The sequence below is a fragment of the Meles meles genome, chromosome 15 (genome assembly GCF_922984935.1).
Source record: "Meles meles chromosome 15, mMelMel3.1 paternal haplotype, whole genome shotgun sequence".
NCBI lineage: Eukaryota > Metazoa > Chordata > Mammalia > Carnivora > Mustelidae > Meles > Meles meles.
In genome coordinates, this window is record NC_060080.1 from 79,417,998 (window position 1) to 79,488,129 (window position 70,132).

A 70,132-nucleotide genomic window follows, 5' to 3' on the forward strand; every position below is an offset into this window, starting at 1 on the left:
CTAACAGCAAGTTGCAGACGGAAAAGTCCGTGCAGGCCAAGACCCTTGGGCTTCCCAACCTTAAACTCGATCTTTAGTGCAGATTCATAGGTGGCTGAGTGTTGGCCGTTCAGGAGAGAACTTAGAACAAAGGCGGACCATAAGCACGTTGGAAGCTCTAAGTATAATGCCGACGAAGGCCCTTAGGGATCCAAAACGTATGAAGGCTCTTCCTGCGAGGAGGCCTCTTCTGCCGTGTGTTCCGAGTTCGGGAAAGAACTCAGAACAAGGGCAGACGAGAAACCCGTTCGATCCTCGGAGTTAAGTGCACGTCCAGTCCCTTAGGCTTCCCAAAGCTAGAAACGCCCTAAAGGCGAACAGGCCTCTGCGGCCGTGTGTGCCCAGTTCAGGAAAGGACTCAGAACAAGGGCAGCCTGGAAGCCCGCTGGACACTCGGATTGAAGTGCACGTCCAGTCCCTGACGCTTCCAAAACGCATAATCGCACGTAAGGTGGATTCTACTCAGTGGCAGGGTGTTCCCAGTTCAGGAAAGAACTTAGACCACGAGCGGACTAGAAGCTTGTTGGATCCTCTGAGTTCGGGGCCCACAAGGAGGCTTATGCTTCCAAAACGCCAAAGCGATCTGAGAGGGAAGATTCACAATGGCAGTTTGCTCCCGGTCGTGCCAAGATGTTAGAACCCGCGTGCACGATGGGCAAGCTGCATGCTCCACGCTAAGTGCAGGGCAAGACCCTTATGCTTCCAAAACGGAAGCTCGATCTTTAGTGAAGATTCATATGTGGCGGTGTGTTCCCACTTGTGGAAAGAAGTTAGAACCTGGGCGCACGATAGGCCCGTTGAATCCTCGAAGGTAAGTGCACGCAAGTCCCTTCGGCTCCCAAAACGTGTAATCGCTCTTGCGGTTAAGTCCCATAAGGGGCCGTGAGTTCCCAGGTGAGGAAAGATCTTAGAACAAGGGCAGACTAGAAGCATGTGGGACACTCGGGGTTAAATTCCCGTCGAGGCCTTTATGCTTCCAAAACCTACACACGCACTGGAGGTGAACACTCCACAAGGGCCGTGTTTTCCCAGTTGAGAAAAGGTGTTAGAACAAGGGCGGTCTCTAGGCAGGTAGGAGACCCTGAGTTCAGTGCTCGCCAGGGCGCTTCGGCTTCCAAAACGTAAAATCCCGCTGCATACTGAAACCCACTCTGGCCGTGTTTTCCGCGTTGAGGAAAGAAGCTAGAACCGGGACGGACAGACGCCAACTTGGATTCTCTGAGGGAAGTGAACACCAAGACCCTTACACTTGCATCCTCGCCCTGTCGGGGGAAGTCCCATTTGGGGCAGTGTGTTCCCAGTTCAGGAAAGAATTTAGAGCAAAGGCGGACGAGAAGCCAGTTGGAAGCGCTATGCAAAATGCAGCCTCCGTTAGGCTTCCAAAACGTACAGAGGCTCTTCACGCGGGGAGGCCTATTCGGCCGTGCGTTCCCAGTGCAGGAAAGGACTTACAACAAGGGCAGACTAGGAGCCAGTTGGCTACTCTGAGTTAAGTGCACGCCCGGGACCCTATGCTTCCAAAACGTATAAACGCTCTTAGGGCGAACAGGCCGATACGTCCGTGTGTTCCCAGTTCAGGAATGGACTTCGAACAAGGGCAGACTAGAAGCCAGTTGGATACGCTGAGTTCAGGGCACGTCCAGTCCCTTAGGCTTCCAAAACGGATCAACGCTCTGAAGGCGAAGAGGCCTACGGGGTCCTGGGTTCCCAGTTCAGGAAAGGACTTAGAACAAGGGCAGACTGGAAGCCCTTTGGATACTCGGATTGAGGTGCACGCCCAGTCCCTTAGGCTTCCAAAACGTATATTCGCGCTTAAGGTTAAGTCTCCTTAGTGGCAGTGTGTTCCCAGTTAAGGAAAGACCTTCGAACAAGGGCGGACGAGAAGCTTGTGGCATACTCTGAGGGAGGGGCCCACAAAGACGCTTATGCTTCCAAAACGTAAACGCGGTCTTAAAGGGAAGGTGCGCCAAGGGCAGTTGGTGCCCAGGGGCGGAAAGAAGTTGGAACTACAGGCGCACTAACAGCAAGTTGCAGACGGAAAAGTCCGTGCAGGCCAAGACCCTTGGGCTTCCCAACCTTAAACTCGATCTTTAGTGCAGATTCATAGGTGGCTGAGTGTTGGCCGTTCAGGAGAGAACTTAGAACAAAGGCGGACCATAAGCACGTTGGAAGATCTAAGTATAATGCCGACGAAGGCCCTTAGGGTTCCAAAACGTATGAAGGCTCTTCCTGCGAGGAGGCCTCTTCTGCCGTGTGTTCCGAGTTCGGGAAAGAACTCAGAACAAGGGCAGACGAGAAACCCGTTCGATCCTCGGAGTTAAGTGCACGTCCAGTCCCTTAGGCTTCCCAAAGCTAGAAACGCTCTGAAGGCGAACAGGCCTCTGCGGCCGTGTGTGCCCAGTTCAGGAAAGGACTCAGAACAAGGGCAGCCTGGAAGCCCGCTGGACACTCGGATTGAAGTGCACGTCCAGTCCCTGACGCTTCCAAAACGCATAATCGCACGTAAGGTGGATTCTACTCAGTGGCAGGGTGTTCCCAGTTCAGGAAAGAACTTAGACCACGAGCGGACTAGAAGCTTGTTGGATCCTCTGAGTTCGGGGCCCACAAGGAGGCTTATGCTTCCAAAACGCCAAAGCGATCTGAGAGGGAAGATTCACAATGGCAGTTTGCTCCCGGTCGTGCCAAGATGTTAGAACCCGCGTGCACGATGGGCAAGCTGCATGCTCCACGCTAAGTGCAGGGCAAGACCCTTATGCTTCCAAAACGGAAGCTCGATCTTTAGTGAAGATTCATATGTGGCGGTGTGTTCCCACTTGTGGAAAGAAGTTAGAACCTGGGCGCACGATAGGCCCGTTGAATCCTCGAAGGTAAGTGCACGCAAGTCCCTTCGGCTCCCAAAACGTGTAATCGCTCTTGCGGTTAAGTCCCATAAGGGGCCGTGAGTTCCCAGGTGAGGAAAGATCTTAGAACAAGGGCAGACTAGAAACATGTGGGACACTCGGGGTTAAATTCCCGTCGAGGCCTTTATGCTTCCAAAACCTACACACGCACTGGAGGTGAACACTCCACAAGGGCCGTGTTTTCCCAGTTGAGAAAAGGTGTTAGAACAAGGGCGGTCTCTAGGCAGGTAGGAGACCCTGAGTTCAGTGCTCGCCAGGGCGCTTCGGCTTCCAAAACGTAAAATCCCGCTGCATACTGAAACCCACTCTGGCCGTGTTTTCCGCGTTGAGGAAAGAAGCTAGAACCGGGACGGACAGACGCCAACTTGGATTCTCTGAGGGAAGTGAACACCAAGACCCTTACACTTGCATCCTCGCCCTGTCGGGGGAAGTCCCATTTGTGGCAGTGTGTTCCCAGTTCAGGAAAGAATTTAGAGCAAAGGCGGACGAGAAGCCAGTTGGAAGCGCTAAGCAAAATGCAGCCTCCGTTAGGCTTCCAAAACGTACAGAGGCTCTTCACGCGGGGAGGCCTATTCGGCCGTGCGTTCCCAGTGCAGGAAAGGACTTACAACAAGGGCAGACTAGGAGCCAGTTGGCTACTCTGAGTTAAGTGCACGCCCGGGACCCTATGCTTCCAAAACGTATAAACGCTCTTAGGGCGAACAGGCCGATACGTCCGTGTGTTCCCAGTTCAGGAATGGACTTCGGACAAGGGCAGACTAGAAGCCAGTTGGATACGCTGAGTTCAGGGCACGTCCAGTCCCTTAGGCTTCCAAAACGGATCAACGCTCTGAAGGCGAAGAGGCCTACGGGGTCCTGGGTTCCCAGTTCAGGAAAGGACTTAGAACAAGGGCAGACTGGAAGCCCTTTGGATACTCGGATTGAGGTGCACGCCCAGTCCCTTAGGCTTCCAAAACGTATATTCGCGCTTAAGGTTAAGTCTCCTTAGTGGCAGTGTGTTCCCAGTTAAGGAAAGACCTTCGAACAAGGGCGGACGAGAAGCTTGTGGCATACTCTGAGGGAGGGGCCCACAAAGACGCTTATGCTTCCAAAACGTAAACGCGGTCTTAAAGGGAAGGTGCGCCAAGGGCAGTTGGTGCCCAGGGGCGGAAAGAAGTTGGAACTACAGGCGCACTAACAGCAAGTTGCAGACGGAAAAGTCCGTGCAGGCCAAGACCCTTGGGCTTCCCAACCTTAAACTCGATCTTTAGTGCAGATTCATAGGTGGCTGAGTGTTGGCCGTTCAGGAGAGAACTTCGAACAAAGGCGGACCATAAGCACGTTGGAAGCTCTAAGTATAATGCCGACGAAGGCCCTTAGGGTTCCAAAACGTATGAAGGCTCTTCCTGCGAGGAGGCCTCTTCTGCCGTGTGTTCCGAGTTCGGGACAGAACTCAGAACAAGGGCAGACGAGAAACCCGTTCGATCCTCGGAGTTAAGTGCACGTCCAGTCCCTTAGGCTTCCCAAAGCTAGAAACGCCCTGAAGGCGAACAGGCCTCTGCGGCCGTGTGTGCCCAGTTCAGGAAAGGACTCAGAACAAGGGCAGCCTGGAAGCCCGCTGGACACTCGGATTGAAGTGCACGTCCAGTCCCTGACGCTTCCAAAACGCATAATCGCACGTAAGGTGGATTCTACTCAGTGGCAGGGTGTTCCCAGTTCAGGAAAGAACTTAGACCACGAGCGGACTAGAAGCTTGTTGGATCCTCTGAGTTCGGGGCCCACAAGGAGGCTTATGCTTCCAAAACGCCAAAGCGATCTGAGAGGGAAGATTCACAATGGCAGTTTGCTCCCGGTCGTGCCAAGATGTTAGAACCCGCGTGCACGATGGGCAAGCTGCATGCTCCACGCTAAGTGCAGGGCAAGACCCTTATGCTTCCAAAACGGAAGCTCGATCTTTAGTGAAGATTCATATGTGGCGGTGTGTTCCCACTTGTGGAAAGAAGTTAGAACCTGGGCGCACGATAGGCCCGTTGAATCCTCGAAGGTAAGTGCACGCAAGTCCCTTCGGCTCCCAAAACGTGTAATCGCTCTTGCGGTTAAGTCCCATAAGGGGCCGTGAGTTCCCAGGTGAGGAAAGATCTTAGAACAAGGGCAGACTAGAAGCATGTGGGACACTCGGGGTTAAATTCCCGTCGAGGCCTTTATGCTTCCAAAACCTACACACGCACTGGAGGTGAACACTCCACAAGGGCCGTGTTTTCCCAGTTGAGAAAAGGTGTTAGAACAAGGGCGGTCTCTAGGCAGGTAGGAGACCCTGAGTTCAGTGCTCGCCAGGGCGCTTCGGCTTCCAAAACGTAAAATCCCGCTGCATACTGAAACCCACTCTGGCCGTGTTTTCCGCGTTGAGGAAAGAAGCTAGAACCGGGACGGACAGACGCCAACTTGGATTCTCTGAGGGAAGTGAACACCAAGACCCTTACACTTGCATCCTCGCCCTGTCGGGGGAAGTCCCATTTGGGGCAGTGTGTTCCCAGTTCAGGAAAGAATTTAGAGCAAAGGCGGACGAGAAGCCAGTTGGAAGCGCTAAGCAAAATGCAGCCTCCGTTAGGCTTCCAAAACGTACAGAGGCTCTTCACGCGGGGAGGCCTATTCGGCCGTGCGTTCCCAGTGCAGGAAAGGACTTACAACAAGGGCAGACTAGGAGCCAGTTGGCTACTCTGAGTTAAGTGCACGCCCGGGACCCTATGCTTCCAAAACGTATAAACGCTCTTAGGGCGAACAGGCCGATACGTCCGTGTGTTCCCAGTTCAGGAATGGACTTCGGACAAGGGCAGACTAGAAGCCAGTTGGATACGCTGAGTTCAGGGCACGTCCAGTCCCTTAGGCTTCCAAAACGGATCAACGCTCTGAAGGCGAAGAGGCCTACGGGGTCCTGGGTTCCCAGTTCAGGAAAGGACTTAGAACAAGGGCAGACTGGAAGCCCTTTGGATACTCGGATTGAGGTGCACGCCCAGTCCCTTAGGCTTCCAAAACGTATATTCGCGCTTAAGGTTAAGTCTCCTTAGTGGCAGTGTGTTCCCAGTTAAGGAAAGACCTTCGAACAAGGGCGGACGAGAAGCTTGTGGCATACTCTGAGGGAGGGGCCAAAAAAGACGCTTATGCTTCCAAAACGTAAACGCGGTCTTAAAGTGAAGGTGCGCCAAGGGCAGTTGGTGCCCAGGGGCGGAAAGAAGTTGGAACTACAGGCGCACTAACAGCAAGTTGCAGACGGAAAAGTCCGTGCAGGCCAAGACCCTTGGGCTTCCCAACCTTAAACTCGATCTTTAGTGCAGATTCATAGGTGGCTGAGTGTTGGCCGTTCAGGAGAGAACTTAGAACAAATGCGGACCATAAGCACGTTGGAAGCTCTAAGTATAATGCCGACGAAGGCCCTTAGTGTTCCAAAACGTATGAAGGCTCTTCCTGCGAGGAGGCCTCTTCTGCCGTGTGTTCCGAGTTCGGGAAAGAACTCAGAACAAGGGCAGACGAGAAACCCGTTCGATCCTCGGAGTTAAGTGCACGTCCAGTCCCTTAGGCTTCCCAAAGCTAGAAACGCCCTGAAGGCGAACAGGCCTCTGCGGCCGTGTGTGCCCAGTTCAGGAAAGGACTCAGAAGAAGGGCAGCCTGGAAGCCCGCTGGACACTCGGATTGAAGTGCACGTCCAGTCCCTGACGCTTCCAAAACGCATAATCGCACGTAAGGTGGATTCTACTCAGTGGCAGGGTGTTCCCAGTTCAGGAAAGAACTTAGACCATGAGCGGACTAGAAGCTTGTTGGATCCTCTGAGTTCGGGGCCCACAAGGAGGCTTATGCTTCCAAAACGCCAAAGCGATCTGAGAGGGAAGATTCACAATGGCAGTTTGCTCCCGGTCGTGCCAAGATGTTAGAACCCGCGTGCACGATGGGCAAGCTGCATGCTCCAGGCTAAGTGCAGGGCAAGACCCTTATGCTTCCAAAACGGAAGCTCGATCTTTAGTGAAGATTCATATGTGGCGGTGTGTTCCCACTTGTGGAAAGAAGTTAGAACCTGGGCGCACGATAGGCCCGTTGAATCCTCGAAGGTAAGTGCACGCAAGTCCCTTCGGCTCCCAAAACGTGTAATCGCTCTTGCGGTTAAGTCCCATAAGGGGCCGTGAGTTCCCAGGTGAGGAAAGATCTTAGAACAAGGGCAGACTAGAAGCATGTGGGACACTCGGGGTTAAATTCCCGTCGAGGCCTTTATGCTTCCAAAACCTACACACGCACTGGAGGTGAACACTCCACAAGGGCCGTGTTTTCCCAGTTGAGAAAAGGTGTTAGAACAAGGGCGGTCTCTAGGCAGGTAGGAGACCCTGAGTTCAGTGCTCGCCAGGGCGCTTCGGCTTCCAAAACGTAAAATCCCGCTGCATACTGAAACCCACTCTGGCCGTGTTTTCCGCGTTGAGGAAAGAAGCTAGAACCGGGACGGACAGACGCCAACTTGGATTCTCTGAGGGAAGTGAACACCAAGACCCTTACACTTGCATCCTCGCCCTGTCGGGGGAAGTCCCATTTGGGGCAGTGTGTTCCCAGTTCAGGAAAGAATTTAGAGCAAAGGCGGACGAGAAGCCAGTTGGAAGCGCTAAGCAAAATGCAGCCTCCGTTAGGCTTCCAAAACGTACAGAGGCTCTTCACGCGGGGAGGCCTATTCGGCCGTGCGTTCCCAGTGCAGGAAAGGACTTACAACAAGGGCAGACTAGGAGCCAGTTGGCTACTCTGAGTTAAGTGCACGCCCGGGACCCTATGCTTCCAAAACGTATAAACGCTCTTAGGGCGAACAGGCCGATACGTCCGTGTGTTCCCAGTTCAGGAATGGACTTCGGACAAGGGCAGACTAGAAGCCAGTTGGATACGCTGAGTTCAGGGCACGTCCAGTCCCTTAGGCTTCCAAAACGGATCAACGCTCTGAAGGCGAAGAGGCCTACGGGGTCCTGGGTTCCCAGTTCAGGAAAGGACTTAGAACAAGGGCAGACTGGAAGCCCTTTGGATACTCGGATTGAGGTGCACGCCCAGTCCCTTAGGCTTCCAAAACGTATATTCGCGCTTAAGGTTAAGTCTCCTTAGTGGCAGTGTGTTCCCAGTTAAGGAAAGACCTTCGAACAAGGGCGGACGAGAAGCTTGTGGCATACTCTGAGGGAGGGGCCAAAAAAGACGCTTATGCTTCCAAAACGTAAACGCGGTCTTAAAGGGAAGGTGCGCCAAGGGCAGTTGGTGCCCAGGGGCGGAAAGAAGTTGGAACTACAGGCGCACTAACAGCAAGTTGCAGACGGAAAAGTCCGTGCAGGCCAAGACCCTTGGGCTTCCCAACCTTAAACTCGATCTTTAGTGCAGATTCATAGGTGGCTGAGTGTTGGCCGTTCAGGAGAGAACTTCGAACAAAGGCGGACCATAAGCACGTTGGAAGCTCTAAGTATAATGCCGACGAAGGCCCTTAGGGTTCCAAAACGTATGAAGGCTCTTCCTGCGAGGAGGCCTCTTCTGCCGTGTGTTCCGAGTTCGGGACAGAACTCAGAACAAGGGCAGACGAGAAACCCGTTCGATCCTCGGAGTTAAGTGCACGTCCAGTCCCTTAGGCTTCCCAAAGCTAGAAACGCCCTGAAGGCGAACAGGCCTCTGCGGCCGTGTGTGCCCAGTTCAGGAAAGGACTCAGAACAAGGGCAGCCTGGAAGCCCGCTGGACACTCGGATTGAAGTGCACGTCCAGTCCCTGACGCTTCCAAAACGCATAATCGCACGTAAGGTGGATTCTACTCAGTGGCAGGGTGTTCCCAGTTCAGGAAAGAACTTAGACCACGAGCGGACTAGAAGCTTGTTGGATCCTCTGAGTTCGGGGCCCACAAGGAGGCTTATGCTTCCAAAACGCCAAAGCGATCTGAGAGGGAAGATTCACAATGGCAGTTTGCTCCCGGTCGTGCCAAGATGTTAGAACCCGCGTGCACGATGGGCAAGCTGCATGCTCCAGGCTAAGTGCAGGGCAAGACCCTCATGCTTCCAAAACGGAAGCTCGATCTTTAGTGAAGATTCATATGTGGCGGTGTGTTCCCACTTGTGGAAAGAAGTTAGAACCTGGGCGCACGATAGGCCCGTTGAATCCTCGAAGGTAAGTGCACGCAAGTCCCTTCGGCTCCCAAAACGTGTAATCGCTCTTGCGGTTAAGTCCCATAAGGGGCCGTGAGTTCCCAGGTGAGGAAAGATCTTAGAACAAGGGCAGACTAGAAGCATGTGGGACACTCGGGGTTAAATTCCCGTCGAGGCCTTTATGCTTCCAAAACCTACACACGCACTGGAGGTGACCACTCCACAAGGGCCGTGTTTTCCCAGTTGAGAAAAGGTGTTAGAACAAGGGCGGTCTCTAGGCAGGTAGGAGACCCTGAGTTCAGTGCTCGCCAGGGCGCTTCGGCTTCCAAAACGTAAAATCCCGCTGCATACTGAAACCCACTCTGGCCGTGTTTTCCGCGTTGAGGAAAGAAGCTAGAACCGGGACGGACAGACGCCAACTTGGATTCTCTGAGGGAAGTGAACACCAAGACCCTTACACTTGCATCCTCGCCCTGTCGGGGGAAGTCCCATTTGGGGCAGTGTGTTCCCAGTTCAGGAAAGAATTTAGAGCAAAGGCGGACGAGAAGCCAGTTGGAAGCGCTAAGCAAAATGCAGCCTCCGTTAGGCTTCCAAAACGTACAGAGGCTCTTCTCGCGGGGAGGCCTATTCGGCCGTGCGTTCCCAGTGCAGGAAAGGACTTACAACAAGGGCAGACTAGGAGCCAGTTGGCTACTCTGAGTTAAGTGCACGCCCGGGACCCTATGCTTCCAAAACGTATAAACGCTCTTAGGGCGAACAGGCCGATACGTCCGTGTGTTCCCAGTTCAGGAATGGACTTCGAACAAGGGCAGACTAGAAGCCAGTTGGATACGCTGAGTTCAGGGCACGTCCAGTCCCTTAGGCTTCCAAAACGGATCAACGCTCTGAAGGCGAAGAGGCCTACGGGGTCCTGGGTTCCCAGTTCAGGAAAGGACTTAGAACAAGGGCAGACTGGAAGCCCTTTGGATACTCGGATTGAGGTGCACGCCCAGTCCCTTAGGCTTCCAAAACGTATATTCGCGCTTAAGGTTAAGTCTCCTTAGTGGCAGTGTGTTCCCAGTTAAGGAAAGACCTTCGAACAAGGGCGGACGAGAAGCTTGTGGCATACTCTGAGGGAGGGGCCCACAAAGACGCTTATGCTTCCAAAACGTAAACGCGGTCTTAAAGGGAAGGTGCGCCAAGGGCAGTTGGTGCCCAGGGGCGGAAAGAAGTTGGAACTACAGGCGCACTAACAGCAAGTTGCAGACGGAAAATTCCGTGCAGGCCAAGACCCTTGGGCTTCCCAACCTTAAACTCGATCTTTAGTGCAGATTCATAGGTGGCTGAGTGTTGGCCGTTCAGGAGAGAACTTAGAACAAAGGCGGACCATAAGCACGTTGGAAGCTCTAAGTATAATGCCGACGAAGGCCCTTAGGGTTCCAAAACGTATGAAGGCTCTTCCTGCGAGGAGGCCTCTTCTGCCGTGTGTTCCGAGTTCGGGAAAGAACTCAGAACAAGGGCAGACGAGAAACCCGTTCGATCCTCGGAGTTAAGTGCACGTCCAGTCCCTTAGGCTTCCCAAAGCTAGAAACGCTCTGAAGGCGAACAGGCCTCTGCGGCCGTGTGTGCCCAGTTCAGGAAAGGACTCAGAACAAGGGCAGCCTGGAAGCCCGCTGGACACTCGGATTGAAGTGCACGTCCAGTCCCTGACGCTTCCAAAACGCATAATCGCACGTAAAGTGGATTCTACTCAGTGGCAGGGTGTTCCCAGTTCAGGAAAGAACTTAGACCACGAGCGGACTAGAAGCTTGTTGGATCCTCTGAGTTCGGGGCCCACAAGGAGGCTTATGCTTCCAAAACGCCAAAGCGATCTGAGAGGGAAGATTCACAATGGCAGTTTGCTCCCGGTCGTGCCAAGATGTTAGAACCCGCGTGCACGATGGGCAAGCTGCATGCTCCACGCTAAGTGCAGGGCAAGACCCTTATGCTTCCAAAACGGAAGCTCGATCTTTAGTGAAGATTCATATGTGGCGGTGTGTTCCCACTTGTGGAAAGAAGTTAGAACCTGGGCGCACGATAGGCCCGTTGAATCCTCGAAGGTAAGTGCACGCAAGTCCCTTCGGCTCCCAAAACGTGTAATCGCTCTTGCGGTTAAGTCCCATAAGGGGCCGTGAGTTCCCAGGTGAGGAAAGATCTTAGAACAAGGGCAGACTAGAAGCATGTGGGACACTCGGGGTTAAATTCCCGTCGAGGCCTTTATGCTTCCAAAACCTACACACGCACTGGAGGTGAACACTCCACAAGGGCCGTGTTTTCCCAGTTGAGAAAAGGTGTTAGAACAAGGGCGGTCTCTAGGCAGGTAGGAGACCCTGAGTTCAGTGCTCGCCAGGGCGCTTCGGCTTCCAAAACGTAAAATCCCGCTGCATACTGAAACCCACTCTGGCCGTGTTTTCCGCGTTGAGGAAAGAAGCTAGAACCGGGACGGACAGACGCCAACTTGGATTCTCTGAGGGAAGTGAACACCAAGACCCTTACACTTGCATCCTCGCCCTGTCGGGGGAAGTCCCATTTGGGGCAGTGTGTTCCCAGTTCAGGAAAGAATTTAGAGCAAAGGCGGACGAGAAGCCAGTTGGAAGCGCTAAGCAAAATGCAGCCTCCGTTAGGCTTCCAAAACGTACAGAGGCTCTTCTCGCGGGGAGGCCTATTCGGCCGTGCGTTCCCAGTGCAGGAAAGGACTTACAACAAGGGCAGACTAGGAGCCAGTTGGCTACTCTGAGTTAAGTGCACGTCCGGGACCCTATGCTTCCAAAACGTATAAACGCTCTTAGGGCGAACAGGCCGATATGTCCGTGTGTTCCCAGTTCAGGAATGGACTTCGAACAAGGGCAGACTAGAAGCCAGTTGGATACGCTGAGTTCAGGGCACGTCCAGTCCCTTAGGCTTCCAAAACGGATCAACGCTCTGAAGGCGACGAGGCCTACGGGGTCCTGGGTTCCCAGTTCAGGAAAGGACTTAGAACAAGGGCAGACTGGAAGCCCTTTGGATACTCGGATTGAGGTGCACGCCCAGTCCCTTAGGCTTCCAAAACGTATATTCGCGCTTAAGGTTAAGTCTCCTTAGTGGCAGTGTGTTCCCAGTTAAGGAAAGACCTTCGAACAAGGGCGGACGAGAAGCTTGTGGCATACTCTGAGGGAGGGGCCCACAAAGACGCTTATGCTTCCAAAACGTAAACGCGGTCTTAAAGGGAAGGTGCGCCAAGGGCAGTTGGTGCCCAGGGGCGGAAAGAAGTTGGAACTACAGGCGCACTAACAGCAAGTTGCAGACGGAAAAGTCCGTGCAGGCCAAGACCCTTGGGCTTCCCAACCTTAAACTCGATCTTTAGTGCAGATTCATAGGTGGCTGAGTGTTGGCCGTTCAGGAGAGAACTTAGAACAAAGGCGGACCATAAGCACGTTGGAAGCTCTAAGTATAATGCCGACGAAGGCCCTTAGGGATCCAAAACGTATGAAGGCTCTTCCTGCGAGGAGGCCTCTTCTGCCGTGTGTTCCGAGTTCGGGAAAGAACTCAGAACAAGGGCAGACGAGAAACCCGTTCGATCCTCGGAGTTAAGTGCACGTCCAGTCCCTTAGGCTTCCCAAAGCTAGAAACGCCCTAAAGGCGAACAGGCCTCTGCGGCCGTGTGTGCCCAGTTCAGGAAAGGACTCAGAAGAAGGGCAGCCTGGAAGCCCGCTGGACACTCGGATTGAAGTGCACGTCCAGTCCCTGACGCTTCCAAAACGCATAATCGCATGTAAGGTGGATTCTACTCAGTGGCAGGGTGTTCCCAGTTCAGGAAAGAACTTAGACCACGAGCGGACTAGAAGCTTGTTGGATCCTCTGAGTTCGGGGCCCACAAGGAGGCTTATGCTTCCAAAACGCCAAAGCGATCTGAGAGGGAAGATTCACAATGGCAGTTTGCTCCCGGTCGTGCCAAGATGTTAGAACCCGCGTGCACGATGGGCAAGCTGCATGCTCCACGCTAAGTGCAGGGCAAGACCCTTATGCTTCCAAAACGGAAGCTCGATCTTTAGTGAAGATTCATATGTGGCGGTGTGTTCCCACTTGTGGAAAGAAGTTAGAACCTGGGCGCACGATAGGCCCGTTGAATCCTCGAAGGTAAGTGCACGCAAGTCCCTTCGGCTCCCAAAACGTGTAATCGCTCTTGCGGTTAAGTCCCATAAGGGGCCGTGAGTTCCCAGGTGAGGAAAGATCTTAGAACAAGGGCAGACTAGAAACATGTGGGACACTCGGGGTTAAATTCCCGTCGAGGCCTTTATGCTTCCAAAACCTACACACGCACTGGAGGTGAACACTCCACAAGGGCCGTGTTTTCCCAGTTGAGAAAAGGTGTTAGAACAAGGGCGGTCTCTAGGCAGGTAGGAGACCCTGAGTTCAGTGCTCGCCAGGGCGCTTCGGCTTCCAAAACGTAAAATCCCGCTGCATACTGAAACCCACTCTGGCCGTGTTTTCCGCGTTGAGGAAAGAAGCTAGAACCGGGACGGACAGACGCCAACTTGGATTCTCTGAGGGAAGTGAACACCAAGACCCTTACACTTGCATCCTCGCCCTGTCGGGGGAAGTCCCATTTGGGGCAGTGTGTTCCCAGTTCAGGAAAGAATTTAGAGCAAAGGCGGACGAGAAGCCAGTTGGAAGCGCTAAGCAAAATGCAGCCTCCGTTAGGCTTCCAAAACGTACAGAGGCTCTTCTCGCGGGGAGGCCTATTCGGCCGTGCGTTCCCAGTGCAGGAAAGGACTTACAACAAGGGCAGACTAGGAGCCAGTTGGCTACTCTGAGTTAAGTGCACGTCCGGGACCCTATGCTTCCAAAACGTATAAACGCTCTTAGGGCGAACAGGCCGATACGTCCGTGTGTTCCCAGTTCAGGAATGGACTTCGAACAAGGGCAGACTAGAAGCCAGTTGGATACGCTGAGTTCAGGGCACGTCCAGTCCCTTAGGCTTCCAAAACGGATCAACGCTCTGAAGGCGAAGAGGCCTACGGGGTCCTGGGTTCCCAGTTCAGGAAAGGACTTAGAACAAGGGCAGACTGGAAGCCCTTTGGATACTCGGATTGAGGTGCACGCCCAGTCCCTTAGGCTTCCAAAACGTATATTCGCGCTTAAGGTTAAGTCTCCTTAGTGGCAGTGTGTTCCCAGTTAAGGAAAGACCTTCGAACAAGGGCGGACGAGAAGCTTGTGGCATACTCTGAGGGAGGGGCCCACAAAGACGCTTATGCTTCCAAAACGTAAACGCGGTCTTAAAGGGAAGGTGCGCCAAGGGCAGTTGGTGCCCAGGGGCGGAAAGAAGTTGGAACTACAGGCGCACTAACAGCAAGTTGCAGACGGAAAAGTCCGTGCAGGCCAAGACCCTTGGGCTTCCCAACCTTAAACTCGATCTTTAGTGCAGATTCATAGGTGGCTGAGTGTTGGCCGTTCAGGAGAGAACTTAGAACAAAGGCGGACCATAAGCACGTTGGAAGCTCTAAGTATAATGCCAACGAAGGCCCTTAGGGATCCAAAACGTATAAAGGCTCTTCCTGCGAGGAGGCCTCTTCTGCCGTGTGTTCCGAGTTCGGGAAAGAACTCAGAACAAGGGCAGACGAGAAACCCGTTCGATCCTCGGAGTTAAGTGCACGTCCAGTCCCTTAGGCTTCCCAAAGCTAGAAACGCCCTAAAGGCGAACAGGCCTCAGCGGCCGTGTGTGCCCAGTTCAGGAAAGGACAGAGAACAAGGGCAGCCTGGAAGCCCGCTGGACACTCGGATTGAAGTGCACGTCCAGTCCCTGACGCTTCCAAAACGCATAATCGCACGTAAGGTGGATTCTACTCAGTGGCAGGGTGTTCCCAGTTCAGGAAAGAACTTAGACCACGAGCGGACTAGAAGCTTGTTGGATCCTCTGAGTTCGGGGCCCACAAGGAGGCTTATGCTTCCAAAACGCCAAAGCGATCTGAGAGGGAAGATTCACAATGGCAGTTTGCTCCCGGTCGTGCCAAGATGTTAGAACCCGCGTGCACGATGGGCAAGCTGCATGCTCCACGCTAAGTGCAGGGCAAGACCCTTATGCTTCCAAAACGGAAGCTCGATCTTTAGTGAAGATTCATATGTGGCGGTGTGTTCCCACTTGTGGAAAGAAGTTAGAACCTGGGCGCACGATAGGCCCGTTGAATCCTCGAAGGTAAGTGCACGCAAGTCCCTTCGGCTCCCAAAACGTGTAATCGCTCTTGCGGTTAAGTCCCATAAGGGGCCGTGAGTTCCCAGGTGAGGAAAGATCTTAGAACAAGGGCAGACTAGAAACATGTGGGACACTCGGGGTTAAATTCCCGTCGAGGCCTTTATGCTTCCAAAACCTACACACGCACTGGAGGTGAACACTCCACAAGGGCCGTGTTTTCCCAGTTGAGAAAAGGTGTTAGAACAAGGGCGGTCTCTAGGCAGGTAGGAGACCCTGAGTTCAGTGCTCGCCAGGGCGCTTCGGCTTCCAAAACGTAAAATCCCGCTGCATACTGAAACCCACTCTGGCCGTGTTTTCCCCGTTGAGGAAAGAAGCTAGAACCGGGACGGACAGACGCCAACTTGGATTCTCTGAGGGAAGTGAACACCAAGACCCTTACACTTGCATCCTCGCCCTGTCGGGGGAAGTCCCATTTGGGGCAGTGTGTTCCCAGTTCAGGAAAGAATTTAGAGCAAAGGCGGACGAGAAGCCAGTTGGAAGCGCTAAGCAAAATGCAGCCTCCGTTAGGCTTCCAAAACGTACAGAGGCTCTTCTCGCGGGGAGGCCTATTCGGCCGTGCGTTCCCAGTGCAGGAAAGGACTTACAACAAGGGCAGACTAGGAGCCAGTTGGCTACTCTGAGTTAAGTGCACGTCCGGGACCCTATGCTTCCAAAACGTATAAACGCTCTTAGGGCGAACAGGCCGATACGTCCGTGTGTTCCCAGTTCAGGAATGGACTTCGAACAAGGGCAGACTAGAAGCCAGTTGGATACGCTGAGTTCAGGGCACGTCCAGTCCCTTAGGCTTCCAAAACGGATCAACGCTCTGAAGGCGAAGAGGCCTACGGGGTCCTGGGTTCCCAGTTCAGGAAAGGACTTAGAACAAGGGCAGACTGGAAGCCCTTTGGATACTCGGATTGAGGTGCACGCCCAGTCCCTTAGGCTTCCAAAACGTATATTCGCGCTTAAGGTTAAGTCTCCTTAGTGGCAGTGTGTTCCCAGTTAAGGAAAGACCTTCGAACAAGGGCGGACGAGAAGCTTGTGGCATACTCTGAGGGAGGGGCCCACAAAGACGCTTATGCTTCCAAAACGTAAACGCGGTCTTAAAGTGAAGGTGCGCCAAGGGCAGTTGGTGCCCAGGGGCGGAAAGAAGTTGGAACTACAGGCGCACTAACAGCAAGTTGCAGATGGAAAAGTCCGTGCAGGCCAAGACCCTTGGGCTTCCCAACCTTAAACTCGATCTTTAGTGCAGATTCATAGGTGGCTGAGTGTTGGCCGTTCAGGAGAGAACTTAGAACAAAGGCGGACCATAAGCACGTTGGAAGCTCTAAGTATAATGCCTACGAAGGCCCTTAGGGTTCCAAAACGTATGAAGGCTCTTCCTGCGAGGAGGCCTCTTCTGCCGTGTGTTCCGAGTTCGGGAAAGAACTCAGAACAAGGGCAGACGAGAAACCCGTTCGATCCTCGGAGTTAAGTGCACGTCCAGTCCCTTAGGCTTCCCAAAGCTAGAAACGCCCTAAAGGCGAACAGGCCTCTGCGGCCGTGTGTGCCCAGTTCAGGAAAGGACTCAGAACAAGGGCAGCCTGGAAGCCCGCTTGACACTCGGATTGAAGTGCACGTCCAGTCCCTGACGCTTCCAAAACGCATAATCGCACGTAAGGTGGATTCTACTCAGTGGCAGGGTGTTCCCAGTTCAGGAAAGAACTTAGACCACGAGCGGACTAGAAGCTTGTTGGATCCTCTGAGTTCGGGGCCCACAAGGAGGCTTATGCTTCCAAAACGCCAAAGCGATCTGAGAGGGAAGATTCACAATGGCAGTTTGCTCCCGGTCGTGCCAAGATGTTAGAACCCGCGTGCACGATGGGCAAGCTGCATGCTCCACGCTAAGTGCAGGGCAAGACCCTTATGCTTCCAAAACGGAAGCTCGATCTTTAGTGAAGATTCATATGTGGCGGTGTGTTCCCACTTGTGGAAAGAAGTTAGAACCTGGGCGCACGATAGGCCCGTTGAATCCTCGAAGGTAAGTGCACGCAAGTCCCTTCGGCTCCCAAAACGTGTAATCGCTCTTGCGGTTAAGTCCCATAAGGGGCCGTGAGTTCCCAGGTGAGGAAAGATCTTAGAACAAGGGCAGACTAGAAACATGTGGGACACTCGGGGTTAAATTCACCTCGAGGCCTTTATGCTTCCAAAACCTACACACGCACTGGAGGTGAACACTCCACAAGGGCCGTGTTTTCCCAGTTGAGAAAAGGTGTTAGAACAAGGGCGGTCTCTAGGCAGGTAGGAGACCCTGAGTTCAGTGCTCGCCAGGGCGCTTCGGCTTCCAAAACGTAAAATCCCGCTGCATACTGAAACCCACTCTGGCCGTGTTTTCCCCGTTGAGGAAAGAAGCTAGAACCGGGACGGACAGACGCCAACTTGGATTCTCTGAGGGAAGTGAACACCAAGACCCTTACACTTGCATCCTCGCCCTGTCGGGGGAAGTCCCATTTGGGGCAGTGTGTTCCCAGTTCAGGAAAGAATTTAGAGCAAAGGCGGACGAGAAGCCAGTTGGAAGCGCTAAGCAAAATGCAGCCTCCGTTAGGCTTCCAAAACGTACAGAGGCTCTTCTCGCGGGGAGGCCTATTCGGCCGTGCGTTCCCAGTGCAGGAAAGGACTTACAACAAGGGCAGACTAGGAGCCAGTTGGCTACTCTGAGTTAAGTGCACGTCCGGGACCCTATGCTTCCAAAACGTATAAACGCTCTTAGGGCGAACAGGCCGATACGTCCGTGTGTTCCCAGTTCAGGAATGGACTTCGAACAAGGGCAGACTAGAAGCCAGTTGGATACGCTGAGTTCAGGGCACGTCCAGTCCCTTAGGCTTCCAAAACGGATCAACGCTCTGAAGGCGAAGAGGCCTACGGGGTCCTGGGTTCCCAGTTCAGGAAAGGACTTAGAACAAGGGCAGACTGGAAGCCCTTTGGATACTCGGATTGAGGTGCACGCCCAGTCCCTTAGGCTTCCAAAACGTATATTCGCGCTTAAGGTTAAGTCTCCTTAGTGGCAGTGTGTTCCCAGTTAAGGAAAGACCTTCGAACAAGGGCGGACGAGAAGCTTGTGGCATACTCTGAGGGAGGGGCCCACAAAGACGCTTATGCTTCCAAAACGTAAACGCGGTCTTAAAGGGAAGGTGCGCCAAGGGCAGTTGGTGCCCAGGGGCGGAAAGAAGTTGGAACTACAGGCGCACTAACAGCAAGTTGCAGACGGAAAAGTCCGTGCAGGCCAAGACCCTTGGGCTTCCCAACCTTAAACTCGATCTTTAGTGCAGATTCATAGGTGGCTGAGTGTTGGCCGTTCAGGAGAGAACTTAGAACAAAGGCGGACCATAAGCACGTTGGAAGCTCTAAGTATAATGCCGACGAAGGCCCTTAGGGATCCAAAACGTATGAAGGCTCTTCCTGCGAGGAGGCCTCTTCTGCCGTGTGTTCCGAGTTCGGGAAAGAACTCAGAACAAGGGCAGACGAGAAACCCGTTCGATCCTCGGAGTTAAGTGCACGTCCAGTCCCTTAGGCTTCCCAAAGCTAGAAACGCCCTAAAGGCGAACAGGCCTCTGCGGCCGTGTGTGCCCAGTTCAGGAAAGGACTCAGAACAAGGGCAGCCTGGAAGCCCGCTGGACACTCGGATTGAAGTGCACGTCCAGTCCCTGACGCTTCCAAAACGCATAATCGCACGTAAGGTGGATTCTACTCAGTGGCAGGGTGTTCCCAGTTCAGGAAAGAACTTAGACCACGAGCGGACTAGAAGCTTGTTGGATCCTCTGAGTTCGGGGCCCACAAGGAGGCTTATGCTTCCAAAACGCCAAAGCGATCTGAGAGGGAAGATTCACAATGGCAGTTTGCTCCCGGTCGTGCCAAGATGTTAGAACCCGCGTGCACGATGGGCAAGCTGCATGCTCCACGCTAAGTGCAGGGCAAGACCCTTATGCTTCCAAAACGGAAGCTCGATCTTTAGTGAAGATTCATATGTGGCGGTGTGTTCCCACTTGTGGAAAGAAGTTAGAACCTGGGCGCACGATAGGCCCGTTGAATCCTCGAAGGTAAGTGCACGCAAGTCCCTTCGGCTCCCAAAACGTGTAATCGCTCTTGCGGTTAAGTCCCATAAGGGGCCGTGAGTTCCCAGGTGAGGAAAGATCTTAGAACAAGGGCAGACTAGAAACATGTGGGACACTCGGGGTTAAATTCACCTCGAGGCCTTTATGCTTCCAAAACCTACACACGCACTGGAGGTGAACACTCCACAAGGGCCGTGTTTTCCCAGTTGAGAAAAGGTGTTAGAACAAGGGCGGTCTCTAGGCAGGTAGGAGACCCTGAGTTCAGTGCTCGCCAGGGCGCTTCGGCTTCCAAAACGTAAAATCCCGCTGCATACTGAAACCCACTCTGGCCGTGTTTTCCCCGTTGAGGAAAGAAGCTAGAACCGGGACGGACAGACGCCAACTTGGATTCTCTGAGGGAAGTGAACACCAAGACCCTTACACTTGCATCCTCGCCCTGTCGGGGGAAGTCCCATTTGGGGCAGTGTGTTCCCAGTTCAGGAAAGAATTTAGAGCAAAGGCGGACGAGAAGCCAGTTGGAAGCGCTAAGCAAAATGCAGCCTCCGTTAGGCTTCCAAAACGTACAGAGGCTCTTCTCGCGGGGAGGCCTATTCGGCCGTGCGTTCCCAGTGCAGGAAAGGACTTACAACAAGGGCAGACTAGGAGCCAGTTGGCTACTCTGAGTTAAGTGCACGTCCGGGACCCTATGCTTCCAAAACGTATAAACGCTCTTAGGGCGAACAGGCCGATACGTCCGTGTGTTCCCTGTTCAGGAATGGACTTCGAACAAGGGCAGACTAGAAGCCAGTTGGATACGCTGAGTTCAGGGCACGTCCAGTCCCTTAGGCTTCCAAAACGGATCAACGCTCTGAAGGCGAAGAGGCCTACGGGGTCCTGGGTTCCCAGTTCAGGAAAGGACTTAGAACAAGGGCAGACTGGAAGCCCTTTGGATACTCGGATTGAGGTGCACGCCCAGTCCCTTAGGCTTCCAAAACGTATATTCGCGCTTAAGGTTAAGTCTCCTTAGTGGCAGTGTGTTCCCAGTTAAGGAAAGACCTTCGAACAAGGGCGGACGAGAAGCTTGTGGCATACTCTGAGGGAGGGGCCCACAAAGACGCTTATGCTTCCAAAACGTAAACGCGGTCTTAAAGGGAAGGTGCGCCAAGGGCAGTTGGTGCCCAGGGGCGGAAAGAAGTTGGAACTACAGGCGCACTAACAGCAAGTTGCAGACGGAAAAGTCCGTGCAGGCCAAGACCCTTGGGCTTCCCAACCTTAAACTCGATCTTTAGTGCAGATTCATAGGTGGCTGAGTGTTGGCCGTTCAGGAGAGAACTTAGAACAAAGGCGGACCATAAGCACGTTGGAAGCTCTAAGTATAATGCCGACGAAGGCCCTTAGGGTTCCAAAACGTATGAAGGCTCTTCCTGCGAGGAGGCCTCTTCTGCCGTGTGTTCCGAGTTCGGGAAAGAACTCAGAACAAGGGCAGACGAGAAACCCGTTCGATCCTCGGAGTTAAGTGCACGTCCAGTCCCTTAGGCTTCCCAAAGCTAGAAACGCTCTGAAGGCGAACAGGCCTCTGCGGCCGTGTGTGCCCAGTTCAGGAAAGGACTCAGAACAAGGGCAGCCTGGAAGCCCGCTGGACACTCGGATTGAAGTGCACGTCCAGTCCCTGACGCTTCCAAAACGCATAATCGCACGTAAGGTGGATTCTACTCAGTGGCAGGGTGTTCCCAGTTCAGGAAAGAACTTAGACCACGAGCGGACTAGAAGCTTGTTGGATCCTCTGAGTTCGGGGCCCACAAGGAGGCTTATGCTTCCAAAACGCCAAAGCGATCTGAGAGGGAAGATTCACAATGGCAGTTTGCTCCCGGTCGTGCCAAGATGTTAGAACCCGCGTGCACGATGGGCAAGCTGCATGCTCCAGGCTAAGTGCAGGGCAAGACCCTCATGCTTCCAAAACGGAAGCTCGATCTTTAGTGAAGATTCATATGTGGCGGTGTGTTCCCCCTTGTGGAAAGAAGTTAGAACCTGGGCGCACGATAGGCCCGTTGAATCCTCGAAGGTAAGTGCACGCAAGTCCCTTCGGCTCCCAAAACGTGTAATCGCTCTTGCGGTTAAGTCCCATAAGGGGCCGTGAGTTCCCAGGTGAGGAAAGATCTTAGAACAAGGGCAGACTAGAAACATGTGGGACACTCGGGGTTAAATTCACCTCGAGGCCTTTATGCTTCCAAAACCTACACACGCACTGGAGGTGAACACTCCACAAGGGCCGTGTTTTCCCAGTTGAGAAAAGGTGATAGAACAAGGGCGGTCTCTAGGCAGGTAGGAGACCCTGAGTTCAGTGCTCGCCAGGGCGCTTCGGCTTCCAAAACGTAAAATCCCGCTGCATACTGAAACCCACACTGGCCCTGTTTTCCCCGTTGAGGAAAGAAGCTAGAACCGGGACGGACAGACGCCAACTTGGATTCTCTGAGGGAAGTGAACACCAAGACCCTTACACTTGCATCCTCGCCCTGTCGGGGGAAGTCCCATTTGGGGCAGTGTGTTCCCAGTTCAGGAAAGAATTTAGAGCAAAGGCGGACGAGAAGCCAGTTGGAAGCGCTAAGCAAAATGCAGCCTCCGTTAGGCTTCCAAAACGTACAGAGGCTCTTCTCGCGGGGAGGCCTATTCGGCCGTGCGTTCCCAGTGCAGGAAAGGACTTACAACAAGGGCAGACTAGGAGCCAGTTGGCTACTCTGAGTTAAGTGCACGTCCGGGACCCTATGCTTCCAAAACGTATAAACGCTCTTAGGGCGAACAGGCCGATACGTCCGTGTGTTCCCAGTTCAGGAATGGACTTCGAACAAGGGCAGACTAGAAGCCAGTTGGATACGCTGAGTTCAGGGCACGTCCAGTCCCTTAGGCTTCCAAAACGGATCAACGCTCTGAAGGCGAAGAGGCCTACGGGGTCCTGGGTTCCCAGTTCAGGAAAGGACTTAGAACAAGGGCAGACTGGAAGCCCTTTGGATACTCGGATTGAGGTGCACGCCCAGTCCCTTAGGCTTCCAAAACGTATATTCGCGCTTAAGGTTAAGTCTCCTTAGTGGCAGTGTGTTCCCAGTTAAGGAAAGACCTTCGAACAAGGGCGGACGAGAAGCTTGTGGCATACTCTGAGGGAGGGGCCCACAAAGACGCTTATGCTTCCAAAACGTAAACGCGGTCTTAAAGGGAAGGTGCGCCAAGGGCAGTTGGTGCCCAGGGGCGGAAAGAAGTTGGAACTACAGGCGCACTAACAGCAAGTTGCAGACGGAAAAGTCCGTGCAGGCCAAGACCCTTGGGCTTCCCAACCTTAAACTCGATCTTTAGTGCAGATTCATAGGTGGCTGAGTGTTGGCCGTTCAGGAGAGAACTTAGAACAAAGGCGGACCATAAGCACGTTGGAAGCTCTAAGTATAATGCCGACGAAGGCCCTTAGGGTTCCAAAACGTATGAAGGCTCTTCCTGCGAGGAGGCCTCTTCTGCCGTGTGTTCCGAGTTCGGGAAAGAACTCAGAACAAGGGCAGACGAGAAACCCGTTCGATCCTCGGAGTTAAGTGCACGTCCAGTCCCTTAGGCTTCCCAAAGCTAGAAACGCTCTGAAGGCGAACAGGCCTCTGCGGCCGTGTGTGCCCAGTTCAGGAAAGGACTCAGAACAAGGGCAGCCTGGAAGCCCGCTGGACACTCGGATTGAAGTGCACGTCCAGTCCCTGACGCTTCCAAAACGCATAATCGCACGTAAGGTGGATTCTACTCAGTGGCAGGGTGTTCCCAGTTCAGGAAAGAACTTAGACCACGAGCGGACTAGAAGCTTGTTGGATCCTCTGAGTTCGGGGCCCACAAGGAGGCTTATGCTTCCAAAACGCCAAAGCGATCTGAGAGGGAAGATTCACAATGGCAGTTTGCTCCCGGTCGTGCCAAGATGTTAGAACCCGCGTGCACGATGGGCAAGCTGCATGCTCCACGCTAAGTGCAGGGCAAGACCCTTATGCTTCCAAAACGGAAGCTCGATCTTTAGTGAAGATTCATATGTGGCGGTGTGTTCCCACTTGTGGAAAGAAGTTAGAACCTGGGCGCACGATAGGCCCGTTGAATCCTCGAAGGTAAGTGCACGCAAGTCCCTTCGGCTCCCAAAACGTGTAATCGCTCTTGCGGTTAAGTCCCATAAGGGGCCGTGAGTTCCCAGGTGAGGAAAGATCTTAGAACAAGGGCAGACTAGAAACATGTGGGACACTCGGGGTTAAATTCACCTCGAGGCCTTTATGCTTCCAAAACCTACACACGCACTGGAGGTGAACACTCCACAAGGGCCGTGTTTTCCCAGTTGAGAAAAGGTGTTAGAACAAGGGCGGTCTCTAGGCAGGTAGGAGACCCTGAGTTCAGTGCTCGCCAGGGCGCTTCGGCTTCCAAAACGTAAAATCCCGCTGCATACTGAAACCCACTCTGGCCGTGTTTTCCCCGTTGAGGAAAGAAGCTAGAACCGGGACGGACAGACGCCAACTTGGATTCTCTGAGGGAAGTGAACACCAAGACCCTTACACTTGCATCCTCGCCCTGTCGGGGGAAGTCCCATTTGGGGCAGTGTGTTCCCAGTTCAGGAAAGAATTTAGAGCAAAGGCGGACGAGAAGCCAGTTGGAAGCGCTAAGCAAAATGCAGCCTCCGTTAGGCTTCCAAAACGTACAGAGGCTCTTCTCGCGGGGAGGCCTATTCGGCCGTGCGTTCCCAGTGCAGGAAAGGACTTACAACAAGGGCAGACTAGGAGCCAGTTGGCTACTCTGAGTTAAGTGCACGTCCGGGACCCTATGCTTCCAAAACGTATAAACGCTCTTAGGGCGAACAGGCCGATACGTCCGTGTGTTCCCAGTTCAGGAATGGACTTCGAACAAGGGCAGACTAGAAGCCAGTTGGATACGCTGAGTTCAGGGCACGTCCAGTCCCTTAGGCTTCCAAAACGGATCAACGCTCTGAAGGCGAAGAGGCCTACGGGGTCCTGGGTTCCCAGTTCAGGAAAGGACTTAGAACAAGGGCAGACTGGAAGCCCTTTGGATACTCGGATTGAGGTGCACGCCCAGTCCCTTAGGCTTCCAAAACGTATATTCGCGCTTAAGGTTAAGTCTCCTTAGTGGCAGTGTGTTCCCAGTTAAGGAAAGACCTTCGAACAAGGGCGGACGAGAAGCTTGTGGCATACTCTGAGGGAGGGGCCCACAAAGACGCTTATGCTTCCAAAACGTAAACGCGGTCTTAAAGGGAAGGTGCGCCAAGGGCAGTTGGTGCCCAGGGGCGGAAAGAAGTTGGAACTACAGGCGCACTAACAGCAAGTTGCAGACGGAAAAGTCCGTGCAGGCCAAGACCCTTGGGCTTCCCAACCTTAAACTCGATCTTTAGTGCAGATTCATAGGTGGCTGAGTGTTGGCCGTTCAGGAGAGAACTTAGAACAAAGGTGGACCATAAGCACGTTGGAAGCTCTAAGTATAATGCCGACGAAGGCCCTTAGGGATCCAAAACGTATGAAGGCTCTTCCTGCGAGGAGGCCTCTTCTGCCGTGTGTTCCGAGTTCGGGAAAGAACTCAGAACAAGGGCAGACGAGAAACCCGTTCGATCCTCGGAGTTAAGTGCACGTCCAGTCCCTTAGGCTTCCCAAAGCTAGAAACGCCCTAAAGGCGAACAGGCCTCTGCGGCCGTGTGTGCCCAGTTCAGGAAAGGACTCAGAACAAGGGCAGCCTGGAAGCCCGCTGGACACTCGGATTGAAGTGCACGTCCAGTCCCTGACGCTTCCAAAACGCATAATCGCACGTAAGGTGGATTCTACTCAGTGGCAGGGTGTTCCCAGTTCAGGAAAGAACTTAGACCACGAGCGGACTAGAAGCTTGTTGGATCCTCTGAGTTCGGGGCCCACAAGGAGGCTTATGCTTCCAAAACGCCAAAGCGATCTGAGAGGGAAGATTCACAATGGCAGTTTGCTCCCGGTCGTGCCAAGATGTTAGAACCCGCGTGCACGATGGGCAAGCTGCATGCTCCACGCTAAGTGCAGGGCAAGACCCTTATGCTTCCAAAACGGAAGCTCGATCTTTAGTGAAGATTCATATGTGGCGGTGTGTTCCCACTTGTGGAAAGAAGTTAGAACCTGGGCGCACGATAGGCCCGTTGAATCCTCGAAGGTAAGTGCACGCAAGTCCCTTCGGCTCCCAAAACGTGTAATCGCTCTTGCGGTTAAGTCCCATAAGGGGCCGTGAGTTCCCAGGTGAGGAAAGATCTTAGAACAAGGGCAGACTAGAAACATGTGGGACACTCGGGGTTAAATTCCCGTCGAGGCCTTTATGCTTCCAAAACCTACACACGCACTGGAGGTGAACACTCCACAAGGGCCGTGTTTTCCCAGTTGAGAAAAGGTGTTAGAACAAGGGCGGTCTCTAGGCAGGTAGGAGACCCTGAGTTCAGTGCTCGCCAGGGCGCTTCGGCTTCCAAAACGTAAAATCCCGCTGCATACTGAAACCCACTCTGGCCGTGTTTTCCCCGTTGAGGAAAGAAGCTAGAACCGGGACGGACAGACGCCAACTTGGATTCTCTGAGGGAAGTGAACACCAAGACCCTTACACTTGCATCCTCGCCCTGTCGGGGGAAGTCCCATTTGGGGCAGTGTGTTCCCAGTTCAGGAAAGAATTTAGAGCAAAGGCGGACGAGAAGCCAGTTGGAAGCGCTAAGCAAAATGCAGCCTCCGTTAGGCTTCCAAAACGTACAGAGGCTCTTCTCGCGGGGAGGCCTATTCGGCCGTGCGTTCCCAGTGCAGGAAAGGACTTACAACAAGGGCAGACTAGGAGCCAGTTGGCTACTCTGAGTTAAGTGCACGTCCGGGACCCTATGCTTCCAAAACGTATAAACGCTCTTAGGGCGAACAGGCCGATACATCCGTGTGTTCCCAGTTCAGGAATGGACTTCGAACAAGGGCAGACTAGAAGCCAGTTGGATACGCTGAGTTCAGGGCACGTCCAGTCCCTTAGGCTTCCAAAACGGATCAACGCTCTGAAGGCGAAGAGGCCTACGGGGTCCTGGGTTCCCAGTTCAGGAAAGGACTTAGAACAAGGGCAGACTGGAAGCCCTTTGGATACTCGGATTGAGGTGCACGCCCAGTCCCTTAGGCTTCCAAAACGTATATTCGCGCTTAAGGTTAAGTCTCCTTAGTGGCAGTGTGTTCCCAGTTAAGGAAAGACCTTCGAACAAGGGCGGACGAGAAGCTTGTGGCATACTCTGAGGGAGGGGCCCACAAAGACGCTTATGCTTCCAAAACGTAAACGCGGTCTTAAAGGGAAGGTGCGCCAAGGGCAGTTGGTGCCCAGGGGCGGAAAGAAGTTGGAACTACAGGCGCACTAACAGCAAGTTGCAGACGGAAAAGTCCGTGCAGGCCAAGACCCTTGGGCTTCCCAACCTTAAACTCGATCTTTAGTGCAGATTCATAGGTGGCTGAGTGTTGGCCGTTCAGGAGAGAACTTAGAACAAAGGCGGACCATAAGCACGTTGGAAGCTCTAAGTATAATGCCGACGAAGGCCCTTAGGGATCCAAAACGTATGAAGGCTCTTCCTGCGAGGAGGCCTCTTCTGCCGTGTGTTCCGAGTTCGGGAAAGAACTCAGAACAAGGGCAGATGAGAAACCCGTTCGATCCTCGGAGTTAAGTGCACGTCCAGTCCCTTAGGCTTCCCAAAGCTAGAAACGCCCTAAAGGCGAACAGGCCTCTGCGGCCGTGTGTGCCCAGTTCAGGAAAGGACTCAGAACAAGGGCAGCCTGGAAGCCCGCTGGACACTCGGATTGAAGTGCACGTCCAGTCCCTGACGCTTCCAAAACGCATAATCGCACGTAAGGTGGATTCTACTCAGTGGCAGGGTGTTCCCAGTTCAGGAAAGAACTTAGACCACGAGCGGACTAGAAGCTTGTTGGATCCTCTGAGTTCGGGGCCCACAAGGAGGCTTATGCTTCCAAAACGCCAAAGCGATCTGAGAGGGAAGATTCACAATGGCAGTTTGCTCCCGGTCGTGCCAAGATGTTAGAACCCGCGTGCACGATGGGCAAGCTGCATGCTCCACGCTAAGTGCAGGGCAAGACCCTTATGCTTCCAAAACGGAAGCTCGATCTTTAGTGAAGATTCATATGTGGCGGTGTGTTCCCACTTGTGGAAAGAAGTTAGAACCTGGGCGCACGATAGGCCCGTTGAATCCTCGAAGGTAAGTGCACGCAAGTCCCTTCGGCTCCCAAAACGTGTAATCGCTCTTGCGGTTAAGTCCCATAAGGGGCCGTGAGTTCCCAGGTGAGGAAAGATCTTAGAACAAGGGCAGACTAGAAACATGTGGGACACTCGGGGTTAAATTCACCTCGAGGCCTTTATGCTTCCAAAACCTACACACGCACTGGAGGTGAACACTCCACAAGGGCCGTGTTTTCCCAGTTGAGAAAAGGTGTTAGAACAAGGGCGGTCTCTAGGCAGGTAGGAGACCCTGAGTTCAGTGCTCGCCAGGGCGCTTCGGCTTCCAAAACGTAAAATCCCGCTGCATACTGAAACCCACTCTGGCCGTGTTTTCCCCGTTGAGGAAAGAAGCTAGAACCGGGACGGACAGACGCCAACTTGGATTCTCTGAGGGAAGTGAACACCAAGACCCTTACACTTGCATCCTCGCCCTGTCGGGGGAAGTCCCATTTGGGGCAGTGTGTTCCCAGTTCAGGAAAGAATTTAGAGCAAAGGCGGACGAGAAGCCAGTTGGAAGCGCTAAGCAAAATGCAGCCTCCGTTAGGCTTCCAAAACGTACAGAGGCTCTTCTCGCGGGGAGGCCTATTCGGCCGTGCGTTCCCAGTGCAGGAAAGGACTTACAACAAGGGCAGACTAGGAGCCAGTTGGCTACTCTGAGTTAAGTGCACGTCCGGGACCCTATGCTTCCAAAACGTATAAACGCTCTTAGGGCGAACAGGCCGATACGTCCGTGTGTTCCCAGTTCAGGAATGGACTTCGAACAAGGGCAGACTAGAAGCCAGTTGGATACGCTGAGTTCAGGGCACGTCCAGTCCCTTAGGCTTCCAAAACGGATCAACGCTCTGAAGGCGAAGAGGCCTACGGGGTCCTGGGTTCCCAGTTCAGGAAAGGACTTAGAACAAGGGCAGACTGGAAGCCCTTTGGATACTCGGATTGAGGTGCACGCCCAGTCCCTTAGGCTTCCAAAACGTATATTCGCGCTTAAGGTTAAGTCTCCTTAGTGGCAGTGTGTTCCCAGTTAAGGAAAGACCTTCGAACAAGGGCGGACGAGAAGCTTGTGGCATACTCTGAGGGAGGGGCCCACAAAGACGCTTATGCTTCCAAAACGTAAACGCGGTCTTAAAGGGAAGGTGCGCCAAGGGCAGTTGGTGCCCAGGGGCGGAAAGAAGTTGGAACTACAGGCGCACTAACAGCAAGTTGCAGACGGAAAAGTCCGTGCAGGCCAAGACCCTTGGGCTTCCCAACCTTAAACTCGATCTTTAGTGCAGATTCATAGGTGGCTGAGTGTTGGCCGTTCAGGAGAGAACTTAGAACAAAGGCGGACCATAAGCACGTTGGAAGCTCTAAGTATAATGCCGACGAAGGCCCTTAGGGATCCAAAACGTATGAAGGCTCTTCCTGCGAGGAGGCCTCTTCTGCCGTGTGTTCCGAGTTCGGGAAAGAACTCAGAACAAGGGCAGACGAGAAACCCGTTCGATCCTCGGAGTTAAGTGCACGTCCAGTCCCTTAGGCTTCCCAAAGCTAGAAACGCCCTAAAGGCGAACAGGCCTCTGCGGCCGTGTGTGCCCAGTTCAGGAAAGGACTCAGAACAAGGGCAGCCTGGAAGCCCGCTGGACACTCGGATTGAAGTGCACGTCCAGTCCCTGACGCTTCCAAAACGCATAATCGCACGTAAGGTGGATTCTACTCAGTGGCAGGGTGTTCCCAGTTCAGGAAAGAACTTAGACCACGAGCGGACTAGAAGCTTGTTGGATCCTCTGAGTTCGGGGCCCACAAGGAGGCTTATGCTTCCAAAACGCCAAAGCGATCTGAGAGGGAAGATTCACAATGGCAGTTTGCTCCCGGTCGTGCCAAGATGTTAGAACCCGCGTGCACGATGGGCAAGCTGCATGCTCCACGCTAAGTGCAGGGCAAGACCCTTATGCTTCCAAAACGGAAGCTCGATCTTTAGTGAAGATTCATATGTGGCGGTGTGTTCCCACTTGTGGAAAGAAGTTAGAACCTGGGCGCACGATAGGCCCGTTGAATCCTCGAAGGTAAGTGCACGCAAGTCCCTTCGGCTCCCAAAACGTGTAATCGCTCTTGCGGTTAAGTCCCATAAGGGGCCGTGAGTTCCCAGGTGAGGAAAGATCTTAGAACAAGGGCAGACTAGAAACATGTGGGACACTCGGGGTTAAATTCACCTCGAGGCCTTTATGCTTCCAAAACCTACACACGCACTGGAGGTGAACACTCCACAAGGGCCGTGTTTTCCCAGTTGAGAAAAGGTGTTAGAACAAGGGCGGTCTCTAGGCAGGTAGGAGACCCTGAGTTCAGTGCTCGCCAGGGCGCTTCGGCTTCCAAAACGTAAAATCCCGCTGCATACTGAAACCCACTCTGGCCGTGTTTTCCCCGTTGAGGAAAGAAGCTAGAACCGGGACGGACAGACGCCAACTTGGATTCTCTGAGGGAAGTGAACACCAAGACCCTTACACTTGCATCCTCGCCCTGTCGGGGGAAGTCCCATTTGGGGCAGTGTGTTCCCAGTTCAGGAAAGAATTTAGAGCAAAGGCGGACGAGAAGCCAGTTGGAAGCGCTAAGCAAAATGCAGCCTCCGTTAGGCTTCCAAAACGTACAGAGGCTCTTCTCGCGGGGAGGCCTATTCGGCCGTGCGTTCCCAGTGCAGGAAAGGACTTACAACAAGGGCAGACTAGGAGCCAGTTGGCTACTCTGAGTTAAGTGCACGTCCGGGACCCTATGCTTCCAAAACGTATAAACGCTCTTAGGGCGAACAGGCCGATACGTCCGTGTGTTCCCAGTTCAGGAATGGACTTCGAACAAGGGCAGACTAGAAGCCAGTTGGATACGCTGAGTTCAGGGCACGTCCAGTCCCTTAGGCTTCCAAAACGGATCAACGCTCTGAAGGCGAAGAGGCCTACGGGGTCCTGGGTTCCCAGTTCAGGAAAGGACTTAGAACAAGGGCAGACTGGAAGCCCTTTGGATACTCGGATTGAGGTGCACGCCCAGTCCCTTAGGCTTCCAAAACGTATATTCGCGCTTAAGGTTAAGTCTCCTTAGTGGCAGTGTGTTCCCAGTTAAGGAAAGACCTTCGAACAAGGGCGGACGAGAAGCTTGTGGCATACTCTGAGGGAGGGGCCCACAAAGACGCTTATGCTTCCAAAACGTAAACGCGGTCTTAAAGGGAAGGTGCGCCAAGGGCAGTTGGTGCCCAGGGGCGGAAAGAAGTTGGAACTACAGGCGCACTAACAGCAAGTTGCAGACGGAAAAGTCCGTGCAGGCCAAGACCCTTGGGCTTCCCAACCTTAAACTCGATCTTTAGTGCAGATTCATAGGTGGCTGAGTGTTGGCCGTTCAGGAGAGAACTTAGAACAAAGGCGGACCATAAGCACGTTGGAAGCTCTAAGTATAATGCCGACGAAGGCCCTTAGGGTTCCAAAACGTATGAAGGCTCTTCCTGCGAGGAGGCCTCTTCTGCCGTGTGTTCCGAGTTCGGGAAAGAACTCAGAACAAGGGCAGACGAGAAACCCGTTCGATCCTCGGAGTTAAGTGCACGTCCAGTCCCTTAGGCTTCCCAAAGCTAGAAACGCCCTGAAGGCGAACAGGCCTCTGCGGCCGTGTGTGCCCAATTCAGGAAAGGACTCAGAACAAGGGCAGCCTGGAAGCCCGCTGGACACTCGGATTGAAGTGCACGTCCAGTCCCTGACGCTTCCAAAACGCATAATCGCACGTAAGGTGGATTCTACTCAGTGGCAGGGGGTTCCCAGTTCAGGAAAGAACTTAGACCACGAGCGGACTAGAAGCTTGTTGGATCCTCTGAGTTCGGGGCCCACAAGGAGGCTTATGCTTCCAAAACGCCAAAGCGATCTGAGAGGGAAGATTCACAATGGCAGTTTGCTCCCGGTCGTGCCAAGATGTTAGAACCCGCGTGCACGATGGGCAAGCTGCATGCTCCAGGCTAAGTGCAGGGCAAGACCCTCATGCTTCCAAAACGGAAGCTCGATCTTTAGTGAAGATTCATATGTGGCGGTGTGTTCCCACTTGTGGAAAGAAGTTAGAACCTGGGCGCACGATAGGCCCGTTGAATCCTCGAAGGTAAGTGCACGCAAGTCCCTTCGGCTCCCAAAACGTGTAATCGCTCTTGCGGTTAAGTCCCATAAGGGGCCGTGAGTTCCCAGGTGAGGAAAGATCTTAGAACAAGGGCAGACTAGAAACATGTGGGACACTCGGGGTTAAATTCCCGTCGAGGCCTTTATGCTTCCAAAACCTACACACGCACTGGAGGTGAACACTCCACAAGGGCCGTGTTTTCCCAGTTGAGAAAAGGTGTTAGAACAAGGGCGGTCTCTAGGCAGGTAGGAGACCCTGAGTTCAGTGCTCGCCAGGGCGCTTCGGCTTCCAAAACGTAAAATCCCGCTGCATACTGAAACCCACTCTGGCCGTGTTTTCCCCGTTGAGGAAAGAAGCTAGAACCGGGACGGACAGACGCCAACTTGGATTCTCTGAGGGAAGTGAACACCAAGACCCTTACACTTGCATCCTCGCCCTGTCGGGGGAAGTCCCATTTGGGGCAGTGTGTTCCCAGTTCAGGAAAGAATTTAGAGCAAAGGCGGACGAGAAGCCAGTTGGAAGCGCTAAGCAAAATGCAGCCTCCGTTAGGCTTCCAAAACGTACAGAGGCTCTTCTCGCGGGGAGGCCTATTCGGCCGTGCGTTCCCAGTGCAGGAAAGGACTTACAACAAGGGCAGACTAGGAGCCAGTTGGCTACTCTGAGTTAAGTGCACGTCCGGGACCCTATGCTTCCAAAACGTATAAACGCTCTTAGGGCGAACAGGCCGATACGTCCGTGTGTTCCCAGTTCAGGAATGGACTTCGAACAAGGGCAGACTAGAAGCCAGTTGGATACGCTGAGTTCAGGGCACGTCCAGTCCCTTAGGCTTCCAAAACGGATCAACGCTCTGAAGGCGAAGAGGCCTACGGGGTCCTGGGTTCTCAGTTCAGGAAAGGACTTAGAACAAGGGCAGACTGGAAGCCCTTTGGATACTCGGATTGAGGTGCACGCCCAGTCCCTTAGGCTTCCAAAACGTATATTCGCGCTTAAGGTTAAGTCTCCTTAGTGGCAGTGTGTTCCCAGTTAAGGAAAGACCTTCGAACAAGGGCGGACGAGAAGCTTGTGGCATACTCTGAGGGAGGGGCCCACAAAGACGCTTATGCTTCCAAAACGTAAACGCGGTCTTAAAGGGAAGGTGCGCCAAGGGCAGTTGGTGCCCAGGGGCGGAAAGAAGTTGGAACTACAGGCGCACTAACAGCAAGTTGCAGACGGAAAAGTCCGTGCAGGCCAAGACCCTTGGGCTTCCCAACCTTAAACTCGATCTTTAGTGCAGATTCATAGGTGGCTGAGTGTTGGCCGTTCAGGAGAGAACTTAGAACAAAGGCGGACCATAAGCACGTTGGAAGCTCTAAGTATAATGCCGACGAAGGCCCTTAGGGATCCAAAACGTATGAAGGCTCTTCCTGCGAGGAGGCCTCTTCTGCCGTGTGTTCCGAGTTCGGGAAAGAACTCAGAACAAGGGCAGACGAGAAACCCGTTCGATCCTCGGAGTTAAGTGCACGTCCAGTCCCTTAGGCTTCCCAAAGCTAGAAACGCCCTAAAGGCGAACAGGCCTCTGCGGCCGTGTGTGCCCAGTTCAGGAAAGGACTCAGAACAAGGGCAGCCTGGAAGCCCGCTGGACACTCGGATTGAAGTGCACGTCCAGTCCCTGACGCTTCCAAAACGCATAATCGCACGTAAGGTGGATTCTACTCAGTGGCAGGGTGTTCCCAGTTCAGGAAAGAACTTAGACCACGAGCGGACTAGAAGCTTGTTGGATCCTCTGAGTTCGGGGCCCACAAGGAGGCTTATGCTTCCAAAACGCCAAAGCGATCTGAGAGGGAAGGTTCACAATGGCAGTTTGCTCCCGGTCGTGCCAAGATGTTAGAACCCGCGTGCACGATGGGCAAGCTGCATGCTCCAGGCTAAGTGCAGGGCAAGACCCTCATGCTTCCAAAACGGAAGCTCGATCTTTAGTGAAGATTCATATGTGGCGGTGTGTTCCCACTTGTGGAAAGAAGTTAGAACCTGGGCGCACGATAGGCCCGTTGAATCCTCGAAGGTAAGTGCACGCAAGTCCCTTCGGCTCCCAAAACGTGTAATCGCTCTTGCGGTTAAGTCCCATAAGGGGCCGTGAGTTCCCAGGTGAGGAAAGATCTTAGAACAAGGGCAGACTAGAAACATGTGGGACACTCGGGGTTAAATTCACCTCGAGGCCTTTATGCTTCCAAAACCTACACACGCACTGGAGGTGAACACTCCACAAGGGCCGTGTTTTCCCAGTTGAGAAAAGGTGTTAGAACAAGGGCGGTCTCTAGGCAGGTAGGAGACCCTGAGTTCAGTGCTCGCCAGGGCGCTTCGGCTTCCAAAACGTAAAATCCCGCTGCATACTGAAACCCACTCTGGCCGTGTTTTCCGCGTTGAGGAAAGAAGCTAGAACCGGGACGGACAGACGCCAACTTGGATTCTCTGAGGGAAGTGAACACCAAGACCCTTACACTTGCATCCTCGCCCTGTCGGGGGAAGTCCCATTTGGGGCAGTGTGTTCCCAGTTCAGGAAAGAATTTAGAGCAAAGGCGGACGAGAAGCCAGTTGGAAGCGCTAAGCAAAATGCAGCCTCCGGTAGGCTTCCAAAACGTACAGAGGCTCTTCTCGCGGGGAGGCCTATTCGGCCGTGCGTTCCCAGTGCAGGAAAGGACTTACAACAAGGGCAGACTAGGAGCCAGTTGGCTACTCTGAGTTAAGTGCACGTCCGGGACCCTATGCTTCCAAAACGTATAAACGCTCTTAGGGCGAACAGGCCGATACGTCCGTGTGTTCCCAGTTCAGGAATGGACTTCGAACAAGGGCAGACTAGAAGCCAGTTGGATACGCTGAGTTCAGGGCACGTCCAGTCCCTTAGGCTTCCAAAACGGATCAACGCTCTGAAGGCGAAGAGGCCTACGGGGTCCTGGGTTCCCAGTTCAGGAAAGGACTTAGAACAAGGGCAGACTGGAAGCCCTTTGGATACTCGGATTGAGGTGCACGCCCAGTCCCTTAGGCTTCCAAAACGTATATTCGCGCTTAAGGTTAAGTCTCCTTAGTGGCAGTGTGTTCCCAGTTAAGGAAAGACCTTCGAACAAGGGCGGACGAGAAGCTTGTGGCATACTCTGAGGGAGGGGCCCACAAAGACGCTTATGCTTCCAAAACGTAAACGCGGTCTTAAAGGGAAGGTGCGCCAAGGGCAGTTGGTGCCCAGGGGCGGAAAGAAGTTGGAACTACAGGCGCACTAACAGCAAGTTGCAGACGGAAAAGTCCGTGCAGGCCAAGACCCTTGGGCTTCCCAACCTTAAACTCGATCTTTAGTGCAGATTCATAGGTGGCTGAGTGTTGGCGGTTCAGGAGAGAACTTAGAACAAAGGCGGACCATAAGCACGTTGGAAGCTCTAAGTATAATGCCGACGAAGGCCCTTAGGGATCCAAAACGTATGAAGGCTCTTCCTGCGAGGAGGCCTCTTCTGCCGTGTGTTCCGAGTTCGGGAAAGAACTCAGAACAAGGGCAGACGAGAAACCCGTTCGATCCTCGGAGTTAAGTGCACGTCCAGTCCCTTAGGCTTCCCAAAGCTAGAAACGCCCTAAAGGCGAACAGGCCTCTGCGGCCGTGTGTGCCCAGTTCAGGAAAGGACTCAGAACAAGGGCAGCCTGGAAGCCCGCTGGACACTCGGATTGAAGTGCACGTCCAGTCCCTGACGCTTCCAAAACGCATAATCGCACGTAAGGTGGATTCTACTCAGTGGCAGGGTGTTCCCAGTTCAGGAAAGAACTTAGACCACGAGCGGACTAGAAGCTTGTTGGATCCTCTGAGTTCGGGGCCCACAAGGAGGCTTATGCTTCCAAAACGCCAAAGCGATCTGAGAGGGAAGATTCACAATGGCAGTTTGCTCCCGGTCGTGCCAAGATGTTAGAACCCGCGTGCACGATGGGCAAGCTGCATGCTCCACGCTAAGTGCAGGGCAAGACCCTTATGCTTCCAAAACGGAAGCTCGATCTTTAGTGAAGATTCATATGTGGCGGTGTGTTCCCACTTGTGGAAAGAAGTTAGAACCTGGGCGCACGATAGGCCCGTTGAATCCTCGAAGGTAAGTGCACGCAAGTCCCTTCGGCTCCCAAAACGTGTAATCGCTCTTGCGGTTAAGTCCCATAAGGGGCCGTGAGTTCCCAGGTGAGGAAAGATCTTAGAACAAGGGCAGACTAGAAACATGTGGGACACTCGGGGTTAAATTCACCTCGAGGCCTTTATGCTTCCAAAACCTACACACGCACTGGAGGTGAACACTCCACAAGGGCCGTGTTTTCCCAGTTGAGAAAAGGTGTTAGAACAAGGGCGGTCTCTAGGCAGGTAGGAGACCCTGAGTTCAGTGCTCGCCAGGGCGCTTCGGCTTCCAAAACGTAAAATCCCGCTGCATACTGAAACCCACTCTGGCCGTGTTTTCCGCGTTGAGGAAAGAAGCTAGAACCGGGACGGACAGACGCCAACTTGGATTCTCTGAGGGAAGTGAACACCAAGACCCTTACACTTGCATCCTCGCCCTGTCGGGGGAAGTCCCATTTGGGGCAGTGTGTTCCCAGTTCAGGAAAGAATTTAGAGCAAAGGCGGACGAGAAGCCAGTTGGAAGTGCTAAGCAAAATGCAGCCTCCGTTAGGCTTCCAAAACGTACAGAGGCTCTTCTCGCGGGGAGGCCTATTCGGCCGTGCGTTCCCAGTGCAGGAAAGGACTTACAACAAGGGCAGACTAGGAGCCAGTTGGCTACTCTGAGTTAAGTGCACGTCCGGGACCCTATGCTTCCAAAACGTATAAACGCTCTTAGGGCGAACAGGCCGATACGTCCGTGTGTTCCCAGTTCAGGAATGGACTTCGAACAAGGGCAGACTAGAAGCCAGTTGGATACGCTGAGTTCAGGGCACGTCCAGTCCCTTAGGCTTCCAAAATGGATCAACGCTCTGAAGGCGAAGAGGCCTACGGGGTCCTGGGTTCCCAGTTCAGGAAAGGACTTAGAACAAGGGCAGACTGGAAGCCCTTTGGATACTCGGATTGAGGTGCACGCCCAGTCCCTTAGGCTTCCAAAACGTATATTCGCGCTTAAGGTTAAGTCTCCTTAGTGGCAGTGTGTTCCCAGTTAAGGAAAGACCTTCGAACAAGGGCGGACGAGAAGCTTGTGGCATACTCTGAGGGAGGGGCCCACAAAGACGCTTATGCTTCCAAAACGTAAACGCGGTCTTAAAGGGAAGGTGCGCCAAGGGCAGTTGGTGCCCAGGGGCGGAAAGAAGTTGGAACTACAGGCGCACTAACAGCAAGTTGCAGACGGAAAAGTCCGTGCAGGCCAAGACCCTTGGGCTTCCCAACCTTAAACTCGATCTTTAGTGCAGATTCATAGGTGGCTGAGTGTTGGCGGTTCAGGAGAGAACTTAGAACAAAGGCGGACCATAAGCACGTTGGAAGCTCTAAGTATAATGCCGACGAAGGCCCTTAGGGATCCAAAACGTATGAAGGCTCTTCCTGCGAGGAGGCCTCTTCTGCCGTGTGTTCCGAGTTCGGGAAAGAACTCAGAACAAGGGCAGACGAGAAACCCGTTCGATCCTCGGAGTTAAGTGCACGTCCAGTCCCTTAGGCTTCCCAAAGCTAGAAACGCCCTAAAGGCGAACAGGCCTCTGCGGCCGTGTGTGCCCAGTTCAGGAAAGGACTCAGAACAAGGGCAGCCTGGAAGCCCGCTGGACACTCGGATTGAAGTGCACGTCCAGTCCCTGACGCTTCCAAAACGCATAATCGCACGTAAGGTGGATTCTACTCAGTGGCAGGGTGTTCCCAGTTCAGGAAAGAACTTAGACCACGAGCGGACTAGAAGCTTGTTGGATCCTCTGAGTTCGGGGCCCACAAGGAGGCTTATGCTTCCAAAACGCCAAAGCGATCTGAGAGGGAAGATTCACAATGGCAGTTTGCTCCCGGTCGTGCCAAGATGTTAGAACCCGCGTGCACGATGGGCAAGCTGCATGCTCCACGCTAAGTGCAGGGCAAGACCCTTATGCTTCCAAAACGGAAGCTCGATCTTTAGTGAAGATTCATATGTGGCGGTGTGTTCCCACTTGTGGAAAGAAGTTAGAACCTGGGCGCACGATAGGCCCGTTGAATCCTCGAAGGTAAGTGCACGCAAGTCCCTTCGGCTCCCAAAACGTGTAATCGCTCTTGCGGTTAAGTCCCATAAGGGGCCGTGAGTTCCCAGGTGAGGAAAGATCTTAGAACAAGGGCAGACTAGAAACATGTGGGACACTCGGGGTTAAATTCACCTCGAGGCCTTTATGCTTCCAAAACCTACACACGCACTGGAGGTGAACACTCCACAAGGGCCGTGTTTTCCCAGTTGAGAAAAGGTGTTAGAACAAGGGCGGTCTCTAGGCAGGTAGGAGACCCTGAGTTCAGTGCTCGCCAGGGCGCTTCGGCTTCCAAAACGTAAAATCCCGCTGCATACTGAAACCCACTCTGGCCGTGTTTTCCGCGTTGAGGAAAGAAGCTAGAACCGGGACGGACAGACGCCAACTTGGATTCTCTGAGGGAAGTGAACACCAAGACCCTTACACTTGCATCCTCGCCCTGTCGGGGGAAGTCCCATTTGGGGCAGTGTGTTCCCAGTTCAGGAAAGAATTTAGAGCAAAGGCGGACGAGAAGCCAGTTGGAAGCGCTAAGCAAAATGCAGCCTCCGTTAGGCTTCCAAAACGTACAGAGGCTCTTCACGCGGGGAGGCCTATTCGGCCGTGCGTTCCCAGTGCAGGAAAGGACTTACAACAAGGGCAGACTAGGAGCCAGTTGGCTACTCTGAGTTAAGTGCACGTCCGGAACCCTATGTTCCAAAACGTATAAACGCTCTTAGGGCGAACAGGCCGATACGTCCGTGTGTTCCCAGTTCAGGAATGGACTTCGAACAAGGGCAGACTAGAAGCCAGTTGGATACGCTGAGTTCAGGGCACGTCCAGTCCCTTAGGCTTCCAAAACGGATCAACGCTCTGAAGGCGAAGAGGCCTACGGGGTCCTGGGTTCCCAGTTCAGGAAAGGACTTAGAACAAGGGCAGACTGGAAGCCCTTTGGATACTCGGATTGAGGTGCACGCCCAGTCCCTTAGGCTTCCAAAACGTATATTCGCGCTTAAGGTTAAGTCTCCTTAGTGGCAGTGTGTTCCCAGTTAAGGAAAGACCTTCGAACAAGGGCGGACGAGAAGCTTGTGGCATACTCTGAGGGAGGGGCCCACAAAGACGCTTATGCTTCCAAAACGTAAACGCGGTCTTAAAGGGAAGGTGCGCCAAGGGCAGTTGGTGCCCAGGGGCGGAAAGAAGTTGGAACTACAGGCGCACTAACAGCAAGTTGCAGACGGAAAAGTCCGTGCAGGCCAAGACCCTTGGGCTTCCCAACCTTAAACTCGATCTTTAGTGCAGATTCATAGGTGGCTGAGTGTTGGCCGTTCAGGAGAGAACTTAGAACAAAGGCGGACCATAAGCACGTTGGAAGCTCTAAGTATAATGCCGACGAAGGCCCTTAGGGATCCAAAACGTATGAAGGCTCTTCCTGCGAGGAGGCCTCTTCTGCCGTGTGTTCCGAGTTCGGGAAAGAACTCAGAACAAGGGCAGACGAGAAACCCGTTCGATCCTCGGAGTTAAGTGCACGTCCAGTCCCTTAGGCTTCCCAAAGCTAGAAACGCCCTAAAGGCGAACAGGCCTCTGCGGCCGTGTGTGCCCAGTTCAGGAAAGGACTCAGAACAAGGGCAGCCTGGAAGCCCGCTGGACACTCGGAATTAAGTGCACGTCCAGTCCCTGACGCTTCCAAAACGCATAATCGCACGTAAGGTGGATTCTACTCAGTGGCAGGGTGTTCCCAGTTCAGGAAAGAACTTAGACCACGAGCGGACTAGAAGCTTGTTGGATCCTCTGAGTTCGGGGCCCACAAGGAGGCTTATGCTTCCAAAACGCCAAAGCGATCTGAGAGGGAAGATTCACAATGGCAGTTTGCTCCCGGTCGTGCCAAGATGTTAGAACCCGCGTGCACGATGGGCAAGCTGCATGCTCCAGGCTAAGTGCAGGGCAAGACCCTTATGCTTCCAAAACGGAAGCTCGATCTTTAGTGAAGATTCATATGTGGCGGTGTGTTCCCACTTGTGGAAAGAAGTTAGAACCTGGGCGCACGATAGGCCCGTTGAATCCTCGAAGGTAAGTGCACGCAAGTCCCTTCGGCTCCCAAAACGTGTAATCGCTCTTGCGGTTAAGTCCCATAAGGGGCCGTGAGTTCCCAGGTGAGGAAAGATCTTAGAACAAGGGCAGACTAGAAACATGTGGGACACTCGGGGTTAAATTCACCTCGAGGCCTTTATGCTTCCAAAACCTACACACGCACTGGAGGTGAACACTCCACAAGGGCCGTGTTTTCCCAGTTGAGAAAAGGTGTTAGAACAAGGGCGGTCTCGAGGCAGGTAGGAGACCCTGAGTTCAGTGCTCGCCAGGGCGCTTCGGCTTCCAAAACGTAAAATCCCGCTGCATACTGAAACCCACTCTGGCCGTGTTTTCCCCGTTGAGGAAAGAAGCTAGAACCGGGACGGACAGACGCCAACTTGGATTCTCTGAGGGAAGTGAACACCAAGACCCTTACACTTGCATCCTCGCCCTGTCGGGGGAAGTCCCATTTGGGGCAGTGTGTTCCCAGGTCAGGAAAGAATTTAGAGCAAAGGCGGACGAGAAGCCAGTTGGAAGCGCTAAGCAAAATGCAGCCTCCGTTAGGCTTCCAAAACGTACAGAGGCTCTTCACGCGGGGAGGCCTATTCGGCCGTGCGTTCCCAGTGCAGGAAAGGACTTACAACAAGGGCAGACTAGGAGCCAGTTGGCTACTCTGAGTTAAGTGCACGTCCGGGACCCTATGCTTCCAAAACGTATAAACGCTCTTAGGGCGAACAGGCCGATACGTCCGTGTGTTCCCAGTTCAGGAATGGACTTCGAACAAGGGCAGACTAGAAGCCAGTTGGATACGCTGAGTTCAGGGCACGTCCAGTCCCTTAGGCTTCCAAAACGGATCAACGCTCTGAAGGCGAAGAGGCCTACGGGGTCCTGGGTTCCCAGTTCAGGAAAGGACTTAGAACAAGGGCAGACTGGAAGCCCTTTGGATACTCGGATTGAGGTGCACGCCCAGTCCCTTAGGCTTCCAAAACGTATATTCGCGCTTAAGGTTAAGTCTCCTTAGTGGCAGTGTGTTCCCAGTTAAGGAAAGACCTTCGAACAAGGGCGGACGAGAAGCTTGTGGCATACTCTGAGGGAGGGGCCCACAAAGACGCTTATGCTTCCAAAACGTAAACGCGGTCTTAAAGGGAAGGTGCGCCAAGGGCAGTTGGTGCCCAGGGGCGGAAAGAAGTTGGAACTACAGGCGCACTAACAGCAAGTTGCAGACGGAAAAGTCCGTGCAGGCCAAGACCCTTGGGCTTCCCAACCTTAAACTCGATCTTTAGTGCAGATTCATAGGTGGCTGAGTGTTGGCCGTTCAGGAGAGAACTTAGAACAAAGGCGGACCATAAGCACGTTGGAAGCTCTAAGTATAATGCCGACGAAGGCCCTTAGGGATCCAAAACGTATGAAGGCTCTTCCTGCGAGGAGGCCTCTTCTGCCGTGTGTTCCGAGTTCGGGAAAGAACTCAGAACAAGGGCAGACGAGAAACCCGTTCGATCCTCGGAGTTAAGTGCACGTCCAGTCCCTTAGGCTTCCCAAAGCTAGAAACGCCCTAAAGGCGAACAGGCCTCTGCGGCCGTGTGTGCCCAGTTCAGGAAAGGACTCAGAACAAGGGCAGCCTGGAAGCCCGCTGGACACTCGGATTGAAGTGCACGTCCAGTCCCTGACGCTTCCAAAACGCATAATCGCACGTAAGGTGGATTCTACTCAGTGGCAGGGTGTTCCCAGTTCAGGAAAGAACTTAGACCACGAGCGGACTAGAAGCTTGTTGGATCCTCTGAGTTCGGGGCCCACAAGGAGGCTTATGCTTCCAAAACGCCAAAGCGATCTGAGAGGGAAGATTCACAATGGCAGTTTGCTCCCGGTCGTGCCAAGATGTTAGAACCCGCGTGCACGATGGGCAAGCTGCATGCTCCAGGCTAAGTGCAGGGCAAGACCCTTATGCTTCCAAAACGGAAGCTCGATCTTTAGTGAAGATTCATATGTGGCGGTGTGTTCCCACTTGTGGAAAGAAGTTAGAACCTGGGCGCACGATAGGCCCGTTGAATCCTCGAAGGTAAGTGCACGCAAGTCCCTTCGGCTCCCAAAACGTGTAATCGCTCTTGCGGTTAAGTCCCATAAGGGGCCGTGAGTTCCCAGGTGAGGAAAGATCTTAGAACAAGGGCAGACTAGAAACATGTGGGACACTCGGGGTTAAATTCACCTCGAGGCCTTTATGCTTCCAAAACCTACACACGCACCGGAGGTGAACACTCCACAAGGGCCGTGTTTTCCCAGTTGAGAAAAGGTGTTAGAACAAGGGCGGTCTCTAGGCAGGTAGGAGACCCTGAGTTCAGTGCTCGCCAGGGCGCTTCGGCTTCCAAAACGTAAAATCCCGCTGCATACTGAAACCCACTCTGGCCGTGTTTTCCCCGTTGAGGAAAGAAGCTAGAACCGGGACGGACAGACGCCAACTTGGATTCTCTGAGGGAAGTGAACACCAAGACCCTTACACTTGCATCCTCGCCCTGTCGGGGGAAGTCCCATTTGGGGCAGTGTGTTCCCAGTTCAGGAAAGAATTTAGAGCAAAGGCGGACGAGAAGCCAGTTGGAAGCGCTAAGCAAAATGCAGCCTCCGTTAGGCTTCCAAAACGTACAGAGGCTCTTCACGCGGGGAGGCCTATTCGGCCGTGCGTTCCCAGTGCAGGAAAGGACTTACAACAAGGGCAGAGTAGGAGCCAGTTGGCTACTCTGAGTTAAGTGCACGTCCGGGACCCTATGCTTCCAAAACGTATAAACGCTCTTAGGGCGAACAGGCCGATACGTCCGTGTGTTCCCAGTTCAGGAATGGACTTCGAACAAGGGCAGACTAGAAGCCAGTTGGATACGCTGAGTTCAGGGCACGTCCAGTCCCTTAGGCTTCCAAAACGGATCAACGCTCTGAAGGCGAAGAGGCCTACGGGGTCCTGGGTTCCCAGTTCAGGAAAGGACTTAGAACAAGGGCAGACTGGAAGCCCTTTGGATACTCGGATTGAGGTGCACGCCCAGTCCCTTAGGCTTCCAAAACGTATATTCGCGCTTAAGGTTAAGTCTCCTTAGTGGCAGTGTGTTCCCAGTTAAGGAAAGACCTTCGAACAAGGGCGGACGAGAAGCTTGTGGCATACTCTGAGGGAGGGGCCCACAAAGACGCTTATGCTTCCAAAACGTAAACGCGGTCTTAAAGGGAAGGTGCGCCAAGGGCAGTTGGTGCCCAGGGGCGGAAAGAAGTTGGAACTACAGGCGCACTAACAGCAAGTTGCAGACGGAAAAGTCCGTGCAGGCCAAGACCCTTGGGCTTCCCAACCTTAAACTCGATCTTTAGTGCAGATTCATAGGTGGCTGAGTGTTGGCCGTTCAGGAGAGAACTTAGAACAAAGGCGGACCATAAGCACGTTGGAAGCTCTAAGTATAATGCCGACGAAGGCCCTTAGGGATCCAAAACGTATGAAGGCTCTTCCTGCGAGGAGGCCTCTTCTGCCGTGTGTTCCGAGTTCGGGAAAGAACTCAGAACAAGGGCAGACGAGAAACCCGTTCGATCCTCGGAGTTAAGTGCACGTCCAGTCCCTTAGGCTTCCCAAAGCTAGAAACGCCCTAAAGGCGAACAGGCCTCTGCGGCCGTGTGTGCCCAGTTCAGGAAAGGACTCAGAACAAGGGCAGCCTGGAAGCCCGCTGGACACTCGGATTGAAGTGCACGTCCAGTCCCTGACGCTTCCAAAACGCATAATCGCACGTAAGGTGGATTCTACTCAGTGGCAGGGTGTTCCCAGTTCAGGAAAGAACTTAGACCACGAGCGGACTAGAAGCTTGTTGGATCCTCTGAGTTCGGGGCCCACAAGGAGGCTTATGCTTCCAAAACGCCAAAGCGATCTGAGAGGGAAGATTCACAATGGCAGTTTGCTCCCGGTCGTGCCAAGATGTTAGAACCCGCGTGCACGATGGGCAAGCTGCATGCTCCAGGCTAAGTGCAGGGCAAGACCCTTATGCTTCCAAAACGGAAGCTCGATCTTTAGTGAAGATTCATATGTGGCGGTGTGTTCCCCCTTGTGGAAAGAAGTTAGAACCTGGGCGCACGATAGGCCCGTTGAATCCTCGAAGGTAAGTGCACGCAAGTCCCTTCGGCTCCCAAAACGTGTAATCGCTCTTGCGGTTAAGTCCCATAAGGGGCCGTGAGTTCCCAGGTGAGGAAAGATCTTAGAACAAGGGCAGACTAGAAACATGTGGGACACTCGGGGTTAAATTCACCTCGAGGCCTTTATGCTTCCAAAACCTACACACGCACTGGAGGTGAACACTCCACAAGGGCCGTGTTTTCCCAGTTGAGAAAAGGTGTTAGAACAAGGGCGGTCTCTAGGCAGGTAGGAGACCCTGAGTTCAGTGCTCGCCAGGGCGCTTCGGCTTCCAAAACGTAAAATCCCGCTGCATACTGAAACCCACTCTGGCCGTGTTTTCCCCGTTGAGGAAAGAAGCTAGAACCGGGACGGACAGACGCCAACTTGGATTCTCTGAGGGAAGTGAACACCAAGACCCTTACACTTGCATCCTCGCCCTGTCGGGGGAAGTCCCATTTGGGGCAGTGTGTTCCCAGGTCAGGAAAGAATTTAGAGCAAAGGCGGACGAGAAGCCAGTTGGAAGCGCTAAGCAAAATGCAGCCTCCGTTAGGCTTCCAAAACGTACAGAGGCTCTTCTCGCGGGGAGGCCTATTCGGCCGTGCGTTCCCAGTGCAGGAAAGGACTTACAACAAGGGCAGACTAGGAGCCAGTTGGCTACTCTGAGTTAAGTGCACGTCCGGGACCCTATGCTTCCAAAACGTATAAACGCTCTTAGGGCGAACAGGCCGATACGTCCGTGTGTTCCCAGTTCAGGAATGGACTTCGAACAAGGGCAGACTAGAAGCCAGTTGGATACGCTGAGTTCAGGGCACGTCCAGTCCCTTAGGCTTCCAAAACGGATCAACGCTCTGAAGGCGAAGAGGCCTACGGGGTCCTGGGTTCCCAGTTCAGGAAAGGACTTAGAACAAGGGCAGACTGGAAGCCCTTTGGATACTCGGATTGAGGTGCACGCCCAGTCCCTTAGGCTTCCAAAACGTATATTCGCGCTTAAGGTTAAGTCTCCTTAGTGGCAGTGTGTTCCCAGTTAAGGAAAGACCTTCGAACAAGGGCGGACGAGAAGCTTGTGGCATACTCTGAGGGAGGGGCCCACAAAGACGCTTATGCTTCCAAAACGTAAACGCGGTCTTAAAGGGAAGGTGCGCCAAGGGCAGTTGGTGCCCAGGGGCGGAAAGAAGTTGGAACTACAGGCGCACTAACAGCAAGTTGCAGACGGAAAAGTCCGTGCAGGCCAAGACCCTTGGGCTTCCCAACCTTAAACTCGATCTTTAGTGCAGATTCATAGGTGGCTGAGTGTTGGCCGTTCAGGAGAGAACTTAGAACAAAGGCGGACCATAAGCACGTTGGAAGCTCTAAGTATAATGCCGACGAAGGCCCTTAGGGATCCAAAACGTATGAAGGCTCTTCCTGCGAGGAGGCCTCTTCTGCCGTGTGTTCCGAGTTCGGGAAAGAACTCAGAACAAGGGCAGACGAGAAACCCGTTCGATCCTCGGAGTTAAGTGCACGTCCAGTCCCTTAGGCTTCCCAAAGCTAGAAACGCCCTAAAGGCGAACAGGCCTCTGCGGCCGTGTGTGCCCAGTTCAGGAAAGGACTCAGAACAAGGGCAGCCTGGAAGCCCGCTGGACACTCGGATTGAAGTGCACGTCCAGTCCCTGACGCTTCCAAAACGCATAATCGCACGTAAGGTGGATTCTACTCAGTGGCAGGGTGTTCCCAGTTCAGGAAAGAACTTAGACCACGAGCGGACTAGAAGCTTGTTGGATCCTCTGAGTTCGGGGCCCACAAGGAGGCTTATGCTTCCAAAACGCCAAAGCGATCTGAGAGGGAAGATTCACAATGGCAGTTTGCTCCCGGTCGTGCCAAGATGTTAGAACCCGCGTGCACGATGGGCAAGCTGCATGCTCCAGGCTAAGTGCAGGGCAAGACCTTTATGCTTCCAAAACGGAAGCTCGATCTTTAGTGAAGATTCATATGTGGCGGTGTGTTCCCCCTTGTGGAAAGAAGTTAGAACCTGGGCGCACGATAGGCCCGTTGAATCCTCGAAGGTAAGTGCACGCAAGTCCCTTCGGCTCCCAAAACGTGTAATCGCTCTTGCGGTTAAGTCCCAGAAGGGGCCGTGAGTTCCCAGGTGAGGAAAGATCTTAGAACAAGGGCAGACTAGAAACATGTGGGACACTCGGGGTTAAATTCCCGTCGAGGCCTTTATGCTTCCAAAACCTACACACGCACTGGAGGTGAACACTCCACAAGGGCCGTGTTTTCCCAGTTGAGAAAAGGTGTTAGAACAAGGGCGGTCTCTAGGCAGGTAGGAGACCCTGAGTTCAGTGCTCGCCAGGGCGCTTCGGCTTCCAAAACGTAAAATCCCGCTGCATACTGAAACCCACTCTGGCCGTGTTTTCCCCGTTGAGGAAAGAAGCTAGAACCGGGACGGACAGACGCCAACTTGGATTCTCTGAGGGAAGTGAACACCAAGACCCTTACACTTGCATCCTCGCCCTGTCGGGGGAAGTCCCATTTGGGGCAGTGTGTTCCCAGTTCAGGAAAGAATTTAGAGCAAAGGCGGACGAGAAGCCAGTTGGAAGCGCTAAGCAAAATGCAGCCTCCGTTAGGCTTCCAAAAGGTACAGAGGCTCTTCTCGCGGGGAGGCCTATTCGGCCGTGCGTTCCCAGTGCAGGAAAGGACTTACAACAAGGGCAGACTAGGAGCCAGTTGGCTACTCTGAGTTAAGTGCACGTCCGGGACCCTATGCTTCCAAAACGTATAAACGATCTTAGGGCGAACAGGCCGATACGTCCGTGTGTTCCCAGTTCAGGAATGGACTTCGAACAAGGGCAGACTAGAAGCCAGTTGGATACGCTGAGTTCAGGGCACGTCCAGTCCCTTAGGCTTCCAAAACGGATCAACGCTCTGAAGGCGAAGAGGCCTACGGGGTCCTGGGTTCCCAGTTCAGGAAAGGTCTTAGAACAAGGGCAGACTGGAAGCCCTTTGGATACTCGGATTGAGGTGCACGCCCAGTCCCTTAGGCTTCCAAAACGTATATTCGCGCTTAAGGTTAAGTCTCCTTAGTGGCAGTGTGTTCCCAGTTAAGGAAAGACCTTCGAACAAGGGCGGACGAGAAGCTTGTGGCATACTCTGAGGGAGGGGCCCACAAAGACGCTTATGCTTCCAAAACGTAAACGCGGTCTTAAAGGGAAGGTGCGCCAAGGGCAGTTGGTGCCCAGGGGCGGAAAGAAGTTGGAACTACAGGCGCACTAACAGCAAGTTGCAGACGGAAAAGTCCGTGCAGGCCAAGACCCTTGGGCTTCCCAACCTTAAACTCGATCTTTAGTGCAGATTCATAGGTGGCTGAGTGTTGGCCGTTCAGGAGAGAACTTAGAACAAAGGCGGACCATAAGCACGTTGGAAGCTCTAAGTATAATGCCGACGAAGGCCCTTAGGGATCCAAAACGTATGAAGGCTCTTCCTGCGAGGAGGCCTCTTCTGCCGTGTGTTCCGAGTTCGGGAAAGAACTCAGAACAAGGGCAGACGAGAAACCCGTTCGATCCTCGGAGTTAAGTGCACGTCCAGTCCCTTAGGCTTCCCAAAGCTAGAAACGCCCTAAAGGCGAACAGGCCTCTGCGGCCGTGTGTGCCCAGTTCAGGAAAGGACTCAGAACAAGGGCAGCCTGGAAGCCCGCTGGACACTCGGATTGAAGTGCACGTCCAGTCCCTGACGCTTCCAAAACGCATAATCGCACGTAAGGTGGATTCTACTCAGTGGCAGGGTGTTCCCAGTTCAGGAAAGAACTTAGACCACGAGCGGACTAGAAGCTTGTTGGATCCTCTGAGTTCGGGGCCCACAAGGAGGCTTATGCTTCCAAAACGCCAAAGCGATCTGAGAGGGAAGATTCACAATGGCAGTTTGCTCCCGGTCGTGCCAAGATGTTAGAACCCGCGTGCACGATGGGCAAGCTGCATGCTCCAGGCTAAGTGCAGGGCAAGACCTTTATGCTTCCAAAACGGAAGCTCGATCTTTAGTGAAGATTCATATGTGGCGGTGTGTTCCCCCTTGTGGAAAGAAGTTAGAACCTGGGCGCACGATAGGCCCGTTGAATCCTCGAAGGTAAGTGCACGCAAGTCCCTTCGGCTCCCAAAACGTGTAATCGCTCTTGCGGTTAAGTCCCAGAAGGGGCCGTGAGTTCCCAGGTGAGGAAAGATCTTAGAACAAGGGCAGACTAGAAACATGTGGGACACTCGGGGTTAAATTCCCGTCGAGGCCTTTATGCTTCCAAAACCTACACACGCACTGGAGGTGAACACTCCACAAGGGCCGTGTTTTCCCAGTTGAGAAAAGGTGTTAGAACAAGGGCGGTCTCTAGGCAGGTAGGAGACCCTGAGTTCAGTGCTCGCCAGGGCGCTTCGGCTTCCAAAACGTAAAATCCCGCTGCATACTGAAACCCACTCTGGCCGTGTTTTCCCCGTTGAGGAAAGAAGCTAGAACCGGGACGGACAGACGCCAACTTGGATTCTCTGAGGGAAGTGAACACCAAGACCCTTACACTTGCATCCTCGCCCTGTCGGGGGAAGTCCCATTTGGGGCAGTGTGTTCCCAGTTCAGGAAAGAATTTAGAGCAAAGGCGGACGAGAAGCCAGTTGGAAGCGCTAAGCAAAATGCAGCCTCCGTTAGGCTTCCAAAACGTACAGAGGCTCTTCTCGCGGGGAGGCCTATTCGGCCGTGCGTTCCCAGTGCAGGAAAGGACTTACAACAAGGGCAGACTAGGAGCCAGTTGGCTACTCTGAGTTAAGTGCACGTCCGGGACCCTATGCTTCCAAAACGTATAAACGCTCTTAGGGCGAACAGGCCGATACGTCCGTGTGTTCCCAGTTCAGGAATGGACTTCGAACAAGGGCAGACTAGAAGCCAGTTGGATACGCTGAGTTCAGGGCACGTCCAGTCCCTTAGGCTTCCAAAACGGATCAACGCTCTGAAGGCGAAGAGGCCTACGGGGTCCTGGGTTCCCAGTTCAGGAAAGGTCTTAGAACAAGGGCAGACTGGAAGCCCTTTGGATACTCGGATTGAGGTGCACGCCCAGTCCCTTAGGCTTCCAAAACGTATATTCGCGCTTAAGGTTAAGTCTCCTTAGTGGCAGTGTGTTCCCAGTTAAGGAAAGACCTTCGAACAAGGGCGGACGAGAAGCTTGTGGCATACTCTGAGGGAGGGGCCCACAAAGACGCTTATGCTTCCAAAACGTAAACGCGGTCTTAAAGGGAAGGTGCGCCAAGGGCAGTTGGTGCCCAGGGGCGGAAAGAAGTTGGAACTACAGGCGCACTAACAGCAAGTTGCAGACGGAAAAGTCCGTGCAGGCCAAGACCCTTGGGCTTCCCAACCTTAAACTCGATCTTTAGTGCAGATTCATAGGTGGCTGAGTGTTGGCCGTTCAGGAGAGAACTTAGAACAAAGGCGGACCATAAGCACGTTGGAAGCTCTAAGTATAATGCCGACGAAGGCCCTTAGGGATCCAAAACGTATGAAGGCTCTTCCTGCGAGGAGGCCTCTTCTGCCGTGTGTTCCGAGTTCGGGAAAGAACTCAGAACAAGGGCAGACGAGAAACCCGTTCGATCCTCGGAGTTAAGTGCACGTCCAGTCCCTTAGGCTTCCCAAAGCTAGAAACGCCCTAAAGGCGAACAGGCCTCTGCGGCCGTGTGTGCCCAGTTCAGGAAAGGACTCAGAACAAGGGCAGCCTGGAAGCCCGCTGGACACTCGGATTGAAGTGCACGTCCAGTCCCTGACGCTTCCAAAACGCATAATCGCACGTAAGGTGGATTCTACTCAGTGGCAGGGTGTTCCCAGTTCAGGAAAGAACTTAGACCACGAGCGGACTAGAAGCTTGTTGGATCCTCTGAGTTCGGGGCCCACAAGGAGGCTTATGCTTCCAAAACGCCAAAGCGATCTGAGAGGGAAGATTCACAATGGCAGTTTGCTCCCGGTCGTGCCAAGATGTTAGAACCCGCGTGCACGATGGGCAAGCTGCATGCTCCAGGCTAAGTGCAGGGCAAGACCCTTATGCTTCCAAAACGGAAGCTCGATCTTTAGTGAAGATTCATATGTGGCGGTGTGTTCCCACTTGTGGAAAGAAGTTAGAACCTGGGCGCACGATAGGCCCGTTGAATCCTCGAAGGTAAGTGCACGCAAGTCCCTTCGGCTCCCAAAACGTGTAATCGCTCTTGCGGTTAAGTCCCATAAGGGGCCGTGAGTTCCCAGGTGAGGAAAGATCTTAGAACAAGGGCAGACTAGAAACATGTGGGACACTCGGGGTTAAATTCCCGTCGAGGCCTTTATGCTTCCAAAACCTACACACGCACTGGAGGTGAACACTCCACAAGGGCCGTGTTTTCCCAGTTGAGAAAAGGTGTTAGAACAAGGGCGGTCTCTAGGCAGGTAGGAGACCCTGAGTTCAGTGCTCGCCAGGGCGCTTCGGCTTCCAAAACGTAAAATCCCGCTGCATACTGAAACCCACTCTGGCCGTGTTTTCCCCGTTGAGGAAAGAAGCTAGAACCGGGACGGACAGACGCCAACTTGGATTCTCTGAGGGAAGTGAACACCAAGACCCTTACACTTGCATCCTCGCCCTGTCGGGGGAAGTCCCATTTGGGGCAGTGTGTTCCCAGTTCAGGAAAGAATTTAGAGCAAAGGCGGACGAGAAGCCAGTTGGAAGCGCTAAGCAAAATGCAGCCTCCGTTAGGCTTCCAAAACGTACAGAGGCTCTTCACGCGGGGAGGCCTATTCGGCCGTGCGTTCCCAGTGCAGGAAAGGACTTACAACAAGGGCAGACTAGGAGCCAGTTGGCTACTCTGAGTTAAGTGCACGTCCGGGACCCTATGCTTCCAAAACGTATAAACGCTCTTAGGGCGAACAGGCCGATACGTCCGTGTGTTCCCAGTTCAGGAATGGACTTCGAACAAGGGCAGACTAGAAGCCAGTTGGATACGCTGAGTTCAGGGCACGTCCAGTCCCTTAGGCTTCCAAAACGGATCAACGCTCTGAAGGCGAAGAGGCCTACGGGGTCCTGGGTTCCCAGTTCAGGAAAGGACTTAGAACAAGGGCAGACTGGAAGCCCTTTGGATACTCGGATTGAGGTGCACGCCCAGTCCCTTAGGCTTCCAAAACGTATATTCGCGCTTAAGGTTAAGTCTCCTTAGTGGCAGTGTGTTCCCAGTTAAGGAAAGACCTTCGAACAAGGGCGGACGAGAAGCTTGTGGCATACTCTGAGGGAGGGGCCCACAAAGACGCTTATGCTTCCAAAACGTAAACGCGGTCTTAAAGGGAAGGTGCGCCAAGGGCAGTTGGTGCCCAGGGGCGGAAAGAAGTTGGAACTACAGGCGCACTAACAGCAAGTTGCAGACGGAAAAGTCCGTGCAGGCCAAGACCCTTGGGCTTCCCAACCTTAAACTCGATCTTTAGTGCAGATTCATAGGTGGCTGAGTGTTGGCCGTTCAGGAGAGAACTTAGAACAAAGGCGGACCATAAGCACGTTGGAAGCTCTAAGTATAATGCCGACGAAGGCCCTTAGGGATCCAAAACGTATGAAGGCTCTTCCTGCGAGGAGGCCTCTTCTGCCGTGTGTTCCGAGTTCGGGAAAGAACTCAGAACAAGGGCAGACGAGAAACCCGTTCGATCCTCGGAGTTAAGTGCACGTCCAGTCCCTTAGGCTTCCCAAAGCTAGAAACGCCCTAAAGGCGAACAGGCCTCTGCGGCCGTGTGTGCCCAGTTCAGGAAAGGACTCAGAACAAGGGCAGCCTGGAAGCCCGCTGGACACTCGGATTGAAGTGCACGTCCAGTCCCTGACGCTTCCAAAACGCATAATCGCACGTAAGGTGGATTCTACTCAGTGGCAGGGTGTTCCCAGTTCAGGAAAGAACTTAGACCACGAGCGGACTAGAAGCTTGTTGGATCCTCTGAGTTCGGGGCCCACAAGGAGGCTTATGCTTCCAAAACGCCAAAGCGATCTGAGAGGGAAGATTCACAATGGCAGTTTGCTCCCGGTCGTGCCAAGATGTTAGAACCCGCGTGCACGATGGGCAAGCTGCATGCTCCACGCTAAGTGCAGGGCAAGACCCTTATGCTTCCAAAACGGAAGCTCGATCTTTAGTGAAGATTCATATGTGGCGGTGTGTTCCCACTTGTGGAAAGAAGTTAGAACCTGGGCGCACGATAGGCCCGTTGAATCCTCGAAGGTAAGTGCACGCAAGTCCCTTCGGCTCCCAAAACGTGTAATCGCTCTTGCGGTTAAGTCCCATAAGGGGCCGTGAGTTCCCAGGTGAGGAAAGATCTTAGAACAAGGGCAGACTAGAAACATGTGGGACACTCGGGGTTAAATTCACCTCGAGGCCTTTATGCTTCCAAAACCTACACACGCACTGGAGGTGAACACTCCACAAGGGCCGTGTTTTCCCAGTTGAGAAAAGGTGTTAGAACAAGGGCGGTCTCTAGGCAGGTAGGAGACCCTGAGTTCAGTGCTCGCCAGGGCGCTTCGGCTTCCAAAACGTAAAATCCCGCTGCATACTGAAACCCACTCTGGCCGTGTTTTCCCCGTTGAGGAAAGAAGCTAGAACCGGGACGGACAGACGCCAACTTGGATTCTCTGAGGGAAGTGAACACCAAGACCCTTACACTTGCATCCTCGCCCTGTCGGGGGAAGTCCCATTTGGGGCAGTGTGTTCCCAGTTCAGGAAAGAATTTAGAGCAAAGGCGGACGAGAAGCCAGTTGGAAGCGCTAAGCAAAATGCAGCCTCCGTTAGGCTTCCAAAACGTACAGAGGCTCTTCTCGCGGGGAGGCCTATTCGGCCGTGCGTTCCCAGTGCAGGAAAGGACTTACAACAAGGGCAGACTAGGAGCCAGTTGGCTACTCTGAGTTAAGTGCACGTCCGGGACCCTATGCTTCCAAAACGTATAAACGCTCTTAGGGCGAACAGGCCGATACGTCCGTGTGTTCCCAGTTCAGGAATGGACTTCGAACAAGGGCAGACTAGAAGCCAGTTGGATACGCTGAGTTCAGGGCACGTCCAGTCCCTTAGGCTTCCAAAACGGATCAACGCTCTGAAGGCGAAGAGGCCTACGGGGTCCTGGGTTCCCAGTTCAGGAAAGGACTTAGAACAAGGGCAGACTGGAAGCCCTTTGGATACTCGGATTGAGGTGCACGCCCAGTCCCTTAGGCTTCCAAAACGTATATTCGCGCTTAAGGTTAAGTCTCCTTAGTGGCAGTGTGTTCCCAGTTAAGGAAAGACCTTCGAACAAGGGCGGACGAGAAGCTTGTGGCATACTCTGAGGGAGGGGCCCACAAAGACGCTTATGCTTCCAAAACGTAAACGCGGTCTTAAAGGGAAGGTGCGCCAAGGGCAGTTGGTGCCCAGGGGCGGAAAGAAGTTGGAACTACAGGCGCACTAACAGCAAGTTGCCGACGGAAAAGTCCGTGCAGGCCAAGACCCTTGGGCTTCCCAACCTTAAACTCGATCTTTAGTGCAGATTCATAGGTGGCTGAGTGTTGGCCGTTCAGGAGAGAACTTAGAACAAAGGCGGACCATAAGCACGTTGGAAGCTCTAAGTATAATGCCGACGAAGGCCCTTAGGGATCCAAAACGTATGAAGGCTCTTCCTGCGAGGAGGCCTCTTCTGCCGTGTGTTCCGAGTTCGGGAAAGAACTCAGAACAAGGGCAGACGAGAAACCCGTTCGATCCTCGGAGTTAAGTGCACGTCCAGTCCCTTAGGCTTCCCAAAGCTAGAAACGCCCTAAAGGCGAACAGGCCTCTGCGGCCGTGTGTGCCCAGTTCAGGAAAGGACTCAGAACAAGGGCAGCCTGGAAGCCCGCTGGACACTCGGATTGAAGTGCACGTCCAGTCCCTGACGCTTCCAAAACGCATAATCGCACGTAAGGTGGATTCTACTCAGTGGCAGGGTGTTCCCAGTTCAGGAAAGAACTTAGACCACGAGCGGACTAGAAGCTTGTTGGATCCTCTGAGTTCGGGGCCCACAAGGAGGCTTATGCTTCCAAAACGCCAAAGCGATCTGAGAGGGAAGATTCACAATGGCAGTTTGCTCCCGGTCGTGCCAAGATGTTAGAACCCGCGTGCACGATGGGCAAGCTGCATGCTCCAGGCTAAGTGCAGGGCAAGACCCTTATGCTTCCAAAACGGAAGCTCGATCTTTAGTGAAGATTCATATGTGGCGGTGTGTTCCCACTTGTGGAAAGAAGTTAGAACCTGGGCGCACGATAGGCCCGTTGAATCCTCGAAGGTAAGTGCACGCAAGTCCCTTCGGCTCCCAAAACGTGTAATCGCTCTTGCGGTTAAGTCCCATAAGGGGCCGTGAGTTCCCAGGTGAGGAAAGATCTTAGAACAAGGGCAGACTAGAAACATGTGGGACACTCGGGGTTAAATTCACCTCGAGGCCTTTATGCTTCCAAAACCTACACACGCACTGGAGGTGAACACTCCACAAGGGCCGTGTTTTCCCAGTTGAGAAAAGGTGTTAGAACAAGGGCGGTCTCTAGGCAGGTAGGAGACCCTGAGTTCAGTGCTCGCCAGGGCGCTTCGGCTTCCAAAACGTAAAATCCCGCTGCATACTGAAACCCACTCTGGCCGTGTTTTCCGCGTTGAGGAAAGAAGCTAGAACCGGGACGGACAGACGCCAACTTGGATTCTCTGAGGGAAGTGAACACCAAGACCCTTACACTTGCATCCTCGCCCTGTCGGGGGAAGTCCCATTTGGGGCAGTGTGTTCCCAGTTCAGGAAAGAATTTAGAGCAAAGGCGGACGAGAAGCCAGTTGGAAGCGCTAAGCAAAATGCAGCCTCCGTTAGGCTTCCAAAACGTACAGAGGCTCTTCTCGCGGGGAGGCCTATTCGGCCGTGCGTTCCCAGTGCAGGAAAGGACTTACAACAAGGGCAGACTAGGAGCCAGTTGGCTACTCTGAGTTAAGTGCACGTCCGGGACCCTATGCTTCCAAAACGTATAAACGCTCTTAGGGCGAACAGGCCGATACGTCCGTGTGTTCCCAGTTCAGGAATGGACTTCGAACAAGGGCAGACTAGAAGCCAGTTGGATACGCTGAGTTCAGGGCACGTCCAGTCCCTTAGGCTTCCAAAACGGATCAACGCTCTGAAGGCGAAGAGGCCTACGGGGTCCTGGGTTCCCAGTTCAGGAAAGGACTTAGAACAAGGGCAGACTGGAAGCCCTTTGGATACTCGGATTGAGGTGCACGCCCAGTCCCTTAGGCTTCCAAAACGTATATTCGCGCTTAAGGTTAAGTCTCCTTAGTGGCAGTGTGTTCCCAGTTAAGGAAAGACCTTCGAACAAGGGCGGACGAGAAGCTTGTGGCATACTCTGAGGGAGGGGCCCACAAAGACGCTTATGCTTCCAAAACGTAAACGCGGTCTTAAAGGGAAGGTGCGCCAAGGGCAGTTGGTGCCCAGGGGCGGAAAGAAGTTGGAACTACAGGCGCACTAACAGCAAGTTGCAGACGGAAAAGTCCGTGCAGGCCAAGACCCTTGGGCTTCCCAACCTTAAACTCGATCTTTAGTGCAGATTCATAGGTGGCTGAGTGTTGGCCGTTCAGGAGAGAACTTAGAACAAAGGCGGACCATAAGCACGTTGGAAGCTCTAAGTATAATGCCGACGAAGGCCCTTAGGGTTCCAAAACGTATGAAGGCTCTTCCTGCGAGGAGGCCTCTTCTGCCGTGTGTTCCGAGTTCGGGAAAGAACTCAGAACAAGGGCAGACGAGAAACCCGTTCGATCCTCGGAGTTAAGTGCACGTCCAGTCCCTTAGGCTTCCCAAAGCTAGAAACGCTCTGAAGGCGAACAGGCCTCTGCGGCCGTGTGTGCCCAGTTCAGGAAAGGACTCAGAACAAGGGCAGCCTGGAAGCCCGCTGGACACTCGGATTGAAGTGCACGTCCAGTCCCTGACGCTTCCAAAACGCATAATCGCACGTAAGGTGGATTCTACTCAGTGGCAGGGTGTTCCCAGTTCAGGAAAGAACTTAGACCACGAGAGGACTAGAAGCTTGTTGGATCCTCTGAGTTCGGGGCCCACAAGGAGGCTTATGCTTCCAAAACGCCAAAGCGATCTGAGAGGGAAGATTCACAATGGCAGTTTGCTCCCGGTCGTGCCAAGATGTTAGAACCCGCGTGCACGATGGGCAAGCTGCATGCTCCAGGCTAAGTGCAGGGCAAGACCCTCATGCTTCCAAAACGGAAGCTCGATCTTTAGTGAAGATTCATATGTGGCGGTGTGTTCCCACTTGTGGAAAGAAGTTAGAACCTGGGCGCACGATAGGCCCGTTGAATCCTCGAAGGTAAGTGCACGCAAGTCCCTTCGGCTCCCAAAACGTGTAATCGCTCTTGCGGTTAAGTCCCATAAGGGGCCGTGAGTTCCCAGGTGAGGAAAGATCTTAGAACAAGGGCAGACTAGAAACATGTGGGACACTCGGGGTTAAATTCACCTCGAGGCCTTTATGCTTCCAAAACCTACACACGCACTGGAGGTGAACACTCCACAAGGGCCGTGTTTTCCCAGTTGAGAAAAGGTGTTAGAACAAGGGCGGTCTCTAGGCAGGTAGGAGACCCTGAGTTCAGTGCTCGCCAGGGCGCTTCGGCTTCCAAAACGTAAAATCCCGCTGCATACTGAAACCCACACTGGCCCTGTTTTCCCCGTTGAGGAAAGAAGCTAGAACCGGGACGGACAGACGCCAACTTGGATTCTCTGAGGGAAGTGAACACCAAGACCCTTACACTTGCATCCTCGCCCTGTCGGGGGAAGTCCCATTTGGGGCAGTGTGTTCCCAGTTCAGGAAAGAATTTAGAGCAAAGGCGGACGAGAAGCCAGTTGGAAGCGCTAAGCAAAATGCAGCCTCCGTTAGGCTTCCAAAACGTACAGAGGCTCTTCTCGCGGGGAGGCCTATTCGGCCGTGCGTTCCCAGTGCAGGAAAGGACTTACAACAAGGGCAGACTAGGAGCCAGTTGGCTACTCTGAGTTAAGTGCACGTCCGGGACCCTATGCTTCCAAAACGTATAAACGCTCTTAGGGCGAACAGGCCGATACGTCCGTGTGTTCCCAGTTCAGGAATGGACTTCGAACAAGGGCAGACTAGAAGCCAGTTGGATACGCTGAGTTCAGGGCACGTCCAGTACCTTAGGCTTCCAAAACGGATCAACGCTCTGAAGGCGAAGAGGCCTACGGGGTCCTGGGTTCCCAGTTCAGGAAAGGACTTAGAACAAGGGCAGACTGGAAGCCCTTTGGATACTCGGATTGAGGTGCACGCCCAGTCCCTTAGGCTTCCAAAACGTATATTCGCGCTTAAGGTTAAGTCTCCTTAGTGGCAGTGTGTTCCCAGTTAAGGAAAGACCTTCGAACAAGGGCGGACGAGAAGCTTGTGGCATACTCTGAGGGAGGGGCCCACAAAGACGCTTATGCTTCCAAAACGTAAACGCGGTCTTAAAGGGAAGGTGCGCCAAGGGCAGTTGGTGCCCAGGGGCGGAAAGAAGTTGGAACTACAGGCGCACTAACAGCAAGTTGCAGACGGAAAAGTCCGTGCAGGCCAAGACCCTTGGGCTTCCCAACCTTAAACTCGATCTTTAGTGCAGATTCATAGGTGGCTGAGTGTTGGCCGTTCAGGAGAGAACTTAGAACAAAGGCGGACCATAAGCACGTTGGAAGCTCTAAGTATAATGCCGACGAAGGCCCTTAGGGTTCCAAAACGTATGAAGGCTCTTCCTGCGAGGAGGCCTCTTCTGCCGTGTGTTCCGAGTTCGGGAAAGAACTCAGAACAAGGGCAGACGAGAAACCCGTTCGATCCTCGGAGTTAAGTGCACGTCCAGTCCCTTAGGCTTCCCAAAGCTAGAAACGCTCTGAAGGCGAACAGGCCTCTGCGGCCGTGTGTGCCCAGTTCAGGAAAGGACTCAGAACAAGGGCAGCCTGGAAGCCCGCTGGACACTCGGATTGAAGTGCACGTCCAGTCCCTGACGCTTCCAAAACGCATAATCGCACGTAAGGTGGATTCTACTCAGTGGCAGGGTGTTCCCAGTTCAGGAAAGAACTTAGACCACGAGCGGACTAGAAGCTTGTTGGATCCTCTGAGTTCGGGGCCCACAAGGAGGCTTATGCTTCCAAAACGCCAAAGCGATCTGAGAGGGAAGATTCACAATGGCAGTTTGCTCCCGGTCGTGCCAAGATGTTAGAACCCGCGTGCACGATGGGCAAGCTGCATGCTCCAGGCTAAGTGCAGGGCAAGACCCTTATGCTTCCAAAACGGAAGCTCGATCTTTAGTGAAGATTCATATGTGGCGGTGTGTTCCCACTTGTGGAAAGAAGTTAGAACCTGGGCGCACGATAGGCCCGTTGAATCCTCGAAGGTAAGTGCACGCAAGTCCCTTCGGCTCCCAAAACGTGTAATCGCTCTTGCGGTTAAGTCCCATAAGGGGCCGTGAGTTCCCAGGTGAGGAAAGATCTTAGAACAAGGGCAGACTAGAAACATGTGGGACACTCGGGGTTAAATTCACCTCGAGGCCTTTATGCTTCCAAAACCTACACACGCACTGGAGGTGAACACTCCACAAGGGCCGTGTTTTCCCAGTTGAGAAAAGGTGTTAGAACAAGGGCGGTCTCTAGGCAGGTAGGAGACCCTGAGTTCAGTGCTCGCCAGGGCGCTTCGGCTTCCAAAACGTAAAATCCCGCTGCATACTGAAACCCACTCTGGCCGTGTTTTCCCCGTTGAGGAAAGAAGCTAGAACCGGGACGGACAGACGCCAACTTGGATTCTCTGAGGGAAGTGAACACCAAGACCCTTACACTTGCATCCTCGCCCTGTCGGGGGAAGTCCCATTTGGGGCAGTGTGTTCCCAGTTCAGGAAAGAATTTAGAGCAAAGGCGGACGAGAAGCCAGTTGGAAGCGCTAAGCAAAATGCAGCCTCCGTTAGGCTTCCAAAACGTACAGAGGCTCTTCTCGCGGGGAGGCCTATTCGGCCGTGCGTTCCCAGTGCAGGAAAGGACTTACAACAAGGGCAGACTAGGAGCCAGTTGGCTACTCTGAGTTAAGTGCACGTCCGGGACCCTATGCTTCCAAAACGTATAAACGCTCTTAGGGCGAACAGGCCGATACGTCCGTGTGTTCCCAGTTCAGGAATGGACTTCGAACAAGGGCAGACTAGAAGCCAGTTGGATACGCTGAGTTCAGGGCACGTCCAGTCCCTTAGGCTTCCAAAACGGATCAACGCTCTGAAGGCGAAGAGGCCTACGGGGTCCTGGGTTCCCAGTTCAGGAAAGGACTTAGAACAAGGGCAGACTGGAAGCCCTTTGGATACTCGGATTGAGGTGCACGCCCAGTCCCTTAGGCTTCCAAAACGTATATTCGCGCTTAAGGTTAAGTCTCCTTAGTGGCAGTGTGTTCCCAGTTAAGGAAAGACCTTCGAACAAGGGCGGACGAGAAGCTTGTGGCATACTCTGAGGGAGGGGCCCACAAAGACGCTTATGCTTCCAAAACGTAAACGCGGTCTTAAAGGGAAGGTGCGCCAAGGGCAGTTGGTGCCCAGGGGCGGAAAGAAGTTGGAACTACAGGCGCACTAACAGCAAGTTGCAGACGGAAAAGTCCGTGCAGGCCAAGACCCTTGGGCTTCCCAACCTTAAACTCGATCTTTAGTGCAGATTCATAGGTGGCTGAGTGTTGGCCGTTCAGGAGAGAACTTAGAACAAAGGTGGACCATAAGCACGTTGGAAGCTCTAAGTATAATGCCGACGAAGGCCCTTAGGGATCCAAAACGTATGAAGGCTCTTCCTGCGAGGAGGCCTCTTCTGCCGTGTGTTCCGAGTTCGGGAAAGAACTCAGAACAAGGGCAGACGAGAAACCCGTTCGATCCTCGGAGTTAAGTGCACGTCCAGTCCCTTAGGCTTCCCAAAGCTAGAAACGCCCTAAAGGCGAACAGGCCTCTGCGGCCGTGTGTGCCCAGTTCAGGAAAGGACTCAGAACAAGGGCAGCCTGGAAGCCCGCTGGACACTCGGATTGAAGTGCACGTCCAGTCCCTGACGCTTCCAAAACGCATAATCGCACGTAAGGTGGATTCTACTCAGTGGCAGGGTGTTCCCAGTTCAGGAAAGAACTTAGACCACGAGCGGACTAGAAGCTTGTTGGATCCTCTGAGTTCGGGGCCCACAAGGAGGCTTATGCTTCCAAAACGCCAAAGCGATCTGAGAGGGAAGATTCACAATGGCAGTTTGCTCCCGGTCGTGCCAAGATGTTAGAACCCGCGTGCACGATGGGCAAGCTGCATGCTCCACGCTAAGTGCAGGGCAAGACCCTTATGCTTCCAAAACGGAAGCTCGATCTTTAGTGAAGATTCATATGTGGCGGTGTGTTCCCACTTGTGGAAAGAAGTTAGAACCTGGGCGCACGATAGGCCCGTTGAATCCTCGAAGGTAAGTGCACGCAAGTCCCTTCGGCTCCCAAAACGTGTAATCGCTCTTGCGGTTAAGTCCCATAAGGGGCCGTGAGTTCCCAGGTGAGGAAAGATCTTAGAACAAGGGCAGACTAGAAACATGTGGGACACTCGGGGTTAAATTCACCTCGAGGCCTTTATGCTTCCAAAACCTACACACGCACTGGAGGTGAACACTCCACAAGGGCCGTGTTTTCCCAGTTGAGAAAAGGTGTTAGAACAAGGGCGGTCTCTAGGCAGGTAGGAGACCCTGAGTTCAGTGCTCGCCAGGGCGCTTCGGCTTCCTAAACGTAAAATCCCGCTGCATACTGAAACCCACTCTGGCCGTGTTTTCCCCGTTGAGGAAAGAAGCTAGAACCGGGACGGACAGACGCCAACTTGGATTCTCTGAGGGAAGTGAACACCAAGACCCTTACACTTGCATCCTCGCCCTGTCGGGGGAAGTCCCATTTGGGGCAGTGTGTTCCCAGTTCAGGAAAGAATTTAGAGCAAAGGCGGACGAGAAGCCAGTTGGAAGCGCTAAGCAAAATGCAGCCTCCGTTAGGCTTCCAAAACGTACAGAGGCTCTTCTCGCGGGGAGGCCTATTCGGCCGTGCGTTCCCAGTGCAGGAAAGGACTTACAACAAGGGCAGACTAGGAGCCAGTTGGCTACTCTGAGTTAAGTGCACGTCCGGGACCCTATGCTTCCAAAACGTATAAACGCTCTTAGGGCGAACAGGCCGATACGTCCGTGTGTTCCCAGTTCAGGAATGGACTTCGAACAAGGGCAGACTAGAAGCCAGTTGGATACGCTGAGTTCAGGGCACGTCCAGTCCCTTAGGCTTCCAAAACGGATCAACGCTCTGAAGGCGAAGAGGCCTACGGGGTCCTGGGTTCCCAGTTCAGGAAAGGACTTAGAACAAGGGCAGACTGGAAGCCCTTTGGATACTCGGATTGAGGTGCACGCCCAGTCCCTTAGGCTTCCAAAACGTATATTCGCGCTTAAGGTTAAGTCTCCTTAGTGGCAGTGTGTTCCCAGTTAAGGAAAGACCTTCGAACAAGGGCGGACGAGAAGCTTGTGGCATACTCTGAGGGAGGGGCCCACAAAGACGCTTATGCTTCCAAAACGTAAACGCGGTCTTAAAGGGAAGGTGCGCCAAGGGCAGTTGGTGCCCAGGGGCGGAAAGAAGTTGGAACTACAGGCGCACTAACAGCAAGTTGCAGACGGAAAAGTCCGTGCAGGCCAAGACCCTTGGGCTTCCCAACCTTAAACTCGATCTTTAGTGCAGATTCATAGGTGGCTGAGTGTTGGCCGTTCAGGAGAGAACTTAGAACAAAGGCGGACCATAAGCACGTTGGAAGCTCTAAGTATAATGCCGACGAAGGCCCTTAGGGATCCAAAACGTATGAAGGCTCTTCCTGCGAGGAGGCCTCTTCTGCCGTGTGTTCCGAGTTCGGGAAAGAACTCAGAACAAGGGCAGACGAGAAACCCGTTCGATCCTCGGAGTTAAGTGCACGTCCAGTCCCTTAGGCTTCCCAAAGCTAGAAACGCCCTAAAGGCGAACAGGCCTCTGCGGCCGTGTGTGCCCAGTTCAGGAAAGGACTCAGAACAAGGGCAGCCTGGAAGCCCGCTGGACACTCGGATTGAAGTGCACGTCCAGTCCCTGACGCTTCCAAAACGCATAATCGCACGTAAGGTGGATTCTACTCAGTGGCAGGGTGTTCCCAGTTCAGGAAAGAACTTAGACCACGAGCGGACTAGAAGCTTGTTGGATCCTCTGAGTTCGGGGCCCACAAGGAGGCTTATGCTTCCAAAACGCCAAAGCGATCTGAGAGGGAAGATTCACAATGGCAGTTTGCTCCCGGTCGTGCCAAGATGTTAGAACCCGCGTGCACGATGGGCAAGCTGCATGCTCCACGCTAAGTGCAGGGCAAGACCCTTATGCTTCCAAAACGGAAGCTCGATCTTTAGTGAAGATTCATATGTGGCGGTGTGTTCCCACTTGTGGAAAGAAGTTAGAACCTGGGCGCACGATAGGCCCGTTGAATCCTCGAAGGTAAGTGCACGCAAGTCCCTTCGGCTCCCAAAACGTGTAATCGCTCTTGCGGTTAAGTCCCATAAGGGGCCGTGAGTTCCCAGGTGAGGAAAGATCTTAGAACAAGGGCAGACTAGAAACATGTGGGACACTCGGGGTTAAATTCACCTCGAGGCCTTTATGCTTCCAAAACCTACACACGCACTGGAGGTGAACACTCCACAAGGGCCGTGTTTTCCCAGTTGAGAAAAGGTGTTAGAACAAGGGCGGTCTCTAGGCAGGTAGGAGACCCTGAGTTCAGTGCTCGCCAGGGCGCTTCGGCTTCCAAAACGTAAAATCCCGCTGCATACTGAAACCCACTCTGGCCGTGTTTTCCGCGTTGAGGAAAGAAGCTAGAACCGGGACGGACAGACGCCAACTTGGATTCTCTGAGGGAAGTGAACACCAAGACCCTTACACTTGCATCCTCGCCCTGTCGGGGGAAGTCCCATTTGGGGCAGTGTGTTCCCAGTTCAGGAAAGAATTTAGAGCAAAGGCGGACGAGAAGCCAGTTGGAAGCGCTAAGCAAAATGCAGCCTCCGTTAGGCTTCCAAAACGTACAGAGGCTCTTCTCGCGGGGAGGCCTATTCGGCCATGCGTTCCCAGTGCAGGAAAGGACTTACAACAAGGGCAGACTAGGAGCCAGTTGGCTACTCTGAGTTAAGTGCACGTCCGGGACCCTATGCTTCCAAAACGTATAAACGCTCTTAGGGCGAACAGGCCGATACGTCCGTGTGTTCCCAGTTCAGGAATGGACTTCGAACAAGCGCAGACTAGAAGCCAGTTGGATACGCTGAGTTCAGGGCACGTCCAGTCCCTTAGGCTTCCAAAACGGATCAACGCTCTGAAGGCGAAGAGGCCTACGGGGTCCTGGGTTCCCAGTTCAGGAAAGGACTTAGAACAAGGGCAGACTGGAAGCCCTTTGGATACTCGGATTGAGGTGCACGCCCAGTCCCTTAGGCTTCCAAAACGTATATTCGCGCTTAAGGTTAAGTCTCCTTAGTGGCAGTGTGTTCCCAGTTAAGGAAAGACCTTCGAACAAGGGCGGACGAGAAGCTTGTGGCATACTCTGAGGGAGGGGCCCACAAAGACGCTTATGCTTCCAAAACGTAAACGCGGTCTTAAAGGGAAGGTGCGCCAAGGGCAGTTGGTGCCCAGGGGCGGAAAGAAGTTGGAACTACAGGCGCACTAACAGCAAGTTGCAGACGGAAAAGTCCGTGCAGGCCAAGACCCTTGGGCTTCCCAACCTTAAACTCGATCTTTAGTGCAGATTCATAGGTGGCTGAGTGTTGGCCGTTCAGGAGAGAACTTAGAACAAAGGCGGACCATAAGCACGTTGGAAGCTCTAAGTATAATGCCGACGAAGGCCCTTAGGGATCCAAAACGTATGAAGGCTCTTCCTGCGAGGAGGCCTCTTCTGCCGTGTGTTCCGAGTTCGGGAAAGAACTCAGAACAAGGGCAGACGAGAAACCCGTTCGATCCTCGGAGTTAAGTGCACGTCCAGTCCCTTAGGCTTCCCAAAGCTAGAAACGCCCTAAAGGCGAACAGGCCTCTGCGGCCGTGTGTGCCCAGTTCAGGAAAGGACTCAGAACAAGGGCAGCCTGGAAGCCCGCTGGACACTCGGATTGAAGTGCACGTCCAGTCCCTGACGCTTCCAAAACGCATAATCGCACGTAAGGTGGATTCTACTCAGTGGCAGGGTGTTCCCAGTTCAGGAAAGAACTTAGACCACGAGCGGACTAGAAGCTTGTTGGATCCTCTGAGTTCGGGGCCCACAAGGAGGCTTATGCTTCCAAAACGCCAAAGCGATCTGAGAGGGAAGATTCACAATGGCAGTTTGCTCCCGGTCGTGCCAAGATGTTAGAACCCGCGTGCACGATGGGCAAGCTGCATGCTCCAGGCTAAGTGCAGGGCAAGACCCTTATGCTTCCAAAACGGAAGCTCGATCTTTAGTGAAGATTCATATGTGGCGGTGTGTTCCCACTTGTGGAAAGAAGTTAGAACCTGGGCGCACGATAGGCCCGTTGAATCCTCGAAGGTAAGTGCACGCAAGTCCCTTCGGCTCCCAAAACGTGTAATCGCTCTTGCGGTTAAGTCCCATAAGGGGCCGTGAGTTCCCAGGTGAGGAAAGATCTTAGAACAAGGGCAGACTAGAAACATGTGGGACACTCGGGGTTAAATTCACCTCGAGGCCTTTATGCTTCCAAAACCTACACACGCACTGGAGGTGAACACTCCACAAGGGCCGTGTTTTCCCAGTTGAGAAAAGGTGTTAGAACAAGGGCGGTCTCTAGGCAGGTAGGAGACCCTGAGTTCAGTGCTCGCCAGGGCGCTTCGGCTTCCAAAACGTAAAATCCCGCTGCATACTGAAACCCACTCTGGCCGTGTTTTCCCCGTTGAGGAAAGAAGCTAGAACCGGGACGGACAGACGCCAACTTGGATTCTCTGAGGGAAGTGAACACCAAGACCCTTACACTTGCATCCTCGCCCTGTCGGGGGAAGTCCCATTTGGGGCAGTGTGTTCCCAGTTCAGGAAAGAATTTAGAGCAAAGGCGGACGAGAAGCCAGTTGGAAGCGCTAAGCAAAATGCAGCCTCCGTTAGGCTTCCAAAACGTACAGAGGCTCTTCTCGCGGGGAGGCCTATTCGGCCGTGCGTTCCCAGTGCAGGAAAGGACTTACAACAAGGGCAGACTAGGAGCCAGTTGGCTACTCTGAGTTAAGTGCACGTCCGGGACCCTATGCTTCCAAAACGTATAAACGCTCTTAGGGCGAACAGGCCGATACGTCCGTGTGTTCCCAGTTCAGGAATGGACTTCGAACAAGGGCAGACTAGAAGCCAGTTGGATACGCTGAGTTCAGGGCACGTCCAGTCCCTTAGGCTTCCAAAACGGATCAACGCTCTGAAGGCGAAGAGGCCTACGGGGTCCTGGGTTCCCAGTTCAGGAAAGGACTTAGAACAAGGGCAGACTGGAAGCCCTTTGGATACTCGGATTGAGGTGCACGCCCAGTCCCTTAGGCTTCCAAAACGTATATTCGCGCTTAAGGTTAAGTCTCCTTAGTGGCAGTGTGTTCCCAGTTAAGGAAAGACCTTCGAACAAGGGCGGACGAGAAGCTTGTGGCATACTCTGAGGGAGGGGCCCACAAAGACGCTTATGCTTCCAAAACGTAAACGCGGTCTTAAAGGGAAGGTGCGCCAAGGGCAGTTGGTGCCCAGGGGCGGAAAGAAGTTGGAACTACAGGCGCACTAACAGCAAGTTGCAGACGGAAAAGTCCGTGCAGGCCAAGACCCTTGGGCTTCCCAACCTTAAACTCGATCTTTAGTGCAGATTCATAGGTGGCTGACTGTTGGCCGTTCAGGAGAGAACTTAGAACAAAGGCGGACCATAAGCACGTTGGAAGCTCTAAGTATAATGCCGACGAAGGCCCTTAGGGATCCAAAACGTATGAAGGCTCTTCCTGCGAGGAGGCCTCTTCTGCCGTGTGTTCCGAGTTCGGGAAAGAACTCAGAACAAGGGCAGACGAGAAACCCGTTCGATCCTCGGAGTTAAGTGCACGTCCAGTCCCTTAGGCTTCCCAAAGCTAGAAACGCCCTAAAGGCGAACAGGCCTCTGCGGCCGTGTGTGCCCAGTTCAGGAAAGGACTCAGAACAAGGGCAGCCTGGAAGCCCGCTGGACACTCGGATTGAAGTGCACGTCCAGTCCCTGACGCTTCCAAAACGCATAATCGCACGTAAGGTGGATTCTACTCAGTGGCAGGGTGTTCCCAGTTCAGGAAAGAACTTAGACCATGAGCGGACTAGAAGCTTGTTGGATCCTCTGAGTTCGGGGCCCACAAGGAGGCTTATGCTTCCAAAACGCCAAAGCGATCTGAGAGGGAAGATTCACAATGGCAGTTTGCTCCCGGTCGTGCCAAGATGTTAGAACCCGCGTGCACGATGGGCAAGCTGCATGCTCCACGCTAAGTGCAGGGCAAGACCCTTATGCTTCCAAAACGGAAGCTCGATCTTTAGTGAAGATTCATATGTGGCGGTGTGTTCCCACTTGTGGAAAGAAGTTAGAACCTGGGCGCACGATAGGCCCGTTGAATCCTCGAAGGTAAGTGCACGCAAGTCCCTTCGGCTCCCAAAACGTGTAATCGCTCTTGCGGTTAAGTCCCATAAGGGGCCGTGAGTTCCCAGGTGAGGAAAGATCTTAGAACAAGGGCAGACTAGAAACATGTGGGACACTCGGGGTTAAATTCACCTCGAGGCCTTTATGCTTCCAAAACCTACACACGCACTGGAGGTGAACACTCCACAAGGGCCGTGTTTTCCCAGTTGAGAAAAGGTGTTAGAACAAGGGCGGTCTCTAGGCAGGTAGGAGACCCTGAGTTCAGTGCTCGCCAGGGCGCTTCGGCTTCCAAAACGTAAAATCCCGCTGCATACTGAAACCCACTCTGGCCGTGTTTTCCGCGTTGAGGAAAGAAGCTAGAACCGGGACGGACAGACGCCAACTTGGATTCTCTGAGGGAAGTGAACACCAAGACCCTTACACTTGCATCCTCGCCCTGTCGGGGGAAGTCCCATTTGGGGCAGTGTGTTCCCAGTTCAGGAAAGAATTTAGAGCAAAGGCGGACGAGAAGCCAGTTGGAAGCGCTAAGCAAAATGCAGCCTCCGTTAGGCTTCCAAAACGTACAGAGGCTCTTCTCGCGGGGAGGCCTATTCGGCCATGCGTTCCCAGTGCAGGAAAGGACTTACAACAAGGGCAGACTAGGAGCCAGTTGGCTACTCTGAGTTAAGTGCACGTCCGGGACCCTATGCTTCCAAAACGTATAAACGCTCTTAGGGCGAACAGGCCGATACGTCCGTGTGTTCCCAGTTCAGGAATGGACTTCGAACAAGCGCAGACTAGAAGCCAGTTGGATACGCTGAGTTCAGGGCACGTCCAGTCCCTTAGGCTTCCAAAACGGATCAACGCTCTGAAGGCGAAGAGGCCTACGGGGTCCTGGTTTCCCAGTTCAGGAAAGGACTTAGAACAAGGGCAGACTGGAAGCCCTTTGGATACTCGGATTGAGGTGCACGCCCAGTCCCTTAGGCTTCCAAAACGTATATTCGCGCTTAAGGTTAAGTCTCCTTAGTGGCAGTGTGTTCCCAGTTAAGGAAAGACCTTCGAACAAGGGCGGACGAGAAGCTTGTGGCATACTCTGAGGGAGGGGCCCACAAAGACGCTTATGCTTCCAAAACGTAAACGCGGTCTTAAAGGGAAGGTGCGCCAAGGGCAGTTGGTGCCCAGGGGCGGAAAGAAGTTGGAACTACAGGCGCACTAACAGCAAGTTGCAGACGGAAAAGTCCGTGCAGGCCAAGACCCTTGGGCTTCCCAACCTTAAACTCGATCTTTAGTGCAGATTCATAGGTGGCTGAGTGTTGGCCGTTCAGGAGAGAACTTAGAACAAAGGCGGACCATAAGCACGTTGGAAGCTCTAAGTATAATGCCGACGAAGGCCCTTAGGGATCCAAAACGTATGAAGGCTCTTCCTGCGAGGAGGCCTCTTCTGCCGTGTGTTCCGAGTTCGGGAAAGAACTCAGAACAAGGGCAGACGAGAAACCCGTTCGATCCTCGGAGTTAAGTGCACGTCCAGTCCCTTAGGCTTCCCAAAGCTAGAAACGCCCTAAAGGCGAACAGGCCTCTGCGGCCGTGTGTGCCCAGTTCAGGAAAGGACTCAGAACAAGGGCAGCCTGGAAGCCCGCTGGACACTCGGATTGAAGTGCACGTCCAGTCCCTGACGCTTCCAAAACGCATAATCGCACGTAAGGTGGATTCTACTCAGTGGCAGGGTGTTCCCAGTTCAGGAAAGAACTTAGACCACGAGCGGACTAGAAGCTTGTTGGATCCTCTGAGTTCGGGGCCCACAGGGAGGCTTATGCTTCCAAAACGCCAAAGCGATCTGAGAGGGAAGATTCACAATGGCAGTTTGCTCCCGGTCGTGCCAAGATGTTAGAACCCGCGTGCACGATGGGCAAGCTGCATGCTCCACGCTAAGTGCAGGGCAAGACCCTTATGCTTCCAAAACGGAAGCTCGATCTTTAGTGAAGATTCATATGTGGCGGTGTGTTCCCACTTGTGGAAAGAAGTTAGAACCTGGGCGCACGATAGGCCCGTTGAATCCTCGAAGGTAAGTGCACGCAAGTCCCTTCGGCTCCCAAAACGTGTAATCGCTCTTGCGGTTAAGTCCCATAAGGGGCCGTGAGTTCCCAGGTGAGGAAAGATCTTAGAACAAGGGCAGACTAGAAACATGTGGGACACTCGGGGTTAAATTCACCTCGAGGCCTTTATGCTTCCAAAACCTACACACGCACTGGAGGTGAACACTCCACAAGGGCCGTGTTTTCCCAGTTGAGAAAAGGTGTTAGAACAAGGGCGGTCTCTAGGCAGGTAGGAGACCCTGAGTTCAGTGCTCGCCAGGGCGCTTCGGCTTCCAAAACGTAAAATCCCGCTGCATACTGAAACCCACTCTGGCCGTGTTTTCCGCGTTGAGGAAAGAAGCTAGAACCGGGACGGACAGACGCCAACTTGGATTCTCTGAGGGAAGTGAACACCAAGACCCTTACACTTGCATCCTCGCCCTGTCGGGGGAAGTCCCATTTGGGGCAGTGTGTTCCCAGTTCAGGAAAGAATTTAGAGCAAAGGCGGACGAGAAGCCAGTTGGAAGCGCTAAGCAAAATGCAGCCTCCGTTAGGCTTCCAAAACGTACAGAGGCTCTTCTCGCGGGGAGGCCTATTCGGCCGTGCGTTCCCAGTGCAGGAAAGGACTTACAACAAGGGCAGACTAGGAGCCAGTTGGCTACTCTGAGTTAAGTGCACGTCCGGGACCCTATGCTTCCAAAACGTATAAACGCTCTTAGGGCGAACAGGCCGATACGTCCGTGTGTTCCCAGTTCAGGAATGGACTTCGAACAAGGGCAGACTAGAAGCCAGTTGGATACGCTGAGTTCAGGGCACGTCCAGTCCCTTAGGCTTCCAAAACGGATCAACGCTCTGAAGGCGAAGAGGCCTACGGGGTCCTGGGTTCCCAGTTCAGGAAAGGACTTAGAACAAGGGCAGACTGGAAGCCCTTTGGATACTCGGATTGAGGTGCACGCCCAGTCCCTTAGGCTTCCAAAACGTATATTCGCGCTTAAGGTTAAGTCTCCTTAGTGGCAGTGTGTTCCCAGTTAAGGAAAGACCTTCGAACAAGGGCGGACGAGAAGCTTGTGGCATACTCTGAGGGAGGGGCCCACAAAGACGCTTATGCTTCCAAAACATAAACGCGGTCTTAAAGGGAAGGTGCGCCAAGGGCAGTTGGTGCCCAGGGGCGGAAAGAAGTTGGAACTACAGGCGCACTAACAGCGAGTTGCAGACGGAAAAGTCCGTGCAGGCCAAGACCCTTGGGCTTCCCAACCTTAAACTCGATCTTTAGTGCAGATTCATAGGTGGCTGAGTGTTGGCCGTTCAGGAGAGAACTTAGAACAAAGGCGGACCATAAGCACGTTGGAAGCTCTAAGTATAATGCCGACGAAGGCCCTTAGGGATCCAAAACGTATGAAGGCTCTTCCTGCGAGGAGGCCTCTT